The sequence below is a fragment of the Pan troglodytes genome, chromosome 3 (genome assembly GCF_028858775.2).
Source record: "Pan troglodytes isolate AG18354 chromosome 3, NHGRI_mPanTro3-v2.0_pri, whole genome shotgun sequence".
Classification (NCBI taxonomy): Eukaryota; Metazoa; Chordata; class Mammalia; order Primates; family Hominidae; genus Pan; species Pan troglodytes.
This window is the reverse complement of record NC_072401.2, coordinates 60040203-60112291: the sequence shown is the minus strand read 5'-3', so window position 1 is coordinate 60112291 and position 72089 is coordinate 60040203. Positions and strand designations below refer to the sequence as shown.

The 72089-nt window shown below is 33.3% G+C and overlaps 2 protein-coding genes and 1 long non-coding RNA gene across 4 annotated transcripts; all 3 read left to right on the top strand.

Annotated features, from left to right (window-relative positions):
- The first annotated feature begins 3667 nt into the window (after positions 1-3667).
- Positions 3668-12119, top strand: HTN1 (histatin 1). Of its 2 annotated transcripts, XM_001143678.6 has the most exons (6): positions 3668-3775; positions 6338-6401; positions 7590-7610; positions 7689-7718; positions 8765-8869; positions 11851-12119. In XM_001143678.6, exons 2-5 carry the CDS (start codon positions 6351-6353, stop codon positions 8834-8836), a joined length of 174 nt encoding a protein of 57 aa, XP_001143678.1. In that variant the 5' UTR covers positions 3668-3775; positions 6338-6350; the 3' UTR covers positions 8837-8869; positions 11851-12119. The 2 variants fall into 2 exon arrangements, with proteins under 2 accessions (XP_001143678.1, XP_054539943.1); XM_054683968.1 differs by lacking the exon at positions 7590-7610.
- Positions 12120-20995: 8876 nt separating this feature from the next.
- On the top strand, positions 20996-25017 carry LOC129143867 (uncharacterized). Its single transcript, XR_008547825.1, has 5 exons — positions 20996-21048; positions 22678-22740; positions 24057-24086; positions 24861-24884; positions 24972-25017. It is a non-coding gene; the product is annotated as an uncharacterized LOC129143867 (long non-coding RNA).
- A 1159-nt stretch (positions 25018-26176) lies between these two features.
- LOC104006083 (alpha-S2-casein-like) lies at positions 26177-37978 on the top strand. Its single transcript, XM_009447788.3, has 8 exons — positions 26177-26185; positions 27852-27896; positions 29545-29673; positions 31515-31538; positions 32487-32510; positions 34219-34342; positions 35391-35436; positions 37690-37978. Exons 1-7 carry the CDS (start codon positions 26183-26185, stop codon positions 35414-35416), a joined length of 375 nt encoding a protein of 124 aa, XP_009446063.2. The 5' UTR covers positions 26177-26182; the 3' UTR covers positions 35417-35436; positions 37690-37978.
- The last annotated feature ends 34111 nt before the right edge of the window (positions 37979-72089 follow it).

Sequence of the window (72089 nt, the reverse complement as noted above, 5' to 3'; positions counted from 1 at the left end):
TAGGAAGAATATAAATGTTTTCTACAGGAGTTGGTTGAATTACCAAAAGGACAAAGTAAAATGAAAGACTATGATTTAGTGTATTTTCTCTGTTTCAAGATGACTGACTTCCTAATGGATGTTTGATTGGATAGTTGCAATTTCAAACCATTAAGCTGTTTGCAGTGCTGTTTCTGAGTAATAGAAGTCCATTCTTTTTATAAGTGCAATATATTTTAAACAATTCTTATGCAAAAGTTCTTTATTTCTATTTTCTATATTTACAAATATAGCTATTCCTTACATCACTTCTTTTACCCAGTTTGAGAAGCACTGACTGAAGCACTCTATGTCAGAGGTCCTTTAGTCAAATTATTCCTAATTTAGTCTGTAGTATTTTATATTTTACAAGCATATAATCCTTAAGCTCAGCTAGATTATTGGGCCTATTTATTCTGACATTTGATTAGCTCCGGGTTTCCTTTGGTACACCTAATTTTCTCACCCTCGAAGTTTCTCACATTTTTTACCTCAGTTTCTACAAGACAGAAGGTAACCGTACGGCCCCCCCACCCCCACAGCCACCCCCACCCACCCCACTCATTGTCACTGCACAGTAAGGGAAACACAGACCCCAAACCATCTAATGCCCCCCATCAGTTTGTCTGCAATGGCTTTCATTATTATTATTATTATTATTATTATTATTATACTTTAAGTTTTAGGGTACATGTGCACAACATGCCGGTTTGTTATACATGTATACATGTGCCATGTTGGTGTGCTGCACCCATTAACTCGTCATTTAGCATTAGGTATATCTCCTAATGCTATCCCTCCCCACTCCCCCCACCCCACCACAGTCCCCGGTGTGTGATGTTCCCCTTCCTGTGTCCATGTGTTCTCATTGTTCAATTCCCACCTATGAGTGAGAACATGCGGTATTTTCATCACAGGAGATTCGGAGAATAAGGAGGAGGAGAAGAAGCAGAAAATGGAGGAATAGGAGCCCAGAGAAGAAGAGGAGAAAGAGGAGGAGGGGGAGAAGCAGAAGAAGGTGAAGAAGGAGGATAAAAACCCAGCATAAATATCACTATAAAAACCCATTCATGGGTTGCATCCATAAGCAACCAGTGTATTGCCACAACTGTGATAAGACAGTGGCTCTTTGTTGATACTTCCCTTGTAATTGAAAGGCATGGCCTTTTCAAAGAACATGATGTTTGCTTATAGAAGACAAGATACCTGTTTTACTTAATTATAAAATATGAAGCCATGTTCTGGTCCATTAGTCTTCTAAAATGGCTTACTGTTCCTGGAGGGTGAGACCATCCCTAGCATGAGAAGGTCACTACTGTATTTCTACACCACCATGCTTGTTCCACCTGTCATACATAACCACCACACTTCCTAACTTGGAGAAGCAGAAAATCATGGGTGAAATAATGCCTACATTTTGGTGTTCCAACATAAAATGTATATGCTTTAGGTTTAATTGTAGTTTTTAAATGAGTATATTGACATCTGCCATATCTTACCTGTTAGTTTGCTGTTTGGTAGTGTGCTTTTGGACTATTAGTTTGCTTTTTGTGCACTAGAACATGAATATCTTAGATCCACTGGAACTGTACCTAATATTGTTAGAAAAACGAACTAGGGAAGAAATGAGAGGAGGCAGAGAAGAAAAGAAGAAAGGAAGGAAACCACTTGACATTTTGTAATTAATTAAAGCAGGGTATATTTTTTAAATCAGACATAGTTCAGTAGTTACTGAACCATGAGATGGTGCAGTGGCTCATGCCTGTAATCCCAGCATTCTGGAAGGCTTAGGCATGAGGACCACCTGAAATCAAAAGTTCAAGAACAGTGTTGACAAAATTGTGAAACCCATCTCTATAAAAAATAAAATTAAAAATTTAGGCTGGTGCAGTCGTGCGTACCTGTGTCTCTAGCTACTTAGGAGTATGAGGGGAGGTTTTCTTGAGCCCTGTATTTCCAGACTGCAGTTAGCTATGATTGTACCACTGCACTCCAGCCTGGGTGCTGAATGCAGCCTATGTACCTATTAAAAAAAAATAGTCACTAAATCCTATGTAACTTTGTTTCATTGAGAATGTAAAGAGAATGGGTTTGTTTTGTGCCAGAGAAGAGACCTTATATCTCTGATGCTTAGAAATTTCATGCCAAAAGAACAATTTAAATCTAATATACTTGAATTACATATTTGCCTAAATAAATAATTTACATTTTTGTATATTACCTATAGAATACCATAATTTCTAATAGGACTGTTCAAATTAGCATAGATGATTTATCTAATAAATATTTCCTTTAAAAACTCACACACAAATTCATTTTATTTTATTTTATTTTACTTTCCTATTTTACTTTAAGTTCTGGGATACATGTGCAGAACATGCAGATTTGTTGCATTGGTAAACGTGTGCCATGGTGGTTTGCTGCACCTATCAACCCATCATCTAGGTTTTAAGCCCCACATGCATTAGCTATTTGCCCTGATGCTCTCCCTCCCTCCCCCACCACCAGGCCCTGGTGGGTGTTGTTTCCTTCTCTGAATCAGACACAAATTTAAAACGTAATTTCTAATTAGTGGGATCAAGCTAAAGACCATGCGTTTACAAATCTGTTAAGTAGTTTTTCTGTCTTTAAAGTACACAAAGAGTCTCCTGGACACGTTCTTAAAATTCCGGTTCCAGGTGTACACCACAAGATTCTGACTCAGTAAGTTTGGAAAAGTAGAGTAAGAATCCGCATTTCAACAGGTACCAGCTGATGCTGATCATGATGGTCGCATGTGGCACCCTCTGAGGAACAATGGACTGGGCTGTATAACTTATCTGAACTTTAGAAAAGAGTTTTTAATACTCAGTTCTTAGCACATCAAATTCTCCAACCGGTAGCGAGTAGGTGAATGCTTATACATGTTTGCCTATGAATTAAATTAAAATTCTGTTTTTCTCTTTCTGTCTAATATAGTTATTTCAATAAATGGCCTCTATAAATATATATGAAACTCAGAAAACTCCAGGGAAGTAAATTCAAATTTCTAAACATAAGAAATCAGTTTTATATGAGAGATATGTGACCAAGCACCTAGAATCTTTTGACATTAAATATGAGAATGTTTTTATCATATGATATCCAAAAGATGATTGAATTTTGGCAAATGTTTACATTCACTTTATTACTTAAAACATTTAAAGTCAATGTAAAGGTAAAAATACAAGATAAATAATGATTTGTAGGAAAACTTTTGAAGTATAGAATGACTCCAATTTTGTTATGCCAATTATCACTATTTACTAGAGAATGTGTAAAATTTTGATAACATGGTAAGTATTATTTTTGACATAGCGTTGATCCATCTTGGACATATATTTGTTGAAAAGTAGTAGATGGTATTCTACAGAAACATCTTTATCACTGCAATCATTTCTATGCCTGGTTTCCTCCAGCATGCTTTTCCGTTGTCTGACTCACTCAGGGCTAGACTAACACTGGGATTAGCATGTGATGGGTCCATTCGCTTTCCGGTTGCTTTGTCTTCACAATGATCTATTGTAAAATCACCTGGTTAAGTTTATTTTTAGAATTTGTAGAGACAGATTTTGGGCATTACTTTCCGTCTCAATCATATGATCTCCTAATTGATGCTATTTAGAAAAACAAAAGGGAGATTTCAACGTGCTTAAATACATCAGCCATATAGAAAAGGACATCTCTTGAGACTTCACTTCAGCTTCACTGACTTCTTGAGTCTCCTCTTGAGTAAAAGGTAATATGTTCAAGTACAATCTAATATTATATATTAGCATAAGCTTTTGTTTGCTAAAATAGATTGTAACCCACTTATGAAAATGTATATTATCTATTTAAATCTAGTTTACTTGAATTGCATATTTGCCTAAATAAATAATTTACATTTTTGTATATTACCTATAGAATACCATAATTTCTAATAGGACTGTTCAAATTAGCATAGATGATTCATCTAATAAATATTTCCTTTAAAAACTCACACACAAATTCATTTTATTTTATTTTATTTTACTTTCTTATTTTACTTTAAGTTCTGGGATACATGTGCAGAACATGCAGATTTGTTGCATTGGTAAACGTGTGCCATGGTGGTTTGCTGCACCTATCAACCCATCATTTAGGTTTTAAGCCCCACATGCATTAGCTATTTGCCCTGATGCTGTAATGTGTACAATTTTGTAATCGGGATCTGAAGATGACTTCCAGATCTCAATTCCTATGAATTAACACCAGCAATCATCACGCAAAGTAAATTATGTGGAGTATGGCAATGTATTACATCCTCTCTGATGGTGGGACCTCAATTAACTCTTTTTATTTCCTTGTCTAGATACCTAATATCTACTCTCTTAATTATTAATTCTACATTTAACTTAAAGCAGGAGTTCAAATTTTACAAGAAGATACTGATAAATTCTCTCTTGGTAAATGTATTATTATAAAGGTTTATTTTTAAAAATTTACTTTCTTCTTAATAGGAAACTATTTTATTACTTTTTTATTGACCTTTCCATCATTTAAAACAGTTCTGTTATAATGCAAAGCATATACTGTATAAGAGTTAGTCATCTCAATCTTACTAATTTGTTTAACTCATTTTCATTCATTTGTGTTAGAAAAGAAAGAGTTTACTGTTCCAAATTTTTATTGATGTGTCACTTGGGAAATATGTTTGTTTTTCATAACCATTAATTATATATTGATTATCTATGTTCATTTATCTATCAGTTTATGTGTTAGTAAAAGAAGACCAATTTCTTAGAACCCTTTTTTATTTTGTACTTGCAACAGAATTGACAATCATTAACAACAGTAAAATTCTCATGCCTTTTGTATCATAAAAAGAGTTGTAGTAGGATTTATATATTAGGTAATAGAAAAACTTCAAAATACATAATTTTTATAGTTAGTCCTATAGTAGAAGTTTCCATTTAAATGAGTGAAGCAAAATGAACGAATAAATAATATGGTAAATGCCATAAATCATGGGTTCTGCTTTCCATGATAGAGATGTAGGGCTGTTTAAGAGCAGGACATTTTATTATAATTAGATGAAAAATGTTACTGTAATGTTATATCACAAATGACAGGTAAGAGACATTAGAAAAAAAATTTTAAATTACCTATTAATGAATTACTTTATAGCTGCAATTAACAGCCAAAAATGCCATGTAACTGTAAGTCTTGCGGTAATTGTATTTTCCAATGGAAATGCTTTTATTTACATTTGTAATTAGAAATAAGTAATCTGCTATACTTTTTTATTTCTGCAAAGGAACTGGATACACTTGCATATACATAATTATAAAAGCATATCAGAGTCCCAGATGAGGCTAACTTTGTTGAATAATATTATTTGAAATGTTAAATAATATTCACCAGTACAACTTCTCAAAGTAGCTACAAACACTTTCCCTGTGAATTCTCTTTATTTTATTTTTCGCTGCCCAATATCACTAATGTTCTAATCTCAGGGTTACACCATCTGTGGATTCTCTAATAGAACTCTGGCTCATAGTCACTGACTTTATTATAAAGCCAGTCTCCGTTGCTTGTCATTCTACCTTCCTAATATCTCTTTACACTGTACCTTAATTAGCATTCTTAATGTCATTATATAAGTCCCCTGTAGTGTCACAACAACCTAAGTGGTCATCTTTTCTCCAGTTTTGTCCTCCCTACGTGTTGAATTGTTTGCATTTTTAACATGCTTTCCTCTCTGTTTTATTTCTTTATAGGCTCCCAACACCACCCTTTACTCATTCCATATAATCCAACTCAAGCTTGCCTTTCTTCATTACCTTCTTACTCCCATCCTCTTGGTCTGTTTAAGATGTCCATTTGTGTGTTTCATTAGCATATTAATATTTCAAAATCAGAGCACTCACCTTTACTTATCAATTCATGAGGCCATGCCTGGGGATCACACCTGTAATCCAAGCATTTTGAAAAGACAAGGCAGGAAGATTCCTAGAGCCCAGGAGTTTCAGAACTGCCTGGGAAATATAGTGAGACTAAAAACATTCTCTACTAAAAAAAAAAGAAAGAAAAAATTCACTGGGCATGGTGGCACACACTTGTAGTTCCAGCTACAAGTGGGACTAGGGAGGCTAAGGTGGGAGGATGGCTTGAGCCCAGATGGTCCAGGCTGCAGTGATCTGTGCTCATGCCCCTGCACTCCAGCCTGGAAAACAGAGCATGTCTCCCAATGCTTTGAAGCATAGTGTCATCAATAGAAGTTTGATGAATGAATGAATGAAAGAATGTGATTACTGATTTTTCATGTTTGATTTTATAGGACTCAGCCAACTATGAAGTTTTTTGTCTTTGCTTTAATCTTGGCTCTCATGATTTCCATGACTGTAAGTATATCTGGAAATTTTAAAGACTACATTCTTAGTACTTATCCCAAGTGTCTCTCTTATTCCTTGTGTTCTGGCATATACTCATGTTGACCTCAATACAGCTTTATAAGCTTTAATATTTCCCTACAAGGAGTTTCTTTGAATTAACTTATATAAGTTCTTTAAGGACTTGGAATAGATATTCATCACATACCTACAAACACTCAAGTACAATTACTTGAATGTAAAAGTAAAAGAAAATTTAGAGAGCTTTTTAAATATGTGGGACTAAGATCTGTGAAAGTATCTTTAAATGTGAAAAGCTCTAGACCATCTGAAGTTAGAAATCTGAGGAAAGAAAAAGGTGCACTTCAATGGAACCCAAGTATTAGAGGGTGTCAAAATAGGAATTTTCAAGTCATTTCTTGCACAACCTACTCTTAAAATCAGCATACAATTATTTAATTCTTCCTAAAATAAAGCTGCCTATTTTCAACCATAAAACAAATCTCCATATTTATTAAGTGTCATGAGTTCCCAGCTCTATTGTCATTTACTACTGTGTATTAGTAGGAAAAGCACTTGACCTCTCTGGAGCTCTTTCTCCTTCTCTACTTCCACCGCCTCTTCCTCCTCCTCCTCCTCTTTCTATGAAGTTAATAGAAAATTGGTCACAAAAGAATAATAATACTCCAAACTATCCACTAAATTCTAATGAATGTTTCGAAACTGAATTGGTTATGATATCACAGTTTATCACGTGATTTTATTATAAAAGGATAGAAGTAGAAAAATAAACAAATAAGAACAGAGTAAAGCATAATGCCTGTCTCTATCAGCAAATAAAATATTTGTATGTTGGTAGCTTTTGAGCTACATGGAACATATTCATATAAAAAACAATCCAGAGTTTCATTTTTCAGTTTCCACTCTCTTATTCACCAGTGACAGACTTTTCCTTCCTTACATAAAAAAGATATATAAACCAAAATGAGTTGATATTTGAATATAGCACATTAATTATAGCATTTACCCCTCACTCATTTTGAAGATGTCATAAAGCTAAAATAACTAATTTAGTCTGTCATCAACCAAAGAATGCCTCCATTCTGTTTAATCATAAATGTGGCTAAGTCAATATTTATACTTACTCTTGAATTCTAAAATTAAAATATTAATTATTTTCTCATTTTCTTTTTTTCCAAGAGCGCTGATTCACATGAAAAGGTAAGACATTTTCATTTACCGGAAAACTTGATAAATAATCATATATTGAATTTTTAATCTTTTCTTTTTATTTCATAGAGACATCATGGGTATAGAAGAAAATTCCATGTAAGTGTTCTTCTGATAATGTGCACTCTAAATAAATTTTCCTCTCTGACTATTTATTCTCCTAGAAGAATCAATAGTTGTCTCTCAAATATATCTATATCATTAATTGCTAAAGTGCACATTGATTTCATTTATTTATGATGCAAAGGCAAAAAGTCACAAATATCTTGTGTCCTAAAAGCATTTCAACAGAAACTCAATTCCACCTGAAATAAGTCAATTGTCAATTATTCTCTGAGAACTTATCTTTGTCCTGTAAATAATTTCATTGACCTAAAGAATAGTTGAAATCCTAATTCTATTAAGTATAACATATGCTTAATAAAGCATAGAGGCTACTCATGTAATGTGGTAAGTTTCTACCTTCTGAATTTTTGAGGATGATACAGTCTTTAAATTAAACTGACTGTGCTAAATTAGACAGAAAATTGTATTTCTCTAACATTTTTCTCACTGTATATATATAAAGTCTCATGTTATTTTGACCTGTAATATCAATACAAATCTGGGTTCTAAAGTTCTCCTACTAACATAGCAAGTATACATGTTAAAAAAGCACCAAGTAAAAAGATGCATAAAAATGGATGAAGACTGTTTGTGTTAACAGCAGTGGGTATGAAAGAATGTAGGAGTTGTAAAGGAAAGTAAGATCACTAAAGGAATGACATTAAGAAGCACCACCTAAGTTGGAAACAGAAACTTAATCCTTTCCATGATACTCAATAGTGAGCAAAATAGTAGCTTGGAGGTAATATTTTAAAGAAGATTTGAACCCTGGTTAGAGAGGTTACCTATAATCAGTGTTTCCACATGTGCTATTGTCACAAAAATATCAGCAAACAGTAAATACTTTATCATTTTTACCTACTTTTAGACATTTTTCTGGTAAAAAAGAAAAATGTAAAAGTTTGAAAACATTTATGTAGATAAAATACAAGGTCTTAACAACTTTAACAATCTAAGCTTTTAATGACAGTTTTTGAGAAACACTTGTACTGTCATTCTCTATTCTCTGCAATTTTCTCTCTCCTTTTGTGTGTATGCAGGAAAAGCATCATTCACATCGAGAATTTCCATTTTATGGGGACTATGGATCAAATTATCTGTATGACAATTGATATCCTTAGTAATCATGGGGCATGATTATAGAGGTAAGCTGACTCTAGTTACTTGTCTTTCTAGAAGTGTCAACACTGACAGTTTAAAAAAAAAAGCCATAAGCTAACAACCATTCCAGTTTAAGAAATGTAGCATGGGTTAGCTCCTTGAAGTGTATTCATTTATATAAATGCTTCTGAAGCTGTAGATATGTGGTGTTATTTCTGAGGTCTCTGTTCTGTGCCATTGGTCTGTATGTCTGTTTTGGTACTGGTACCATGCTGTTTTGGTAACTGTAGCTTTGTAGTATAGTTTGAAGTCAGGTAGTGTGATGCCTTCAGCTTTGTTCTTTTGCTTACAATTGTCTTGGGTATATGAGCTTTTCTTTGGATCCATATGAAATTTAAAGTAGTTATTTCTAATTCTGTGAAGAATGTCAATGGTCGTTTGATGGGAATAGCATTGAATCTATAAATTACTTTGGTCAGTATGGCCATTTTCATGATAATGATTTTTCTTATCCATGAGAATGGAATGTTTTTCCATTTGTTTGTGTCCTTTCTTATTTCCTTGAGCAGTGGTTTGTAGTTCTCCTTGAAGAGGTCCTTCACATCCTTTGTTAGCTGTAGTTGTAGGTATTTTATTCTCTTTGTAGCAATTGTGAATGGGAGTTCATTCATGATTTGGGTCTCTGCTTGCCATCTGATATTCAACAAACCTGACAAAACAAGTAATCAGGAAAGGATCTCCTATTGAATAAATTATGCTGAGAAAACTGGGTAGCCATATGCAGAAAACCGAAACTGGACCCCTTCCTTACACCTTATACAAAAATTAACTCAAGACAGATTAAAAACTTAAATGTAATACCCCAAACCATGAAAACCTGAGAAGAAAACTTAGGTGATACCATTCAGGACAGCCGTTGGCAAAGACTTCATGTAAAAAAATGCCAAAAGCAATTGCAACAAAAGCCAAAATTGACAAATGGGATCTAATTAAACTAAAGAGCTTCTGCACAACAAAAGAAACTATCATCAGAGTGAACAGGCAACCTAGAGAATGGGAGAAAATGTTTGCAATCTACTCATCTGTCGAGCTCTAATATCCAGAATCTACAAGGAACTTAAACAAATTTACAAGACAAAAACAAACAACCCCATCTAAAAGTGGGCAAAGGACATGAACAGATAGTTCTCATAAGAAGACATTCATGCAGCCAACAAACAAGAAAAAAAGCTTATCATCACTGATCATTAGAGAAATGCAAATAAAAATCACAATGAGATACCATCTCACTACCAGTCAGAATGCTGATTATTAAAAAGTCAAGAAACAATAGATGCAGGTGATGCTGTGGAGAGACAAGAACACTTTTACACTGTGTGTGAGAATGTAAATTAGTTCAACCATTGTGGAAGACAGTATGGTGATTCCTCAAGGATCTAGAACCGGAAATACCATTTGATGCAGCAATCCCATGACTGGGTATATACCCAAAGGAACGTAAATCATTCTACTATAAAGACATATGCCTACATATGTTTATTGCAGCACTATTTACAATAGCAAAGACATGGAACCAACCCAAATGACCATTAATGATAGACTGGATAAGGAAAATGTGGTACATATACACCATGGAGTACTATGCAGCCATACAAAGGAATGAGATCCTGTCCTTTGCAGGGACATGGATGAAGCTGGAAGCCATCATCCTCAGCAAACTAACACAGGAACAGAAAGGAAACAGCACAAGGTCTCACTCATAAGTGGGAGCTGAACAGTGAGAACACGTGAAGACAGGGAGGGGACAACACAAACCAGGGATGGAGGGGAGGGAGTAAGGGAAGGTAACTTAGAGGACTGATCAATAGGTGCAGCAAACCACCATGGCACACATATACCTATGTAACAGAACTGCATGTTCTGCATATGTATTCTAGAACTTAAAGTAAAATAAAAAAATAAAATGAAATACAATAAAAATGCCTTCGAGGGAAAGCTTCTGTTCACTAGTGTTAAGATGCTGAGTTCTGGGTAGGAACTATAGTTCCAGTTCTGACCTGGAACTATTCCTAATCTTCTCCATACCTCAGTTTTCTAATAGACAAATACATATTATAATACTACTTAGGCTTTTTATAGAGTTGGAAAGACTATTGAGAGACATTATATAGAAGCCCTTGTTCTGGAAGGTGTATGGTTGTGGCCATAGGCTTCTCTGCCACTAACTCTGTACCTGGATGTTATTTGAAGTTTTCTGTCCTAAAATGAAATCTTTGAAGAAGTTGCACAACCACCATCTGGGAACTCATAAAAAATTTACATTTTATGCCTAAGCAACTCTAATGAGCAATTGCTATAGGAATGACTAATATAACATCAACAAGGAGATGGGAATTTTCAAGGAAATAGAAAATGGTAACAATTTCCTTTTCATAAAGTCAGTTTTATTTATCTATATTCACAGCATAAAATGTTCCAAAATCTATGAGATACTAAAGATTACATGTCAAAATAAAGCAATATTTTGGAGATAACAGAGTACTGTTCTACAATTCAAAGCTGAAATAGTTCAAAAGGTGTCAAATATTTTTTAATGTATTGGGACATTTTATTCATATTGAATTCCTGCTCTTTGTGATATCAGAAAAAGCCTGATCTTGATCCTCCAGGTGTTAGATAATTGCTGATGACATTTAATCAGGGGAGGATATATTTAAAATATTATTTGGGGGAGATAGATGAAATGTGTAGGCTATATTTAAGTGGGAGAATAAAGTAAGATGATGATGGAAAACCTCAAGAAAAATTTAAATTTAATTGCAAATGCTGAATGATAATTTTTATTTATTCTGATACCCACTTAATGAGTATTTAATTGTCTACTCTATATCAAATAGTATTTTGGTCCCTGCATTATAATAAATAAAACTATCTATAAATACATACTTTCTGCCAGCAAGAGTATAAATGTATTTATAGGAGTATCCATTTTGGAGATAAAGTGTTATTTTCTTTTTCTGCACAGGTTTGACTGGCAAATTCACTTTTTACTCATTTGTTCTCATTCATCATACCGCATCACACTACCACTGCTTTTTGAAGAATTATCATCAGGCAATGGAGAATAAAAGAAAGACCATGATTTAGTGAATTCTGTGTTTCATGATACTTCCCTTCCTAATTATCGTTTGATTAGATACTTGCAATTTAAACTGTTAAGCTGTTTTCACTGCTGTTTCTGAGTAATAGAAATTCATTCCTCTCCAAAAGCAATAAATTTCTAGCACATTATTATGTGTATGCTCTTTATTTCTCTTTTTTATATTTACATATATAAAGATTTCTTTCTTCACTTCGTTTTCCCAGTTTGAGTAGCACTGACTATAGTACTTTATACCATAGCTCTTTTGAAATGATTATTTTTAATTTAGCATGTTATATTCATTTTGTGTTGCAAACATATGGTCCTCAATCACATCTAGATTACTAGACCTACTGATACGAACATTTTATTTGTTTCTGGTGTCCTTTGCCACAGCACATTTCTTAGCCTTGTACATTCCCACACTTCTTATCTCAGGCCCTCCAAACCAGAAGATGACCCCCATGTCACTCCACAGCAGTAGGCAGGCACTCAGAACACAAACCATCTAATGCTCTCTATCAGTTTGTCAATATAGCCATTGAACAAAAATTTATTGAGTGATACCAGCTGTCAGATACTGTTCTAGAGGCTGCAGTCACAGAAAAAGAGTCAGAGCCCTGTTGTCAGAGCTTTTACATTGCAATTGGGAGATGCAGACAAAAAGTAAACAAAGAACACATGACTTAGGCAATAATAAGTGTGCTAAAGAAGTGTAAAGCAGGACTAGGATATAGAAGCAGCCTCAAATAGGATAGTCCAGGATAACCTCTCTGGTATAGGTGACCTTTTAGAAAAGATATAATTTAAATATGGGAGTAAGCATGAAGAAAGACATTTTCAAGCAGAAGAAATAAAAAGTACAAATCCATTGTGAATTTTTGGTTACATATGAGTTGTAGAATAGTTTCTCCACTCTTGTGTAAAATGATGGCAATTTCATAGGAGTGGCATTGAATCTGTATATTGTTTTGGACAATGTAGCCATTTTAATAATATTGATTCTTCTAATCCATGAGCATGGAATGTTTTCCATTTGTTTGTGTCTTTTGTGATTTCTTTCAACAATGTTTTGTAGTTCTCCCTGTAGAAATCTTTCATCTCCTTGGTTAGATGTATTTATAGGTTTTTATTTTGTGTGTGTGTGGCTATTGTAAATGAGATTGTGTTCTTGATTTGACACCTTGCATATGATTCATGAATAGAAATGCTACTGATCTGTGTCCATTAATTTTGTTTCCTGAAACTGTACTGAAGTGGTTTATCAGTTCCAGGAGTCTTTTGGTGGAGCCTTTAGGGTTTTGTAGGTATTGAATCAAATTTCCATGAAGAGAGAGAATTTGACTTCCACTTTTCCTAGTTTTGTATTACTATATCTTGTTGATAGCTCTTTCTATTTCTTTCAATATTATGTTGAATAGGAGTGGTGTGATTGGACGTCCTTGTCTTGCTCCAGTTCTCAAGGTGAATGCTTCTAGTTTTTGCCCATTCAGCATGATGATGGCTGTGGGTTTGTCACAGCTAGTTCTTTTTATTTCAAGATATGTTCCTTCGATGTCTAGATCGTTAAGGGTTTTTATCATGAAGGAACGTTGAGTTTTATCAAAAGCTCTTTCTGCATCTGTTAAGATTATATGGTTTTTGCTTTTACTTCTGTTTATGTGGCAAATCACATTTATTGATTTATGTATGGTGAACCAATCCTGCATCTCTGGAATGAAGCCTGCTTGACAATGGTGAATTAACTTTTCCATGTGCTGTTGGTATTGGTTTGCTAGTATTTTGGTGAGGATTTTGCATCTATATGCATCGAGTATATTGGCCTATAGTTTTCTTGTGTGTGTGTGTGTGTGTGGGTGTGTTTGTGTGTGTGTGTGTGTGTGTGTGTGTGTGTGTGTGTGTGTGTGTCTTTGCCAGGTTTTGCTACTGCAGTGATTCTGGCTTAACAGATGAGTTAGGGAGGAATCTCTCCTCCTCAGGTTTTTGGAAACGCTTTAGTATAATTGATACCAGCTCTCAGTATGTCTGGTAGAATTAATCTGTGAATCCATGTGGTCTGAGGCTTTTTTTTTTTTTTTGATTGGTAGGTTTTGAATTACTGACTCAATAATTAAACTCAGTATTTGTCTGTTCCAGGTATCCATTTCTTCCTGGTTCAATCTTGAGAGATTGTCTGTTTCTAGGAACTTATTCATTTCTGCTTGGTTTACTAGTTGTGTGCATAGAGGTGTTCATAATTGTCTCTAAGGATCTTTGCAATTCTGTGGACTCAGTTGTAAAGACACCTTTGTCATTTCTGTTGGTTCTTTGAATCTTGTCTTTTATTTTTTCTTATTAATCTAGCTGGCAGTCTATTGATCTCATTTATCATTTGAAAAAACTAACTTTTGGTTTCATTAATTTCTTGTATGGCTTCTGGTTCCGAGTTCCATTTACTGCATTTACTTCTTATCCTAATGCTTTTTATTTGCTTGCTTGTTGTTGTTGTTGTTTGAGACAGAGTTTCACTCTTGTCACACAGGCTGGAGTGCAATGGCATGATCTTGGCTCACTGCAACCTCCACCTCCTGGGTTCAGGTGATTCTCCTGCCTCAGCCTCCTGTGTGGCTGGGATTACAGGTGCCCACCACCACACCTGGCTAATTTTTGTTTTTTGTTTTGTTTTGTTTTGTTTTTTTGGTGGAGACAGGGTTTCACCGTGTTGGCCGGGCTTGTCTCGAACTCCTGACCTCAGGTGATCTGCCCACCTCGGCCTTCCAAAGTGCTGGGATTACAGGCATTAGCCACTGTGCCCAGCCATATCCTGATGTTTTATTAAGAATCTGTAAGACTCATGAGGGTCAGCAAAGTCCTTCATGATGAGTCTTCTCAAACAGTTGTAAGATTCTGCAGGAGTAATGTCACCTTGAGTGCCCACGTAAAATGAACCCTCTTAACCCCAGCATTTACCATGACTGGATAATAGGGATATTCAGTGGGTGAATATGCCAGCTATCATAAAGCCAGTCCCACATGGCTTGCATATGAAGCATATCAGCTGCTTCATCTTGGTGCTGCACTTGGCATTTTATAGGGAGAGTTGGGCAGTCCCCTTCTTAGGAAAAACAGACCTTACAGTGGTGTTTATCCAGACCACTAGGCTGGTCATTCTTTCTGGAATGACCTCCTGTGCATATGGATCACATATACTCATCAACAATTCTTTAATAGTGAGCTGTGGAGCCTGAATTAACCCAAACATACTTTTTCATTCTGTAGCATTTAAAATTAAGGATACTGCCCTTAAAGTAGTTATTTTTACGATCCATTATCAGAAAGATTTCTCATGAAGGAGATGATACCAATTTACAAAATGCAATTATACCCTCTGGATTTTGTACTTACTTGATTTTGCCTTTCCCCCACATTGACTATCCTTTTAGTAACCACAGGTCTCAGAGGTAACTTTTTGTTGCTCTGGGTTCATAGTTTTCTTTTGGGTAGCTTTGAGGTTAGTGGCCTGAGATGAGACATTCCCATATCTGAGCTTGGTCTAGCCTGAAGACCCAACCCAGCACGCTTTTACTTTCATTTTAGCTATTTATAGATAACAATAAGCAAGTGATTGAATATTTTGCGTTTTTCTTATTAGTTTGCATTTCCTCACGCATTGGGTGAACTAATTCCCTGAGAGTATGGGTATGATACAGCTCTAAATTCCGCTGGTAACTTTTATCTTTAGTAACTGAATGCAGCCCAGCTGCAGCTCCTGAAGATGGGCAACCACACGGCCACCCAAGGGTCAAGGTTTCTCATTCCACATCTTTTCATTTTCTCTTAATCCATTTAGTTTAGTTTTTTTTTTTTTTTTTTTTTTGAGACGGAGTCTCGCTCTGTCGCCCAGGCTGGAGTGCAGTGGCGCGATCTCGGCTCACTGCAAGCTCCGCCTCCCGGGTTCACGCCATTCTCCTGCCTCAGCCTCTCGAGTAGCTGGGACTACAGGCGCCCGCTACCACGCCCGGCTAATTTTTTTGTATTTTTAGTATAGACGGGGTTTCACCGTGTTAGCCAGGATGGTCTCGATCTCCTGACCTCGTGATCCGCCCACCTCGGCCTCCCAAAGTGCTGGGATTACAGGCGTGAGCCACCGCGCCCGGCCCCATTTAGTTTTTTCTGTATAATTTTTCCTTCATTTAAAAATGACTCTTAAATAGTCTTTAAACAAGAAAAAAATACACTTTTCTTTAGCAAAAAAAATACATCTTTGTGTCTTATAAACTTCATCAGAAACACCTTTCACTCTCCTACTATTTTAACTCTTAGTAACCCAATTCCCAGTGAAAAAACACGGTTTGACAAACCATGGTTTGACAAACCATGACTTTAAGATTTTAAATTACTGGAGAGAATTTTGAGATTAAATTTACCAAAGTAATCTTACCAAAGATTACCCAAGTCATGTGAAATAAAAGGTATCTGAGTTAGCCTCTATTAGCCTGCTAAGCACTGACTTTTCTTTAAGCCAATAGATTAGAGCTTTTTCAAATAATTTGGTAGTGAAACATCACTTCCACGTGACACATACAAATATATAAATGTAATAGACATACAAAGGCCAGTCCAAAAGATTTTTCATTTGGCTGTTTTGAAAAAATTCTCTCACTTGCTTTAGATTATTAATAAAAAGATGTTATAGGAGCCAACAAAAGGTGAAGGAGAGTTATCTACCATCTCAGGCCTTTTCAAAACAGAGAAAGCATCAAACTTCTGGGATATCAATCTGAAGAATTGCAAAAAGAAACGTTTCTTGAACAACCAGCCTTATTATTTTAGAAGAAAAAATTCAAAATATAAGATTATTACTAATATAAAGTTGAATTTCTACTAACATTTTTCTTCTTAGCAAAAGTATCTTTTTATATCTATAACTTTCCTTATATTTCTCTTATTTTCTGGTTCCTTTTACTTCATTTTATATACCTCTAAATAACCTTTGAATTAGACAAAAAATATTTACCTCTTAATAAAAAAACACTGTTTAAAATATTTTTCTGTATTTTTAAAATTGGAAATTACCCAGACATTTAATTAATGCCTATTTTTTAATATAATCTTAGATTATAAATTATATGACAAGTTTAGCATAGTGGATTGACCTGTCTTGATAGTGGGTGGGACTCCACAGTGTTTCACCACTGAGTCATTTCCGCCCTCTTACATGCCTTGGTTTCTCTCTTCAGAGGTCTCCTACCACCAAGAAGCTTCAAAACATGGAGTGACCAGCTCCCGTATACATTTCCTTAATGAGTCTTTTTAAACTAAAGTTGTTGGGGGTTCCCCGCAGGGCTGCTGCACATCACAGGAGGTCAACCCTCCAGATACTCTCACTTGGCTTCTGGTCACCCAGGGGCATCTTTCGGCTGGGAGGAGCAAAATGCCCTTTCTCTTCGGAACTGAGAAAACTCAGCCTCTCATTTGTCTAGGAAAACAACAGTTCAGTTCCTCACACGAATATGCAGACAAGACAACTGTGCTAATTTGGGAGAAAAAGCAATGGAGAAGACCCTTTAGAATGTACCTCTCTGAACTGGAAACCAAACAGGTTGCCCAAAAGGAGGTTATTCTCCTTGTCTTTAAAAAAAGGCAATGGAAAAGATCCTTTAGAATGCACCTCTGTAGGAGAATCTCTTGAACCCGGGAGGCGGAGGTTGCGGTGAGCCGAGATCGCGCCATTGCCTGGGCAAAAAGAGCGACACTCCGTCTAAAAAAAAAAAAAAAAATGCACCTCTCAAATAGAATTAGGATCCTAAACAAGTTCCTAGCACGAAAAAAAAATGCAGCTCAGAATAAATCAAGGACCCTCAACCAAAGGGACGTTCAGGGCTCAGGAGGACTTGCCAGTTTCACTAGAGGAGACGCTCAAAGTCAGGGAGGCTTTCAATGAGCCCCTGCTTGTAGCCTAGCTCCAAGTTTGGGCAACTCCTTCAGGGTCCTGAGTCTTCTCTGAGGCCCCACATGCTCAGGCAACAAATTATTGTTCACAAAAATAATCAAACTGTAAAATATTTGAAGAGGTTTATTCTGAGTCAAAAATGAGTGACCAATGGCCTTTGACACAGACCATAGGAGATCCTGAGAACACGTCCCCAAGGCAGTCAGGGTACAGCTTAGTTTTATACATTTTAGGGAGACATGAGACATTGATCACTACATGTAAGCTATGTTATACATTGGTTTTGTCCAGAAAGGTGGGACAACTGGAAACAGGGGCTTCCAAGTCATAGATAGATTCAACAATTGTCTGATTGCCAATTGAGTCAAAAAGTTAGGTTATTGTCTAAAGACTTAGGAAAGACTGGGTTAAGATAAGGGGATGTGGACACCAAGGTTCTATCATGCAGGTGAAGCTTCCATGTAGCAGGCTTTGGAGAAAATAGACTGTAAATGTTTCTTATCAGACTTAAAGAGTCTGTTCTATCAGTAATTCCAACAGGGATGAGAGTATAAAGAGGCATGTTTAACCCTCTGCTTCCCATCATGGCCTGAACTAGTTTTTCAGGTTAGCTGTGGAATGTTCTTGCTGAGAGGAGTCCATTCAGATGGTCAGGGGCCTTACAATTTTAGTTTTGGTTTGCACCTGTAGGTATTAACACACTCAAGGTTGTTTTACAGTTCATTTAAATCCTGTGTTGTTTTCTTAGTTTTTCTCTATTATTTTTGACATTTTTATTCCTATATTTTCAATTTTCTTCCTTACAATTTTAGTTTTGGTTTATATCTGTAGGTATTAACACACTCAAGGTTGTTTTACAGTTCATTGAAATCCTGTGCTGTGTTTTTAGTTTTTCTCTATTATTTTTGATAGTTTTAGTCTTATATTTTCAATTTTCTTAACTTTTTTCTTTATTATCTGGCATGCTGTTAATTATGTACTTTTTATGTCAGATATTGTATTTTTAAATATACTCATGCTCCCTCTATTTTAACATAGACAATATAGTTACAACACATATTTGTATTATTGTTTACTAATTCTATCATTTGTATCACTTCTAGGACTATTTATATTGATTGATTATTTTTCTTCACTGCAAGTCATGTTTTCTTTCTTTGTTACATGCCTGATAATTCTTTATTGGCTGACAGACCTTGTGATTAGCTTGTTTGAGCCCTGAATTTTTTTATTCCTTTAAATATCATTGAGCTATGTTCTAGGTCATAGTAAAGTTGCTTTTAAACAATTTTCACTTTAGATACTTGCTTTAAAGCTTTACTAGGAAACGCAGAACAGAAAATTCATTCATTTATAGGTAAACTTAACATATTACTCAAGCAATACCTTTCTAAGTATTCTAACCATGCCATGTATACTACAAGGTATTTCCACTCTGGCTGATGGTAACATGATCTATTCCCAGTCCTGTTTGTGCTCCTGGCATTATACCATCTGCTTCTTTCTGATGTTCTTTCCCCAGCCTCATAGAGTTTTCTTGCATTCATTCCTGCTAATCAAAACTCAGCAGATAATTAAAGATAACCCTCTTTAGATCTCCAGAATTCCTTCCCTGTGCAATTCCTTCCTATCTTTGAAATCTTTTCCTCTTCAGTATTAGGTATTAATTTTAGGGGCTTCCATCCACTAATCTCAACTATATCTCTTCAATTAAGGGAATTGCTTATTCTATTTAAACGCTTCCTTTCTCTGTTGCAGTTTGTACATTTTTTCCTCATAATAAGGTGAGATAATTATAGGGCTCATCTCACTCTTTTCCCTTCTCTTGGGAATCACCATCCTGCATTTCTTATTGTATAAGACAGGAAAATTTTTATATCATTTATTTTGTTATTTGTCTAGTTACTGAAAACAGGAGTTAAGGTAAATGCAGTCCCTGATATGCAATTCTGGCCAAAAACTGAATTCCAGAGTAAAAGTGTTTTGAGTTTTTCACAAGGCCCTAAAAGTCCTGCATTATTTGGCTCCTTTTGTTTCTCTGACCTCAGGTTAACCAGATTTACTCAACCCCAGCCACACTCTTCTATTTGTTATTTTTAAACATGCCACGCATGATCCTATTTTAAGGCCTGCACTAGATTGCTCTTCTCCCAGGATTCTTCCTGGTTTACACATTTAATTCTTTACATTTTTACTCTTTTGCTCAGGGAGGATTTCCTAGCTATGCTATCTAATATTGAAAACCCCTTCCCTAACAAAACTTTTTATTTCTTTTTCCAATTCCGTTTTCCCCTTAGTATTTATCACTATCAAACCAACTATAGATTACTTAATTATCATGTTTATTAGTCTCCCTTTCAGTTAAACCATAAACTCCATAAAGCCTGGAACTTTTCTTTTTTCATGACTCTATTTTATGTGTTCAAAAGAGTTCATGGCACATAGTACGTTCTCAGTAAATCTTTGTTCAGTCAAATATAGTTATATATTAGCACCTACCTACATATAAATTTTTATATTTTCTGTTAATTAAATGTAAAAAACCATACACCAACTGTATAAGGAATTGTGTTTGTATGAGAATCACAGGATATTTTCACAGCTTTGTCCAAATTTTAAGCTGATGTTTTAAAACAGAAATTTATCAGGCATTTCCAATGAGAATTTGAGAGACGGAAATTCTTGCTCACACAAAATGAGGAGTCACAAAGACACAAGAATTCATGTTGTGCTCAGGAAAGGGTCTGAATGAGGCATAAAGAGTAACAAGAAATGGGGCACAAATTTTAGCTATGGAAAATTTGATAACAGGAGACAAGGAAATAAAAAAATACTTATCTTAAATCAAAAAACTATTTCATGAATGAGGCTACATACAAAATACAGCCAATTATTAAGTATTATAACACCCTCATTTCCTGTTATCATGTTCTAAATCAAACTGTCCTAAAGCACTCCTTGGAATTTGTGGAACAAAAATCAAGAAAAAAATTTCTAACCATTCTGACTTCTCAGAATTCAAGTGCCTTTTTAGATATTTTAAAGCACAGAATTACCCTATTATGGAGGAACAAGGTTTAAATAGTATTAAATAACCCACTGCAGATTTTCCACCGTGTAGTCCACTGGTCTTCCATTTGGGAAACAAGGTAATGTCTTCATATATTATTTTTCTTGTATTAGGTGCTAATAAAAAATATTTTAAAGCTTATTACTCTTCTGTACAATAAAAATGCAATTATTTTTAAAGGTGTCAATATCAACACACCATAAATTGCTTAAGAAATATTTTTATTTATTACAAACTTCTTTGTTATTTTATTTTTTAATAATACAATTAATATGTTATGCTTATTATGACACAGTCTTATAGGTACTGAGGTTATTTTCTGAAGTCATGACCAAGATAATCAGTTTGTATATGGCCTCTCGACCACTTTCTCCGTCTGGAAATGGGAGGCAAAAATTCTGACATTACATAGTTATTCTGAAGATTACAGATAACAGTAAAATTATTAAAAAATAGCACAATATTTGCCATAGTTGTTGCTTAGTAGTTACAGCTATTTTTAATTTCCTTTCCCAAAATATTAAGAATATGTCTAATTAAGAACTAACAGTTTCCATGTTTTAATTCTTTCATCTATGTAAAATGCTATTTATAGGTAAAATTGATATAAACACAGCCATATAAAATATATTATTTCAGGTATTTATTATAAAGATAATGAAATATGCCTTACAATTGTGAACAAAGCTTTGCCTATATGAAATATGCTCTATACATATTTATTATTTGCATCTTAGAAGAATAAATAATTATTTCATCAACTATATGGTATTATTAATGATTATTTCATCAACTACATGGTATTATTATTCACTTCAAGGGTGAGATATTTTATACTATATAATTGAGAAATCTTTCAAAAATTATGCAATAAAATATGAAGGTGTAATTTGATGCCTGTATAGACACACCCTCTGTATTCACAAAGGTGTGGATCATAAGCCCATTTTGTTATCATTGGGTAAGCTTTAAATTATCCTTTAAAAATAAATTGTAAATATGTACACTATAAAGAGTTACATATATCAAAAATATTTTAGAATAACTTTAATTTTTACTTATTCATTTAAACATAAGGAAGAGAAATTTAGTGACAGGTATTCAGAAAACCTTGTGGATTTGTTTATATCAATAATATGAGACATCAGTCTAGCTGGAAGGGATCTTAGAGATCGTGTAGTCAACTCACATTTATTAAATGTATTAAATAAGGTATGGTGATGTTCACTGGCTTACTGAAGCTTTAGTGGCCAGTCCAGGGTTAAACTGGGACCTGCAGGATTCTTTATTCCCAATCCAGTGTTAATTCTACTTGCTATTTCCTATTAGGGAGCCAGGCTGCTTGTTTTGACTCCTTGAAATCTGATTTTAAAAGGAGTTCCTGTTGTATTTTGTTTTTCTGATAATCATTCTTCACAAAATGCCTGTCATTGGAGATTAGCCCCAAGAACCAATGATATTTGAATGAATCTTCCACATTTTAACAAATATGCCTTTAAATTAGTCTTGTTGAAAAAAAAGTCTCTTTCAAAATAAACTATTATATTCATATTCATATTTATGAGCTTCTCAAAAGCAAATGCTTTCAATCTTCATTATCTTTTCTCAGTCATCTGGTATAAAAATAATAATAGGTAAATAAATAAAAGAATGTGTAAGTTTTGGAACTATAAATTATGTGATTAATTTTCTGTACATGTTTTTGCAGGACCAAACAACCATGAAGTTCTTCATCTTTACCTGCCTTTTGGCTGTTGCTCTGGCACATCATGTAAACATACTGGGACATATAGTGATATCAATTCTTATTTAAGTGTATAAGAAAAATGAACTTTTTACTATATGCAGAAGATTCAGGCATTAACAGTAATAAACACAGACTAAATATGTGACCTTTTAGTCTATGATCAATGACATTATTGACTCTACCTTAAACAGAGTGTTCAGGCAAATAGTCTTTCTACAAAGTGACTTCACTTTAGTATTGGATAGGCTGTATGTATAGGAAAAAAAGGCAGGAATTTTCCTCCGTAATATGTTGGAATATATGTTGAAATTTTCTGGAGGGATTATTTCCACTCTGCCACATGTTTCTAGAAGTGTAAGAAAGCCTCACCACTATAATTGCGGATTCCAAAGGTAGCTATCAATGGAGTAACAGAATTTCAGCATTCTTGATAAAAGTAATTAAGAAGCCTTGATGATAAAATATACACAAGGACATGTTACAGAGGATGGAGTTAGTAGCTCTAGATTTTCAGTGGCAACTTTGTAAATTATTTGCCAAGTAACCCAGTGAGGATATAATAATGATATTCATGTCACAAAACTGTAAGTATGTAATAGACAATACATATAAAAGTGCTTTGCATACATGGATATAGACACATATATATACAGACATATATACATTTTGTACTACCTATAATTTTAATCTTCTAACATTATTAGCACCCTCATTCACAGGAAAAAAAAACTCACATATCCACCTCCTTCCCACTCCAACATGTCACTCTTCCCATAAAGTCATCTTTTACTTTTATAGTGCTCAGTGTACTCTTTTATAATGCACATCCCCATATGTAAGAGATATATACATGCAGGCATTTGTGCCTTCTTAAATTTGTAGCCAACTGAGTAAATCTAAAGTGAGAATTTCATTTTTAATATGAACGGGTTGGTTTAAAAAGTAAAAAAAAAAAACAATGCTTTAGTAATCAATAATACACAGGATCAATAATTTCTTCTATCTTATGCTCTACTGGTGGTTACTAGATGTAACCACTCTCTTTACTTCACTTTTAAAAATTAAATAATTGGCCTCAATTGTTCCATTTAATAGACAAGGACACTCAGCTAAAAATCAAGGGACATTTGTTTCAGAGTTTTCCGGGGAAATTCAGAGTAATGTTTTCATTATTTATTGACAATATTAGAAACAGAGGTAATTTGTTAAAGGAGGCCTCATTTCATTAAATTTCCCCAAGAAGCAGTGTTACAATATTTTATTCCCATTAAATAGTAGAGACAAAGATTCACATTGGTATTTTAAATTAAATTTGTGTTTGTTTTTTGTGACTTATATAGGAGATAAAGCACTCCTCCTCTTCCAGTGAGGTAAGGTACTTTATTATAAAAACACTTCTTGGCACCTGATAACACAAATGTCCTGGGTTAGTTTCATTTTTGTGATCAGTAACAGCAGAGTTACAGAATCATGGAAAATTTGAAGTGCAATTATTGCTTGAACGTGTGGGGAGAATAAATGAAAATGCATGCATCCAAATGTAACAAGATTAGATTTGTGCACTTTTCCACTTGATTCTCTGGTAGTTATCCAATAATGGTGATATTAGTATGGAAGTAATGGTGTCCTTTACATATTATTATGGAGTCCATTACATATTATTATGGAGAAAGGGGCTCAGGTACACCTACATCTATATTAAGTGCTCATTTCTAAATGTCTTCTTGCTCATGGCTACATACAAGGTGTCCAAAGCTCTTTAAGGTTGGCCAAATAATTGCTGTGTTATGCTACTATATATTTCACTTAGAAATCAAAGAGAGAAAAAGACAAAGAAAAGAAAACTGTGCAGAAGACAAATAAAATTATTCCTTTGCTGTTTGCTGTTAGCATTTGCAAAAATATTGTATCTGGCTTATCCCACAAGTATATTAAGAGTTCAGATTAAGTTATTTAGCTAGAATATAATAATAAGTTAATTAAGGAGAGTAAAATTTTTGGTCAAATTCACTCTGTAATTCAGGAAAAGACCAAGTATTTTATCTTGAGCTACTGTATAATGAGTATGAATTGATGCTAATTTGGGTAGTATGAATAAAATATTTCACAAGTAATCAAATACATTATTAATTTATTTTTCTAAGGAATCTGCCAGCATCTACCAAGAAGTAAGTCATAACTTCTTACATTAAATATTTTAAAATAATTTGTCATTTTTATATAGCTATAAAATGAATATTATTTATTTTTTCCAGAAGTTTAAGCTTAACAATAATATGGTCTTCCAAACCAGTCAGGTAAAATTCACTTGTTAATATTGTGTTTGATTAATGAGGTGTATTTTTATCAATTATAAATTATTTTCCATGTGAGTATTGTTTTTTCATCTCCAAGTGTAAAGTGAGTGATGTTTGTATTGTCTTAACTGCTATGAAATTATGTGAAAGGATCATGTGAAAACATATTTGTGGCCCATTTGTGAACCAAGTTTTCAAAGTGTCATCTCTTTGAATGGAGTTATTTATGATCAATCATCTACTCTTCACCTCACTAATTCTTGACTTTTTGGATGACCATTTAATGTATTTTACTTTATGCTAAAAAATCTATATAAGAATTATGGAAAATTATGTTTCTCTTGAATCAGGATTTGAATCAATTCCAATTTCGTTTTTGGAAGGACATTTGCTCCAAATTCTAGCAAGTATAAGACCTTGATTTCAAATCTGATCTTGAGTAAAGTTGAAATTAGCACATATAAAAAGTATACTTGTTGTAAGAGAAATTTGAAAAACAGGACAAAAGCATGCACTTGTCCTAATTCAATGAATAATTCAACTGAAGAATATTAATTTGTGCAAGAATCAATGAATCCACTAAACACTTCCACAGTTATTTCCAACAAAGAATAGAGACTTAGTAATTTAGTGATTTTTAATTCCTTCAGCTAATTTTTAATATTTATCTCAAAATTTTGTCTTTTAAAATTAAATACATTTTTTTAATGAAAACTTTTATAATCTATCTGCAAATCACAGGTTTAAGTCCTAATTATGTATTTCAAATATACATTAAAATGTTTACAGTTATTTAAAGTAAAAATAATTATCCAGCTGCGGACTAAATTAATTTTGTATATTCACTTATTCATTTAACAAATATTATTGAGGAAGAACTGTATCCCAAACAATATTCTAGGCTCTGAAATATCACAGCAAATAAATACAACAAACAAATTCCCTCCCTTATGGGGCTTACATTTGAATTTACTACTGTTGGCACGTTTATTATGAAATGAACAATTTTGATATAATTCTTTCAAATCCATAAAATGAAAATGAATGCTTCTCTCTGTGGTAGGTGGGTTTTTTCTTTACATTCAGTAGAATATACCTTATAAGCAATGCTACAGGAATAATATGTCTAATTCTTTTTTAACTAGGAAACTGCAAATAAAATAGATACGATGGTGAGATATTTTTATTCATCTGAACTATATTTGATTGACAATATGTATACCTAATATTAAATATTAATAATAGTCTGTAACATATCTGGAATATTCCTCTTTTAATAATCCAGAAATTATTTTTAAAATTTTTTTAAAATTATAACTTCATCCTGCATCCATTCTTTTTATTCTCTTAAATTTGCCCTTATTCTCATAATGGAGATACTTCCATTTAAATAACAGATTATGTGAATCCCTCCCATTTGTTTTGCAAAGATGATTCATATTAAGAACCTATGAAACCTGATTATATTGTTTTTATTTCAATCCTTCTTTTGATGTTTAGTACAATGATGAAGTAGGTAATTAATGTGGAACATATCTAAAGTAACTACTGCTATTCAAGGATTCAATTTATTCCTATCACCAAATTATTTTATTTTTATTTTCATTTCAATTTATCAGCAATCTTCTAGCAGTTTATCTAGTGGGGTAAGATACTGTTTCTTTTAAAATCAAAGAAATAGCAGCTTTCTAGTAGTAGTATACAATAGTTTGATAATTTACATCTAAACACTCAAAGGGAGAAGTAGAAAAATCACATACATGACTCAAAATCATTTTGAGTGGCTGAAATTGACTATATTGAGAATTATTATTTATTCTGCCCTATTCTCTCTGCAAATGTATACGTGACTCAATAGGAAATTGCATTTTTGTGCCAATCAAGAGCTTGCCAATTTCCTTCAGCATCATTTCTCTTTGGAAACCCTTTCAATATTGTTTAGCACAGCAGCTCTCAAATGGTAGTCCCCAGATAAGTAGCACCACAGCACCTGGAAAACAGTTAGAAATACAAAATCATAGTCCTCACAGCTGACTTACTAAATCGAAAACTCTGGTTTGGAGCTAAGCAATCTGTATTTTAGCAGGGCCTCTAGGTGATACTGATACACATAATACTTTGAGAACCACTTTTAAAAAGATTGAATGAAGATTTGGGTTAGGAATTGTGTAAGTCACCAACCCATGAAACTTTCTGTGGTGGCGAGCCAGGTTGTAAGAGTGCCCTAGAATAGCAGGCAGTGTCATCGTGGATTATTGTCCAGTGTCCCATGACCTTGGACAAAGCCTAAGTTCTTTATAATCAGTGCCTTAGGAAGCTCACCTTAGTCTTTCCTTAATTTTAAGTGTTGATCTCAATCTGAGAGCCTTGAGCCATGTCTGTCATTTCAACAAAAAGCATGTAGGGTTTAGTTTATTACACCCTCACCAGGTCTATTTTGCATATTTTTGGTCACCTGCCTGTACTCTGTAGTCATATGAAATTGCCTGAAAAATGTTAAATTAATAAAGCATTCAAAATAAAACACATTTTAGTCCTTTTATTATGTTGACAGAAAAAGTCCTGGTGATAAATAATGTCACATATTTAATTCTTAATAAATGAGAATATCTTAGTGCTAGTGGGTTGGACCCTGAATAATTACTCATCCCTAACTTTCTCCTAAAATTATGTAGAGACAATTATCACTATGTCATTCAAGTAAAGCTATTTATCATTTTGCTCCTTTACGAATCTGCTCAAGTATCCACTGAAGTAAGTCATTATTTAAATAAAATTAATACCATTAGTAACATTTTTATTTCGTATTTCTCTAATATGTCCTTTGGGTTTCAATAGAACAATGAACTGACTAAGGAAGAAAGGATCTACTTAAAGCACATGGTAAGTTTTTCATACAATGTATTATTTCAAGTAAAAGAATATATTTCACAATTATTTCTTCTTCCAAATGATCACATCATTTCTTCTCAATGAAATATTTAGCATCACATTGAAATATCTAGCACCACACTTATGATAAAATTACTTTTTCCTGTTGTTGTTACTGTGATACATAAATACTATGTTAACAAATATATCTAGAGTTAAATTTTAAGAAAAATGAGCAATCCAACTAAATTTGGAAGAATTACAAACATAATAATAAATGATTAGGCTGGGCATGGTGGTTCATACCTGTAATCTTAGCACTTTAGGAGGCTGAGGAAGGAGGATTGTTTTAGGCCAGGAGTTCAAGACCAGCCTAAGCAACATAGCAAGACCTCAACTCTCAAAAAAAAAAAGGAATTAAAGTGATCTAATGGAGACAACACCATAGTTTAACAAACACAAAATTCATCCCTCAGCTCTATGAAGTAGCAACAGGAATTTATAAGCTTTTAACCACTTTCATTCTAAGCCATAGGAAATCACATAACTCATCCTCTGTGGACTAGAGAAATGTGCAGTGCAAGGAAAGAGGATAGGCTTCAGGGTCAAGTGATTTCCCTTCCAACTTCAGCTCTCTAAGTTATTATTTAACCTCTAGACCTTACATTTTTCTCAACTGTAAATGAATTTAGTAATACTAATCCTACAGGTTTTTATGAGGATGATGCTAGATAATATAGGTAAATTATATAATCAATTACTTGAAAAATTTCCAAGATGTGCCAAAAGTAGCAATTATTATTAAATGTATACACAGACAAAAAATCCATTTTAAATCTTGGTCATGTTAAAACAAGATATCTAAAATAAAACTATTTTATTTTTAGAAAATTCTAATTGCCCTGATAATCTTTTTATACTTTGTCTAAATAAATTTAATTGTATTCTTCCCTTGTTTGTTGTAATCATGTGTCCATTTAACACTTATCCCCAAGCAATTCAAAAAACACATGTTTTACACACCTATTTACTTATCATCTGTATGAACTGGAAATTCTCCAAGAGTGAAGATGCCATTTTAAGTTATTCCATCTTTAATTTCTACAGGAATTTTTGGTTAAGTATTCACAGCAAAATCAAAGTAGAAACATACTAGAAAATTTTTCAGATGGACATATGTGACAGGTACTATAAAAACCACTCTTCATATTTCAATACATATAAAACTTCAAGGTATGTGATGCTTATGAGAGGTAAAGCAACCAGCCCAGGGGAAAGGGAATGTAAATGAGATGTCCCTACTCCAACTGCAAAGCTTCTTCAACTGGATGTGGAAAAATGAATGAAAAGCTAAGACAAATTTCTTGATGAGCCTCCACTTCCCTTCACACACATTCTTTTGCTTTTTACACTCAGTAAAAAGCTTCACTTCAACAGGAATACTAAAACAGCCACATGATTTCTTTAATTCTAAAGTTCACTTTTTGAACGTAAGCACTATGATATTGAATTTTATATTGAAAATGTTTTTCCTTGGTCAATTTGACATAATTTATATATTATCTTAAAAAGTTTTAAATTTAATTTTGCTCAGATATGCTCTGAGCCATGAAGAAGATTCAATACTAATGTAAATATTGATCATTTTCTTTCTTTACAGAACAAAATCAACCAGTATTACCCAGAGTTAAGCTTTCCCCAACATCTTCAGGCTTCTCACCAACCTCAGATAGTTATGAACCCAGGGAATCAAATTAAGACAATAACCTATCCTAATAGTCCCATTCCGGTGAGCTCTGCATTTTTGTTTGCTTCTTTCTTACTTTCTTTTGAAAGAAAACATAATTAAACTAACCAGAGGGAAAATGTTCCAATCATTTTGAATGTAGAAATTCAAATAAATTTAAATAATATTTTCTAGAATAGAAATAAACCATAAATCATTAGCCAAAATACTATTAAAAAGCACTACTAACAAGAGTTACCAGTATCAATCCACCTTACTCCCCAAATTTACATGCTCTCAGAAGATCACCATTTATCGATGGTGCTCAAAGTCTTTGTTACTTCACCTGTCTCTGTATCTTAGGTTTATGCCATGGCAGATTTTGCTGTCTCCTTGACTTTAAAGTCAATTAGATAGTAAAGGTAAGGTGCTGAATTGCATACACTATATATACCTAACTTAAGAAAAGAGAAGAAAGATACTTCCATGATCAATTTTTCACATGGAAATAATAGTTTCTTCTCCCTTAGACTCCACTAGACTTAACCATCTCTTTCTTATCTTTTTGGTTTTTTAATTGGCCTCAGTCATTCCTCTTACTAAAATATTTTTGCTTAGCTAAAAGTAAATTATAGTTACTAGTGGATGGCTAATACACTAACATTTTGCCACATTTTGATTTTAAAGTCAATTTTTATGTAAAGAAAATGCTTTAATGTTCAAAACTTCTCTTTGACAGAGGACATATGCTCAACACTATAATTTTCAGCATTTATCATAAAACCAAATACACATTTCCTTATCTAAGCAATATATAGTTATATGGAAACATTGCAGTATTCTTTAGCGCATTTCCACATATGGTATTCTACTTTTTAAAATGTGGCATCTTTAAGAACCACAATCCAATACTTGTGCCAACTCTTAAATATAATAAATAAATTAAGTTAGACAGTAATTTCTTTTAGGTACAGAATTATTTGTGTATTGCTACTGTAGGAAACTACAAGAATTTAATAAAGGAAGACTGATTTTAACTAAACTCTTTCCAGAAAGGGTCAGATATTTCACTTGATTATTTAATTAGGTCATAAAATTGAAATTTTTTATATTTGTTATTATACAGAAAAAAGAGCATCATTTATCTGGTGAGACAAGGCAGTTTCTCATGTAGACAACATCTTGACAACTACATAATCTTGACATCTTGATAAGCCTCCACTTCCCTTCACACACATTCTTTTGCTTTTTACACTCAGTAAAAAGCTTCACTTCAACAGGAATACTAAAATAGCCACATGATTTCTTTTTTTATTTATTTATTTTATTATTATTATACTTTAAGTTTTAGGGTACATGTGCACAATGTGCAGGTTAGTTACATATGTATGCATGTACCATGCTGGTGTGCTGCACCCATTAACTCGTCATTTAGCATTAGGTATATCTCCTAATGCTATCCCTCCCCCCGCCCCCCACCCCACAACAGTCCCCAGAGTGTGATGTTCCCCTTCCTGTGTCCATGTGTTCTCATTGTTCAATTCCCACCGATGAGTGAGAAGATGCGGTGTTTGGTTTTTTGTCCTTGTGATAGTTTACTGAGAATGATGATTTCCAATTTCATCCATGTCCCTACAAAGGACATGAACTCATCATTTTTTATGGCTGCATAGTATTCCATGGTGTATATGTGCCACATTTTCTTAATCCAGTCTATCATTGTTGGACATTTGGGTTGGTTCCAAGTCTTTGCTATTGTGAATAATGCCGCAATAAACATACCTGAATATCACCTAATGATTTGCCTAGTTTTGTTCTTTTGTGAAAAAGTGGTAAACTGCATGGTGGAAAGTAATATCTGAATTGATATATAATTAAGATGTCTTACCTTTTCTTTTCCTAAGGAATCTACCAGCATCTCCCAAGAAGTAAGTCATAACTACTAAAATTAAATAAAAATTTAAAGTTATCTTTTATTACATAAATTTTTAAAAGTTATTTTTATTTCATAATAGTTATGATATAACTGTGCCAAAATGCTGGGATTACAGGCATAAGCCACCACGCCCAGGCTGAACTTCATTTTTTAATACAGCTAAGTATGAAATCTAGAGCCTCCCAATTGCTTTCACTAAAGTTTTACTCTCTCAATATTATTTAGGAGATAACTAGTATTAGTTAGGAGATAATAAGTATCATCCAGTAGGGTGAATTATATGAGTTATTTGGTGACTGCCACAAGAAACACCTATTGTAATAGAAAGAGCCAGGTAGGTGAGCACAACTGGAAAAGGTCCTGGGGAAGGGGGAAATACAGATTGTGAGCTGGAGTCTTGTGACCTGAGGCACAGTACAAGGTCTTCCTTATCGGTGCCTTAGGAAGCATATTTTATTCTTTCTTTCAATCTCAGTATAAGAACCCATATCACTCTAGAAATGGCATGTGAGCTTTGGTTTACATCACACCTCACCTGGCCTACGTGTTCATTATTTTACCTGACTACTCTCTGTAGTCATTTTTACTGTCTGAACAATGCACCTGGATGAAGACTTTGTAATAACACATATCTTTAGAAATGTGTCATTGTTAACACAGAGTGTGTGCTCTAATAATGAATGTTTTATTGTAATGATTCTTAATTGATTTCTCTAATCGGTGATTAAGATCAATTCTCATTAACAATGACTTGGCTCTGAATTTTTCTTTTTTTTTAATTATACTTTAAGTTTTAGGGTACATGTGCACAACATGCAGGTTTGTTACATATATATACATGTGCCATGTTGGTGTGTGCTTTAGCACTTTACTATAACTAGTTACATGCAATTACTGGTGTGTCATACAAGTAAAGCTATTTTTAATTTCTTCCCTTTAGGAATCTGCTGAAGTATTCCCTGAGGTGTGTAATTATCTTTGAAACAAAATACAATTAATATTACCCAGTAGTAATTTCTTTTGTTTTCATAACAGTTGTTTTTGGTTCTAAACAGAAAATTAAGTCAAATGAAGAAAAGAACTACCTGAAACAGCTGGTAGTTATTTCATAAACTTACAGTGCAAATAAAGAAAAATATATATATATACACACACACATATATATACATGTATATACATGTATATATATATATAAAATCTCAACTCTTTCTTCCCCTCAACTTTCACATCACTGAATTCCAAATAAATATTTAAAATCAAATTTAAAATCTATAGTAGTTCTGTTATTGTTGTTATCATGGTATGCACCTTTCTTTTCAAATAAATATGAATATATCTTTTAAGAAAAACAATTTTAATCTATTGTTTTTGAGCAATTGCAAATCTCAAAAAATAATGTTTATATTTTAAATGATTTAATCAAGGTACTAGTATAGCACAACTGTATTCCAACTTCTCTTTGACAATATGTTATGACCTGATTTCTCAAAATAAAAAACTGTTAGTGATTATTTTCAAGCTGTAGTTCTTGTAGCCAATCAGTGTGGTCAAGAGGCTTACGTATCTCAGTGAAAGGACATAGGCTTTGGTGTCAGGCAGTTTATTTTCCAACTGCAGCTCCACCCTTTTTTATGGCTGTGACATTTTTTAAGTACTTTGTCCCTCTCAACTACAGTGTCTTCAATAAAACAGTGAACATGTAAATATACTTCTGACTTTAATTTTTTGGGGAAGGATCATTTCAGGTAATACATGTAAACTGTATAATACAATAAATGTACTATAGCAGTAATATTAATATTATGGTCATCATCCTCCTAGACACTGAAATTTCTTGTAAAATTTTTGTAACAGAAGTACTATTTGCTTCAATGTTCTCAAATTAATTCTCCCAACTAAAAACCTATCTGGTTTCATAAGTTCTAGTTGCTATGAAAATCTTTATACTTTGTCAAAATGATCCCAAAAAATTCTACCATTGTATCAGTTGTATATCATGGCCATGGATCCAGTCAACACTTAATGTTCATAAAAACTGGAAATTATCCTGTGTAAAGTTGCCGTTTTAATTCCATCTTTATTACCTACAATAATCTATAATAAGGTTTATGAAGAATGCTTAAAGAAAGAAGTTGGATGTAGGGAACATCCATTGTACATAAAAGAGGTGACCAGCACTAATCAGAATGCTTTCTATATATTAACTTAAATAATTCTGCAATGTAAATGATGCTCAGAGAGCTTAAGCAACAAGACCGCTATCATAGATTCCAGTGAGTAAAATCACAAAAAATCATGCTGAGCCTCTCTGACTCTAAGGATTATATACAGAACAATAAATAATAAACTGAGACACATATCTGTAATTCAAATAATTTTCCTCTTGGCTTCTTACATATAAATTTATTTTTTTCTCTTAGACATTTTTGTGTGAGTGTCAGAATTAGAGACTCTCTTTAATTCTGAAGAATTCTGAAGTTTACTCCATAACATATAAATATTTACAGTGATTTTTACATAAGTAAACTCTCCTTTTGCTGGTTCTACTTGGAATAATTTAGCAGTTATGTAAATAGGCAAAGTTTTAATTCATTTGCTTCTATGTAGCTCTCTTTTGAACTCTGGGAGAGATTAAATATGGGATAATTATTAATAATTTTATTTCTTTCTAGACGAAAACCAACCAGTTTCTCCAGAAGTTCACTGTCCCCCAGTATGTCCAGGCTGTTCCCCTTGTAGTCTATCAGCCTGTGGAATCACATTCAGGAAAACACCTACCCATATATTCCCATTTAGGTATGTTTGCCCTTTTAAAAAAATATATAATTATTGTGTTTTGTGAAAAATGAGATAAAAAGAAATGAAATTTAAAAAAAGAATCTAAGTTATCACGTAGAAGTTAAATCAAATTTAAATCAAAATGTTAAGGCCAGTAATGAAATAAAAATCATATGGTTCAAATACAACTGCAATCATAATGCTAGGGAAAAAGAATTGCATTATATTAGATTTTAATTTTCTAAACATTTGTGTATATATTCTCTTGATTTTTACAGTAATCCATTGAAGTAGAAAAATAGAAATAATACTAATTTTACAACAGATTCTGAAATTAAAAGAAGTGGATTCAATTTTCCAAGCTATATTTAATAGTTTACCTTCATTTAATAAGTCTTTTGGCTTAGGACACCTTTTCTCTAACATAAGAAGTAAATGGTAGAGCAGGAAATTGAATCTAAAAAGCTGAAATTGGCTGGGCGCGATAGCTCGCGCCTGTAATCCCAGCACTTTAGGAGGCCGAGGCAGGCAGATCACCAGAGATCAGGAGTTCAAGACCAGCCTGGCCAACATGGTGAAACCCCATCTCTACTAAAAGTACAAAATTTAGCTGGTCATGGTGGCGGGCGCCTGTAAGCCCAGCTACTAAGGAAGCTGAGGCAGGAGAATCGCTTGAACCCTGGAAGTGGAGTTTGCAGTGAACCAAGATCGCGCCCTCGCACTCCAGCCAGGACAGCAACAGTGAAACTCCGTCTCAAAAAAAAAAAAAAGAAAAAAGAAAGCTGAAAATTTAGCATAAATATTAATAATTTAGCATCAGAAGTCCTAGGACTGGGTCTGAGATCTGATAATTCTCTGAATTCTATTTTCTATTTTTATTTTGAGATGTGACTGAATTTCTTAGATAGGCATGTAACATTTGGAGGACTTTATCATTATCATTATAGAAAATAAGACTTCTATAATTTAGGTTTGAATGTTAGATGTCTAAAGTCGTTTCTAAATATTTCAAGTGAGATATAAATAGCCTTTGTGCATTAAAATGCATTATTCTTTTTCTTTTAAGAAGAACAAGTAAGATTCTTGAATTAACTGCTGCAATTTGAGCTTGAGTAAGTACCTTTAAGACTAGTCATTGAACAAAAATTTAAGTAGGATCTTCACTTAAGAATACAACATCAAAGCAATAATTTAAATACTTTAGATAAAGTCTCTTTAAATCAGAGGTTGGCTTATAAAATACTTTAACTTTTGCTATACGCTTTTTGATTCACAAAGAAGAATTATCTGTGTAACTTGCAGGCATATGGTTTTTTGCAAATTTTAAAAAATAAACTACAGAAAATTTCCTCTGTGAACTGGATGCATTTAACCAGAAGTAATGACTCTTAGAAGAAATCTTCACAAAGACAAGTGGCTACACTGGTTTACTTTAAAGTTTGCCTTTTGATTTTCACTCAACATTTCTGCTTGGAGAAATATATATATATTTTTAGTAGATTTTTTTAAATTTTACAATTTGAGCTACTTTATACAAGTTTTTTTCTGCAGCAATTTCTCTGGGAAAACTCAAATAGATATAGATATAGATAAATATATAAAGCCTACTTTCCTACTTGCCATCACTGTCATTCCCCTTGAGATTCCAATCTAGATTGCATTTGCCTCCACAGTATATTTAGAATCTGACAGGTCCTAATGTAAATTATGAGTTAATAGGTGCAGCACACCAACATGGCACATGTATACATGTGTAACAAATCTGCGCATTGTGCACATGTACCCTAGAACTTAAAGTATAGTAAAAAAAAAAAAAAATTCTGACAGAGCGTCAAGTCAATGGTGACTTATAGTCGTGGTTCACTTTATCTGGTCTCCTTTTTTCCTTATGTTTTCATTATAATTATTAGAGGTTTCTCCATTCTGAAATTTAGTCACCCTCAGTTTATCTCCATTGTTCTATCTACATCTCCTAAACTTAAATGGTTGGTCAAAACCTATATGCATAGATGTGTAAAATAATAAGTATACATCATCATGACAAAGGGTGCAACAGCAAATCTGATAATAATAGCTGACGTTTGTTGAGTGCTTAGAGTGCGCCCACCACAGTTCTAAACTTTTTTCCAGTATTAACTAGTTTCATGGTCACATAACCCTGTGAAGTGGTTATCATTATTAACTAATGTATAAAAGAGACAAGCAATGCACAAAAAAGTTACATAAATTGCCCATGATCATATTGTATGTGATAAGTGAAAGAGCCAAGATTCCAACCTACTATCTGGCCCTAGGTTGCTTCCTCTGAAAGACTCAACTACTGAGGCAACCCCGTATCCATGTCAGGAGTTCAAGAATAATGTGAAAGGGCATTGGTCTCACAGCTTGATTCTATTTTTGTTTGGTTTTCCTGACAATGGAAAGAGATCAAGCAACTCTTCCAAATAACCTTAGATGAGAAAAAATAACACCATAATGGTTATGGATGAGAGCTGAGGTTGTAGTTGTATTTTCTGAATAGTGATATCCCCTTTGATGTCATTCATTCTGTATTTTGAAACTGCTTATCATGAGTCCCACAATATGAGAAACTTGGTAAAAAAAAAAAATGAGATACTGACAACCTTCCTTAACCTCAGTTCTAGAAGGGTAAATAGGTTTACAAAGAAGTTTACTAAGTGCAAAATTAGAATTGTGAGCATGACACTGTGATAGAATAAAAAAATCAATTGGATCAGATTAAGACCTGAACCTTTAGGTAAACCAGAAATAAACAAAGCAAGGCAATGCCAGAAGAATATTATAAGGCAGAACTTAATTAAATCTACAGAATATTTACAAAATAAAACTATTAATAAAAAGATTTCTAATAAAATAGATTACGAAGACTTTACTTTTTAAAGGTTTTTAAAATTTTTTCCAAAAGGACATTTTCCCAGTGTAATTATTTGACAAATCTATAATCCAAATACATCAAGAAATACTCAATGTAGGAAGTAATATTATATTTTATGTCTAGTAAACTATTTGGAAATTTGTTTCTTCAAAATTGGCTGAGAGATGTAAATATTTCTTATTTAATGGGAGCATTAAATAGAATCCTTATTTGCATAACACAGTGAAGAGTTTGACTATTAACTGTCAATCATTTATTCATTTATAAAATAAATATTAATAGCCTACTGTTTTAGCACCAGAAAATATCAATTAGTAATAACTATAAATAATTATATTATATTACACTATCTTGCATGTTTGAATGTTTATATGTATTTTGTGCACAAGTATTTTACATATTATATGTAGTATGTGTTTTCTGGAATATAAATTTTATAGATAATCCAATATTTTTTCTTTATTCATAGGTATGACTAGAAAAATCATTCCTTTATAATTTCTTCATCTACCACATCACCTCCTACTAGCAATATATTTTGGCATGCTTCTTGAAATGTCAACAGTTTTGAGCCAAAAGAAGACTGTGTGGAACATTTTCCATATTGGTTATGATATTTTTAATTTGTGTTGGATATGCCAGATCTGAATTGTGGTATCATGTTTGCTGTATTGATGATTAAATGAGGTCTTTTCTCCACTATCTCTGAAATATAGAACTGTATATCAGTTGCCAAAACATTAAAATTTCAAACAAAGTTGTAGCTAGTGTTTTGGGTTTTTTTTTTCCATTCCTCATACTTAGAGAGACCAGACCACTATTACTAGAATAAATCAGCTTGAACATCACTGAAATAACTTTATATACATTTGAGGCCCTTAATTTCAAGGTTGACTCTCATATCACATGTATTTGAATGTTACATACTTATGGGTCTCAACAACAACTGTATCCTAAGCACTTACTGGCCCTCATTCTAACATCTCTCTAGTTTGTCCCTGCTTCCATCTGTCTATCCCATACAACTTTCTCCAGAGTTCTCAAGTCTCCAGTCTGTGCCTGGCCAGCTAATAAACTGCAATATCATTCCATAAAAAGTGATTTAATCACTAACAAAGTACAGCTTTGAAGGCCTTCCATCGGGGTTTAGACTTCTTTCAACAAACATTGAGTACCTATGATATGCCAGGCATTTTTCTATATGTTGTTTTATAGCTGAAAACAAAAACAATATCTTGGCTTTATGGCCAAGATTACATTTTAATCATTGGAGAAAGACAACAAACAAGAAAAGAAGCAAGACGGGGTATGCCATGTGGTGATAACATGGCATGTGTTATCGCCATGTGGTGATAACCTAAAGAAAAATAAAGTAGAGCAATGGGAGCGTATTTTACATAGGGGTGGTCAAGGAAGACAATTTGGGCAAGTCAAAGTTTGAGCAGTGAAATGAAATTAGTGTGAGAAGGAGCTGGAGAAGTACCGTTCCAACAAAAGAAAAGTAAAAGAAAATTCACTGAAGTGGGTGAAGGTGGGAGGATTGAAGATTATCTTGGTCTTGCAATTTGCCTTAAGCAATTGGTTTGAGCTGGTAGCTGAGAGTCATTTGCAGGTGAGCATCATTATATAGCATATTTTTTGGAAAGATGAATAGGGTAAAAGATAGGGGAATATGTATTGGACTTCAAAGAATCCTCCAATTCCTTAAGGTTTCCGTCATTGGATTCAACTATTTCTTTTTTATTATTATTATTATACTTTAAGTTCTGGGATACATATGCAGAACGTGCAGGTTTGTTACATAGGTATACATGTGCCATGGCGGTTTGCTGCACCCATCAACCCGTCATCTATATTATGTATTTCTCCTGATGCTATCCCTCCCCTAGCCCCCTACCCACAATGGGCCCCGGTGTGTGATATTCCCTTCCGTGTGTCCATGTGTTCTCATTATTCAACTCCCACTTATGAGTGAGAACATGCAGTGTTTGGTTTTCTGTTCCTGTGTTAGTTTGCTGAGAATTACAGTTTCCAGCTTTATCCATGTCCCTTCAAAGGACATGAACTCATCCATTTTATGGTTGCATAGTATTCCATGGCTTATATGTGCCACATTTTCTTTATCCAGTCTATCGTTGGTGGGCATTCGGGTTGGTTCCAAGTCTTTGCTATTGTGAATACTGCTGCAATAAACATGCGTGTGCATGTGTCTTTATAGTAGAATGATTTATAATCCTTTGGATATGTACCCAGTAATGGGATTGCTGGGTCAATTGGTATTTCTGGTTCTAGATCCTTGAGGAATTGCCACACTGTTTTCCACAATGGTTGAACTAATTTACATTCCCACCAACCGTGTAAAAGCGTTCCTATTTCTCCACATCCTCTCCAGCATCTGTTGTTTCTTGACTTTTTAATAAATGCTGTTGGGAAAACTGGCTAGCCATATGCAGAAAACTGAAACTGGACCTGTTCCTTACACCTTATACAAAAATTAACTCAAGATGGATTAGAGACTTAAACATAAGACCTAAAATCATAAAAACCCTACAAGAAAACCTAGGAAATATCATTCAGGACATAGGAAAGGGCAACGACTCATGAAGAAAATGTCAAAAGCAATGGCAACAAAAGCCAAAATTGACAAATGGAATCTAATTAAACTAAAGAGCTTCTGCACAACAAAAGAAACTGTCATCAGAGTGAAGAGACAACCTACAGAATGGGAGAACATTTTTGCAATCTATCCATCTAACAAAGGGCTAATATCCAGAATCTACAAGGAACTTAAACAAGTTTACAAGAAAAAAACAAACAACCCCATCAAAAAGTGGGTGAAGGATATGAACAGACACTTCTCAAAAGAAGATATTTATGCAACCAACAAACATGAAAAAATGCTCATCATCACTGGTCATTGGAGAAATGCAAATCAAAACCCCAATGTATATTGACAATATACATTTTTTTCCTGTCATCTTGTCAATTTGAGAATTTTAATGATTACCTACAGTCTGATAATGCTCCAAACTTTAGATATAGTTTTAATTGTTCTGCTCTCAATTTGGGCTAATATACCCAATTATCTTCTGGGCATGACTAATTTTGTATTTCCCAAATTGAAATATAATCACTTCAAGTTTTTTTTTCACTTGAATCTCTTTTACACAGAATGCATCCATGTGAACTCACATTTCATTCTAAATTTGCAGTTCTATATTTTTATTATAATAAAATGAAACATGATTATATTTTTAACTCAGATTCTTTTGCAGATAATGAAATAGACTTCTAGGATTTGGACTCTCTTCTAGGACTCTCTAAACTCTAACTTCTCTCATTAGTGTAAGTTGGAAGTGTGATATTTCTTTCCACTAATTGGAATAGTTTAAAAAAATTAAAACAACCAAAGGTACCATTAACACCTTGGCAGGTATTGCATCCTTATGTCACCATTCTTATAAAGCTGCAATAGCTCTTTGTTGAGTATTTGTTCTCTAAGTAAAATGCTTTTTTTATTTTTTAAGAAGTGGAATTCCATCACGGAGAAAAATGTACCACTTATTTCCTTTACTGCATAATAGCAGGACATGTTGTTTCCCAGCAGTGTTCTAAAACTATCTGTTATGGAATATGAGATTGTAAAAAAAACACAAAAATGCAACCTTTGTTTTTAATTTCTGTCCTTGTTTCTGGTTATCAAGCATAATCCTCACACTTCCTGAAGTGTTTAATTTTAAGGGGGAAATTAATAATGCCTCTATTTTAATGTTACAAACCAAAATAAGAATCTAGTTTATTTATTTTTTATTGAAACATAATTGATGTGCATATTTGGGGGGTACATGTGATAATTTGACACACTCATATAATCAAATCAGCGTAATTAGAATAACCAATGCCTTAGATGTTGGTCTTTCCTTTATCCTAGAAACATTTAAATTAGTTTCTTCTAACTATTTTAGAATATACAATCTATTATTGTAAACTATAGTCACCCTGCTTATCTGTCAACACAAGGTCTTATTTCTTCTATCAAATTATATATTATATATATAATCTACATCTCTTCATCTTCCTCTCCTGTGTCCCCTTCCTGGTCTCTGGGAACCACCAATCTATTCTCTATCTTTATGAGATCCACTTTTCTAGCTCCCATGTATAAGTGAGAACATGCAATATTTGTCTTTCTGTGTTTGGCTTATTTCACTTAACATAATAACCTACGGCTTCATCCATCTTGCTACAAATGACAGGATTTCACTCTTTTTTATGGCTGAATAATGGAATCATTATATTTCAAAATGGGTTTATACTTCTTAGTTTATAGAACAGTAGTTAGCTTAAAGTTTCGATTTCCAAACGCTTGAAAGTATTTACATTTTTATATTACTTTCTTTCTTTTTTTTTTTTTTTTTTTTTTTTTGAGACGAAGTCTCGCTCTGTCGCCCAGGCTGGAGTGCAGTGGCGCGATCTCAGCTCACTTTAAGTTCCGCATCCCAGGTTCACTCCATTCTCCTGCCTCAGCCTCCCAAGTAGCTGGGACTACAGGTGCCCACCACCACACCTGGCTAATTTTTTATGTTTTAGTAGAGACGGGTTTCAGCGTGTAAGCCAGGATGGTCTCGATCTCCAGACCTCATGATCCACCTGCCTCGGCCTCCCAAAGTGCTAGGATTACAGGCATGAGCCACTGCGCCCAGCCTTATATTACTTTCTATCCAAAGAGTCAATCACATTGCCCATATAATCCCAGTGCCCTGTATAGTGAGTGCTTAAAAACAATTGTTTGAATGAATAAGTGAATAAAGAAATAAAGTAACCAGAAATTGAAGGAAAGAAAAGAGGGAGGCTGGGCACAGTGGCTCAAGCCTGTAATCTCAGCACTTTGGGAGGCCAAGGCAGGCAGATCATTTGAGGTCAGGAGTTCAAGGCCAGCCTGGCCAACATGGTGAAACCCTGTCTCTACTAAAAATAAAAATTAAAAAAAGTATCCAGGTGTGATGGCAGGCACCTGTAATCCCAGCTTATTGGGAGGTTGAGGCAAGAGGATCCCTTGAACCCCAGAGGCGGAGGTTGCAGTGAACTGAGATCGCGTCACTGCACTCCAGCCTGGGTGACAGAGTAAGGCCCTGTCTCAAAAAAAAATAAAAAATAAAAATAAAAATAAAAACAAGAGAAAAAGAAAAAGAAAAGAAAAGGAAAGAAAGAAAAGAAGAAAAGAAAACAAGAAAAGAAAAGAAAAGAAAAGAAGAGAAAAAGACAATGTAGTCAAACAGCCAAACAATCCATTTCAAAAATTACTATTAGAAGATGAATTTTTTTATTTTCCCAATAGTTATAATTGAGACTATGTCTTTAGGGGAAAAGCCTACATAGCTACAATACTTAAAAGTCTCTTGCATAAATTATTATATTGAATTATTGTTACCAACTTTAAACATATACATTCTTTTATCTAGAAAGGTGAAAAAGGAGACAATTTCTAATGGGCCTCTTTTAATATCCTTTAGAAATATTTCCTCAAAACACATGATACAAAATCAAACTTCAAGTTTAAGTTTGAGCTCAAACCTATAGACAAGTGGTATATTATTTAGCTTAATGTCTGTGGCTTAAACAAAACTAGGGAAAACATCCTAATATTCTGTTCTGACTACACTCAGTTATCCAACTAGAAGGATGTAAATTATGTGTATCCATTTTCCTAGAGATTCAGTGGAAAACACACATTTTTCTAACACATGTAAACATGCCACTGCATAACCTCACTTGAAGGATGTTAAACCCTCTAAGGCCCAAAACAAGTAGATTTAATTCCATGTGGTAGAGTTCAACTTGCTAAGTGAGATATATTAAAGTTCTGACTTCAAGGACATATATATTTTTGAGGACAAATTTATTAATTCAAACCCTATAAGAGACTGAATTTTGCTCAGAGCTGTATCTATTATCCCTATGTATGAGAAAATGGTAAACAAAGTTTTAGGTCTTCTTTTTGGTACAAGAATGTCCATCTCAGACATGAGGTTTTTGAGATACAATAGTTAATATTCTACAGACACACATATGACATTCGAATTCATTTCTACAGTTAACTTATTCTAATAACTTTTTCTTTATTGACGTATTCATATGTACCTAGACTAATATTGGCATTAAGCAACTGACAGTTTTATTAATAACCTGACTTATTTGTTTCACAATCTTCTATTGTAATAACCTTGTTATTTTACTTCCTAGCATCTGATGGGACTATCCTTCACTTGCATAATTTGATCTCACAATTGACATTATTCATTGCATCAAGATAATGACTTTAGTGAATTTAAATATCAGGTTAGTACAAAAGTAATTGCGGGCGTTGACATTGATTTCTAGGGCAAACTCCGCAATTACTTTTGTACCAACCTGATATATCAACTCTACCTGACATGCACATTATTTCGTAGGTCTTCGGAACAGGTCCTCTGAATCTTGAGACCTCATTTTGATCACAAGACAATACATTCATGCATGTATTGTCAACATGGTGTCTATTTACAAATGTCTGTGGACTGTTACTGTCAGAATAAACTGTGACAAAATCAAAGCATGCTTATTTAATAATAAATACCCATAAAAACTATTTGAAAAAGTGATGACTTTATAGATAAGAAAATATGTATAAGAATACAATGAGATACCATCTCACACCAGTTAGAATGGCGATCATTAAAAAGTCAGGAAACAACAGGTGCTGGAGAGGATGTGGAGAAATAGGAACACTTTTACACTGTTGGTGGGACTGTAAACTAGTTCAACCATTGTGGAAGTCAGTGTGGCGATTCCTCAGGGATCTAGAACTAGAAATACCATTTGACCCAGCCATCCCATTACTGGGTATATACCCAAATGACTATAAATCATGCTGCTATAAAGACACATGCACACGTATGTTTATTGTGGCATTATTCACAATAGCAAAGACTTGGAACCAACCCAAATGTCCAACAATGATAGACTGGATTAAGAAAATGTGGCACATATACACCATGGAATACTATGCAGCCGTAAAAAATGATGAGTTCGTGTCCTTTGTAGGGACATGGATGAAATTGGAAATCATCATTCTCAGTAAACTATCACAAGAACAAAAAACCAAACACCGCATATTCTCACTCATAGGTGGGAATTGAACAATGAGATCACATGGACACAGGAAGGGGAATATCACACTCTGGGGACTGTGGTGGGGTGGGGGGAGGAGGGAGGGATAGCATTGGGAGATATACCTAATGCTAGATGACGAGTTAGTGGGTGCAGCGCACCAGCATGGCACATGTATACATATGTAACTAACCTGCACAATGTGCACATGTACCATAAAACTTAAAGTATAATAAAAAAAAGAAAAAAAAAGAATATTATAATAAAATGAGACATGATTATATTTTTAACTCAGACTCTTTTGCAGATAATGAAATAGACTTCCAGGATTTGGACTTTCTTCTAGGACTCTCTAAACTCTAACTCTTCTCATTAGTGTAAGTTGGAAGTGTGACATTTGTTTCCACTAATTAGAATAGTTAAAAAAAATTAAAACTACCAAAGGTACCATGAACACCTCTGCAGGTATATAAGAATATAAAGTCATCATATATATGTAAAGTCATCTTTACATATATATATATCTGTATATATAGCAATAGAAAGGTTTGCTTGTGATCTAGGTATGTGTCAGTCAACATTAACATTATTATATAAACTACAGAAACAATGAAGAAATTGATGCCTCTATTGCTGTGATATCACATAAACTTTTTATAACATAAATGTGTGTTAAATAATGTTATTATTTATTGTTAACAAGATAAAATTCAAAATTTATATACAAATGATCTCCTAGTCAGCAGGAATGTATTTTTTTGCAAGTTTACTTATTGCTTCAAAGTTTAACATAGCATTTCAAAACTACTGTATTCCTATATCTAAAATATTTTCTTCTTTTTTCTCATCACTTTCTGCATTGAAGTCAGTTTTGTTTATTCTGCATATTGAATACCATGTGCCAATTAAATTAGTTTTATTTAACATGTGAATTAGATATAAAGGATGAACCACTACCTTTTTTAAACATTTACGATTGTCACCTTTGGAAAAATATATTACAAGCTCTACTTTAAATATTTAATGATTACAATTTTTTAGGACAAGAATTTTTTCTTGATTTTCAAGTTTAAAATGTTTCTAGTATACTGTTTTTATTGACAAAAAATACATATTAAACTCACTGATAAATTTCTTTAAATTTTTCTGAAGAAAAAAATGTGACAATCTTGTCACTTCTGTGATAATATTCCCATCAAAATATATTTTAATTTGGATAGTATTGGAACTCAGAAAAAAGCAGTATATATATATATAATATATATTATATATAATTATATGCAATATATATTATATATATAATTATATATTATATATAATTATATATTATATATATTTATATATAATATATATAGCATACCACAGAAATATGAAAATATATAGAAGAGTTCCAAATTGTACAAATTTGTTTTACTAAAATATTTTGAAGTATTACATAATATTCAACAATACAACAATACAATCCTTACAGTACATGAAAATTCTATTTCTATAATTCCATCTATTAACTGGTATCTTATTTCTTCTATCTTGTGAAACATTTTTTCAATCTTTTCCTTACTTATCATTCTAATACATTGTCTGTGAACAAGCTCTCATAATCTCCTACCAGTCTATTCCCAAAAAAATGGTAATCCTATTATCTTCTTTTATTTTCTGTAACCTTTTTCTACATTGTGGCCACAGAGATCTTTATTTTTAGAAATTTCATTTGCACTTTTCTGAAAAGAATGTTGTTCTTATATCTCAGTGATGGCAAATATGACCACTTTTTAAAATGTTTATTTCCATAGGTTTTCGGAGAACACGAGGTATTTGGTTACATGAGTAATTTATTTCCTGGTGATTTGTGAGATTTTGCTGTACCCATCACTCGAGCAGTATACACTGAACCCAATTTATAGTCTTTTGTCCGTCACCATCTTTCCATCTTTTCCCCAGTCCACAGAGTCCATGTGTCATTCTTATGCCTTTGCATCCTCATAGCTTAGTTCCCACTTATAAGTGAGAATATACGATGTTTGGTTTTCCATTCCTGAGTTATTTACTTAGAATAATAGTCTCCAATCTCATCCAGGTCACTGCGAACACCATTAATTCATTCATTTTTATGGCTGAGTAGTATTCCATTGTGTGTGTATATATATATATACACATACACAATAGAATATATATCAATATAGATATATAGATATAGATATAGATAGATATAGATACACACATACACACACACCACAGTTTCTTTATCCACTCCTTGATTGATGGACATTTGGGTTTGTTCCACATTTTTGCATTTGTGAATTGTCCTGCTATAAACATGCATGTGCAAGTATGTTTTTGTATAATGACTTATTTTCCTCTAGGTAGATACCCAGTAGTGGGATTGCTGGATTGAATGGTAGTTCTATTTTTAGTTCTTTATGAAATCTCCGGCCTGGCGCAGTGGCTTATGCCTGTAATCTCAGCACTTTGGGAGGCCGAGGCGGGCAGATTATGAGGTCAGGAGATCAAGACCATCCTGGCTAACATGGTGAAACCCCATCTCTACTAAAAGTACAAAAAATTAGCTGGGCGTGGTGGCGGTTGCCTGTAGTCCCAGCTACTCGGGAGGCTGAAGCGGGAGAATAGCGTGAACCCGGGAGGCGGAGCTTGCAGTGAGCCAAGATCACTCCACTGTACTCCAGCCTGGGCGACAGAGCGAGACTCCATCTCAAAAAAAAAAAAAAAAAAAAAAAAAAGACAAGAAAGGAAAAAAAGAAAGAAATCACACTATTTCTCATAGTGGTTGTAGTAGTTTACATTCCCACCAACAGTGTAGAAGTGTTCCCTGTTCACTGCATCCATGCCAACATCTATTATTTTTGGATTTTTTTATTATGGCCATTCTTGCAGCAGTAAGGTGATATCACATTGCAGTTTTGATTTGCATTTCCCTGACCATTAGTAATGTTGAGGACTTTTTCGTACGTTTGTTGGCCATTTGTGTATTTTCTTTTGAGAATTGTCTATTCATGTCCTTAGTCTTTTAAAAAAAATTTTATTATTATTATACTTTAAGTTTTAGGGTACATGTGCACAATGTGCAGGTTTGTTACATATGTATACATGTGCCATGTTGGTTTGCTGCACCCATTAACTAGTCATTTAGCATTAGGTATATCTCCTAATGCTATCCCTCCCCCCTCCCCCCACCCCACAACAGTCCCGGAAGTGTGATGTTCCCCTTCCTGTGTCCATGTGTTCTCATTGTTCAATTCCCACCTATGAGTGAGAACATGCAGTGTTCATGTCCTTTGTAGGGACATGGATGAAACTGGAAACCATCATTCTCAGCAAACTATCACAAGGACAAAAGCCTACTTTTGATGGGATTGTTTTTTGTTTTTTGTTTTTCTTTCTGGTTTGTTTGAGTTCGTTGTAGATTCTGGATATTAGTGCTTTGTCAGATGTATGGATTGTGAAGATTTTCTCCTACTGTATGGGATGTCTGTTTACTCTGCTGAATCTTCCTTTTGCGGTGCAAAAGCTCTTTAGTTTAATTAATTCCCGCCTATTTATCTTTGTTTTTATTGCATTTGCTTTTGGGTTATTGGTCATAAATTGTTTGCCTAAGCCATTATCTAGAAGGGTTTTTCCAATGTCATCTTCTAGAATTTTTATAGTTCCACGTCTTAGATGTAAGTACATCTTAAGTTGATTTTTTTTATAAGATGAGAGATGAGGATCCAGTTTCATTCTCCTACATGTGCCACAGAGATCTTTCAAAAAATCTTATTTTAAAATCATATATGTTTTCTAAAACTCATCTAAGACTCTCCTTGTCTTCTGTAATGAGGCCTTAATTTTTTTTAACTTGTGTGTATTTTATAATCAGAGGGTACGTGTGCAGGTTTATTACAAAGGTATATTGCATGATGCTGAAGTTTAGAGTACAAATGAATTCATCACCCAGGTAGTGAGCATAGTATCCAATAAAAAGCTTTTCAATCCTTGCACCCCCCCATCTTGTATTCTCTAGTGTCTGTTGTTCCCATTTTTGTGTCCATGTGTAACTAATGTTTAGCTCCCATTTGTAAGTGAGAATTTGTGATATTTGTTTTTCTGTTTCTGTGTTAATTTGCTTAGGATAATGGATTTCAGCTTCATCCATGTTGCTACAAAGAACATGATTTTATTCTTTTTTATGGCTGCATAGTATTTCATTTTATATATACAAATTTATATTTTCATGTTTTATATCTTTGCTATTGTGAATAGTACTGTGATGAACATACAGGTGCATGTGTCTTTGTGTAGAATGATTTATTTTCGTTTTGGCATATACCCAGTAATGGGATTGCTGGGTCCAATGGTAGTTCAACTCTTAGTTCCTTGAGAAGTCGCCAAAATGTTCTCCACAGTGATTGAACTAATTTACATTCCCACCACCAGCAGTGTATGTGTCTCCTTTTCTCCACAGCCTCACCAACATCTGGTATTTTTTTACTTCTTAGTAAAAGTCACTCTACCTAGTATGGGATGGTTTCTCATTGTTGTTTTGGTCTACATTTCTCTGATGATTAGGGATGATGAACATTTTGTCATATGTTTGTTGGCTGCTTGTATCAGCCTTGGCAAAGAATTTGTGGCTAAGTCCTCAAAATCAATTGTAACAAGATAAAAATTAACAAGTGAGACCTAATTAAACTAAAGAGAATCTGTACAGCAAGAGAAACTACAAAGGGAGTAAACAGACAACCTACAGAATGGGAGAAAATATTTGCAAACTATGCATCCAGTAAAGGAATAATACCTAGAACCTATGAGGAACTTTAAAAAAATCAACAAACAAAAAACAAATAACCCCATCAAAAATCGGTCAGAGCACATGAACAGACACTTCTCAAAAGAAGTTCTTAAATCTTTAGCATCACACAGAAAGCTCTGAAGAGTCTATCCTGTTGACCCCTGTACTCCCAGCTCTTGACTTCTTTACTGGCATCGATTCCTATGGCATACTGAGCTTTGCACCCTTTCAAAATCTTAGGTTTCTATATTATTTTTGCGGGCTTCCAAGCACCCAACAGCTTTCTTTTCTCTACTCCCTTATCTCTGTAACTCTACTGAAGCTGTAGGATCCAATTTAATATATATCCCTTTCTTTAAAAAATTATTGGTTTTGGTTGCAAATTGACAAATTATAGTTCTATATATTTATGGGGTACAAAGTGATGTTATAATTTATAAATAAAATGTGTAATAATTAATGAAGCTCATTAACATATACATGACCTCAAATACCATCTTTTGAGATGAGAATTTTGAAACTTATTTTGAAATGTACAGTAAATTATTTATTGTAGTAGTAATTGTATCTAACTAGTTATAGCAAAGAGCTAAAGCTTATTGAAAACTTCAGAGCCAAGCCATTGTTAACGAAAAGTGATCTTAATCACTGATTAGAGAAATCAATTAAGAATCATTACACTGAAACATTCATTATTAGAGCACAAACTCTGTGTTAACAATGATAACAATGACACACTACTAAAGGTATGTGTTACTATAATTTCCCTCTTTTCTCAGGCTAAGTAATTTTTGGTTATTACAGTATTTTATAAGTATCTATATAAGAGCACTTTTGGGATGTATTCATTTGTATCAACTCTATTGGACAATAATCTTTTTGAAGTCAGAGAAATAGCCTTTTTTCTTTGAGAATCTAGTACATAACACAGGGCTTTAGTACATAGGATAGTCATCATGTTTGACAAATAAATGAAATAAAGAGTTACGGTTTCATCATATAATCTTTATCAGGACTCAAACAAACAATTTCTAGTCTTTATCTTTATTATTGCCCTGTTGTTGCAATGTCTGTAAGTATATGAGAAAACTGAAAAAATAAATTCTTACTGGTTTCCTGAATAGTCTCAATACTTTATGTGCTCTGAATGTTAATAGATTTGCATTTATCTATACAATGTGTGTTAAATTATACTACTTTTATGTAAATATTTTCTTCAAATTATATTACAAAATGTTCATAAGGCAATAGAATATAATTTCACCTATATCTACTCATCTATAATAATTTTTGAAATTTTATTACAATAATATAAATATATATTTTATTTATATATATTTTATATATATATTTTATATATAAATATAAATATATATTGAACATATAAAAATGATGCCATGTCAGTTTCCTATTATGGAAATATGTGGAAGAAAAACATTAGAAATAACTTGTTATAGAAATAACTCCAACATGGTATTATAAGTTTCCATCTGAAAGCTGCTAGAACAAAAACTCCTAAGTCTTTTGTGTATTTTAAATACATGAAAACTATATGCACTTTGGTCATTCATAATATAGATTTAGTGCAGGGACCAATTCTGATTCTGAAAATAAGGTCAATAGCAAGAGAAGAGGGTATGTTTAGAAAATACAACTTTCATGTATTTATAATACATGACAGGTTTTTAACCAATTAAGCAGGATTTTTAGATATGAAATTTTTATTACAAGAGGATATAACTGAATAGATAGAACTCGAAAACATCAAAACATAACGTTATTCAGAAAAGTTTAACACATAGTTTACTTTCAATAGCAAAAACTGCAATTGCTTTTGCACCAACCTAATCATACATATAACAATTTCCATTTGTTCGTGGCTTGATTGGAAATTTGACATGGTCTATATTCACAACGATTCTTTCTGTTCAGAAATCCTTCTGTGCATTTAGCAACATGTATTATCATACACTTCTTCCAAGTTATTTTGAAAAGTATCATTCTATCTCAATAATTTTGAAAATAGTGTATGGCTTGCATTATTCTAGGTGTTATATTGACATTAAAAACAAATTGACCTTCGAACATTTGCTCTGCATTCAAATTCCAGTCTAATTCATTGAGCTGCATTAACAGCATAAATTTAAAATCATTTATAATATTTGAAGATACATATGATGGTATGTGTTGGACTATTTAATTTTCTTTAAAATTTTGTTCTGTCTTAATAATCATAAAGAATCAACTTTTCTTGGGTAATAGACTGGATGGTCTATCTCTATTTCAATTCTCCTGCAAAATGTTTTTCTTCAACAGTGAGATGCCAGCACATCAATCTGTACAGCAGTATTTCTAAAGAAGGACCATGCCAGGTCATTTCATAATCTTTTCAGTCAATGTTTACTGAGGAAGGAGAGACATGCAAATTTTGGGTAGTTAATCAATGCACACATACGCACAAAAATCATCACAATTTTTTCAACTTTGAAATTATTTTTAATCAAATAAATGCTGATGTCTGAAGCCTGCAAGCAAACCCTGAAATTCCAAATAAAATCTTATCTTTTGTTTTAGCTTTATTCACGATGGACACTAATTATCTCATATATTGTATTTGAAAAGAAAAACTTCAATTATATAATGGCTATGTATATTTGTAAATAAAATTTCCATAGATTATATCACATTACAATGATAACGGCAGAGAAAAATATTAACTAGAAGTCAGAGAGCCAGCTCCCTTTGAGAAAAACAGTCAGAAACAGTCAGAGCTGGAAATCAAATTCTACACTCCAGAAGGTCACTGTTGTGATAGTCAAAAAGAGAAGCAAGAAGAGTGTTGGGCCTCAGATGTTGAGGAAGGAGTTAATTTGTGTGCAGAAAGGGGTGGAACAGTGAAAGCTGTGGGCACTGTGTGCTTTCTCAGAGATTGGCTATTGGAACCACACCATAAATTCCTTATTTGGCACGTAAAGAAAATCTCAATTTTAAAACTCCAAGATATAACTCACTGTTACCGCTCTCCCTCAGTATTCTCAATCTGAAATTTTACTCTCAGTCCTCAGGTTAAAACCCAGGAAATTCCCATATCCCTCCCTCCCCAATGAACATTGACTCAGAAGACTATGAAATGGCCTGGCATGGTCCTTCTTTAGAAATATTCAGGTACAGATTGATGTATTGGCATCTCACCATCGAAGAAAATATTTTGCAGGAGAATTGAAATAAAGATAGGAATAGTACTTAGTTAAAACTTAGGAATAGTTCTTAACTATTTATCTGTTCTTCAGTTTTTACTGACAATCAGATTTCCTACCAAATCTGATCAACTTCACCAATAGTAAATCATTGAACAGATACAACCAGTTCTAACCATCATCACTAACTCTTCCCTCATGCATTAGTCTAAGTCCTCCAAGAAGTAGGTGCCGAGAATACATTAAATGTGCAAAGATTTTATTAAGGAACAACCTGTATAGAAGGAAATGGGAAGAAAGTCAAGAAAGGCTGGAGAAGCCATCAGACTGCGAAGCAAACCTAACCCCAAGTGAAGGAAAGAAGCAGTCAAAAGTTGTGTGATGATATCCTGCTAGATTGCTTTGCAATTTAAGAAAGTTCAGGACAGCGCTCAAGGACTCCTCATGCTAAAGCCTTAGGCCTTTCTTGTCACCAGAAATGTGCTTGCCTTAGTTTCTTTAATTAGGTGCAATAGTGTTCTATCATATACTTAGATAATAAATATTTGAATGGACTTGGTGAGGTTAATGACAGAGGCTACTCTTCAGATTTCAAATTTCAGCTTACTGATATTTAGTTTTCAGACAAATAAATATTAAAATTGGATGTTTTCCTGTATAGCAGTGGTAAAATTGTAAATTTTATTTAATGTTAATACAGGTAGCTAGTGTTACTAGGTGTTTTCTATGTGCTAGGCATTGTTCTAAGTATTTAACATGTCTTATTTTCTTTAAGCCTCTCAACAATCCTTTCAGCTGCTATTATTACCAAATCTCTTTTAGATATGATAAATCAGAGGTAGTATAATGACATTAAGTTTACCTCTCCAAGTTACACACTTGGGCACTAAGGGCAATCTAGAAGATGCAAATATTTATATGATTTTTATTGACATGCTTCAAAATAGTCAAAAAATAAGGCACTAATGTTATTTCTGTTATCTAAATTTCAGTTTTCGGACTTGAAAATATCACTCTCTATGACCTAAGATGAAGTTTTATTTATATTCAAGTTCAATTACAGTGTTTCTAAAAAAGTGTTCTTTAGGATGGCGAGGATTTGTACAGACATTCAAATCACTTGCTATCCTTAAAAATAACTTAAGTAATAATAGTTAGGAGTAAACTTCATTTGTGGCTTTCTTTGGAAAGAGGTTGATTAAAATAACCCAGGGTTACGTATTTTCTGATCAGTGGGATGGACCTCAATTAGGCCTTCTTATCAACTCATTTTTCTTTAAATAATGAGTATAAACTTTTAATGATATGATTTTTACCACCTTTCTTTGCTTTGTCTGAAGTCCAATCTTCTCTTGTGTAATAGAGATCAAAAAGAAATAGCAGGAAGACCTAATGCAAATATCAAGCACCTTCCACAATGCTTGACTTAGAGCAGATACTTAAAAATTGCAGTGAGTATGATTATTACTTACTATTACCTATCGTTACTTACAACTGGTTACTCCAGTTACATATTTTCTCACAAATTGTTTTATTAAATCCCTAAAATTGACCATCTAAAAAGGTATAATTACCCCCATTTTGCAGATAAGGAAAGCAAAGTATAGCAGTATTAATCAACTTTTCTAAAATTACACAATTAGTAAATTATTAGAGATAAAACTCAAATTCAGATCTATTAGATGCCAAAACCAATGATGATGATGCTATATCTTGCATTTCCCTCAGATGGGAATACATTTTAGCCTTTAAGGCAAGCCACAATGGAAAGGGCTGCCTTGAAAACCTACAAATTTCCAAGTTTTGCCCGTCTTGAAGTGGATATAAAAAGACTAATTTGAAGGATTAATGAAAAATTGATTTGTGTACTGGACAGAAAACCAATCTAGAATATAAGCTCACATCCAATTCTATAATTTATAAATGGTTTTGAATAGGAAAAAAGACAATGAGAGAAAACAAATGTAATCAGAGATCACAATATCTTATTATTTCTCCAGTTTATTTATTTATTTATTTGTATGATATTTTTGTTTTATGTTAATATGTTTTGGGGAAACAGATGGTGTTTGGTTACATGAATAAGTTCTTTAGTAGTGATTTCTGAGATTTTGGTGCATCCATTACCCGAGCAGTGTACAATGTATCCAATATATAGTCTTGTATCCCTCGCCACCCCAACCCTTTCCCACGAGTCCCCAAAGTCCAATGTATCATTCTTATGCATTTGCGTTCTCATAGCTTAGCTCCCACATATGAGTGAGAACAAACAATGTTTGGTTTTCCATTCCTGAGTCATGTCACTTAGAATAATAGTCTCCAATTCTATCCAGGTTGCTGCGAATGTCATTATTTCATTCCTTTTTATGGCTGAGTAGTATTTCATGTGTATTAGTTCATTTTCATACTGCTATGAAGAAATACCCAAGACTAGGTAATTTATAAAGAAAAAGAGGTTTAATGGACTCACAGTTCCACATGACAATCATGGCAGAAGGTGAAGGAGGAGCAAAGACACATCTTATTTGGCATCAGTCAAGAGAACATGTGCAGAGGAACTGCCCTTTATAAAACCATCAGATCTCATGAGACTTGCTCACTATCACGAGAACAGCACAGAAGAAACCCACCATCCTGATTCAAAAACCTCCCAGCAGGTCCCTCCTATAACACATAGGGATTATAGGAGCTACAATTCAAGGTAAGATTTGGGTAGGGACACAGCCAAACAATATCACCATGGTGTGTGTGTATATATATATATATATGTATATATGTATACATGTATACATATATACATATATACATGTATACATATATATACATGTGTGTGTGTATATATATATATATACATGCCACATTATTTTATCCACTCACTGAATGCTATTTGGGCTGGTTCCATTTTTTTGCTGTTGCAAGTTGTGCTGCTATAAACATGTGTGTGCAAGTGTCCTTTTCGTATAATGACTTCCTTTCCTCTGGGTAAATACCTAGTAATGGGATTGCTAGATCAATTGATAGATCTACTTTTAGTCCCTTATTTAGTTCTTCAAGGAATCTCCACACTGTTTTCTATAGTGGTTGTACTACTTTACATTCCCACCAACAGTGTAAAAGTGTTCCTTTTTCACCGCAGCCATGCCAACATCTTTTTTATTTTTTTATTTTTTCATTATGGCCATTCTTGCAGCAATAAAGTGGTATCACATTGTGGTTTTGATTTGTACTTCCCTGATAATTAATGACATTGAGCATTTTTCTATAGAACCTCTAAAGAGACCAACAACAAGCAGCGAGATTGAAATGGTAATTAAAAAAAAAAGGAGCCAACAACAACAAAAAAAGTCCATGACCAGACAGATTAACAGCTGAATTCTATCAGACATTTGAATAAGAATTGGTGCCAATCCTATATACACTATTCCAAAAGACAGAGAAAGAGAGAATCCTCCCTAAATTAAAATGAAGCCAGTATCACCCTAATACCAAAACCAGGGAAGGACATAACAAAAAAAGAAAACTACAGACCAATATCCCTGCTGAACATAGATGCAAAAATCCTTAGCAAAACATTAGCAAACTGAATCCAACAGCATATGGAAAAGATAATCCACCACGATCAAGTGGGTTTCATGTCAGGGATGCAGGGATGGTTTAACATACATAAATCAATAAATGTGATACATGACATAAACAGAATTAAAAACAAAAAACACATGATCATCTAAATAGATACAGAAAAGCATTTGACAAAATCCACTCTCACTTTATTATTAAAACCCTAAGCAAAATCGGCACACAAGGCACATACCTTAAAGGAATAAAAGCCATCTATGACAAACCCACAGCCAACATTATACTGAACTGGGAAAAGTTGAAAGCATTCCCCCTGAGAACTGGAACAAGGCAAGGATGCCCACTCTCACCACTGGTGCTCAGTATAGTACTGAAGTCCTAGCCAGAGCAATCATACAAGAGAAAGAAATAAAGGGCATCCAAATCGGTAAAGAGGAAGTCAAACTGTCGCTGTTTGCTGATGATATGATTGTAAACCTAGAAAGCCATAAAGACTCATCTAAAAAACTCCTGTAACTGGTAAATGAATTCAGCAAAGCTTCAGGATACAAAATTAATGTGCACAAATTAGTAACCCTTTTATAAACCAGCAGCAACCAAACCAAGAATTCAACCCTTTTCACAATAGCAGCAAAAAAATAAAAATAATAAAATACTTAAGAATATACCTAACCAAGGATGTGAAAGTCATCTACAAGGAAACCTACAAAACACTGCTGAAAGAAATCACAATGTCGTATTATTTTTCCAGTATTCATGAAGTGACATAATATTTTCTTAAGCAGATATTAAATTTCCAGAAAAACAAATTTACACACCAGTACATTTTTAATATACGTAAGTATATATGCAGTTGTCCCTCAGTACACACAGGGATTGGTTCCACAACACCTGTTTATACCAAAAACTGTGTACTCTCATGTCCTTCAGCTGCCCCTGTGGAAGTGTGTATAGGAAAATTTGGCCCTCCACTGCAGGGTTTCGCATGCACAAATACTCTGGATATGGTTGAAAAAAATCCACATATAAGTAAACCCACGCAGTTCAAACCTGTGCTGTTCAAGGGCCAAGTGTTTAGAGAAATATTTGTTTTCTCAAAAATCTTATCTATCTTCTCACAATAGAATTTAAATTCTGTGGTTTTCAAATAGTTGTCACTAAAATTAAGTACTTCATGTGGTGATAAAAATTCCTTAGCACAAATTCATTTTCAATGTGACAAATTAAGCAGTTTAGTTTCTGAAGCATAGCCTGTGGGAATAACTCAAAGAAAATAGTATTCCCAAAAAATTATAGAAGATGCAAATAATTTCCTGGTTTCATAACTTCGGAGCCTAATGTAAGAACTAGAAAAGTTCTACCGGAGAAAGAGAAAACTAGTCAAACAAACAAATTCCATTTCAGACATAATACTTCATTGAATGAGTATACTCAACAAATGAAAATTCTTAAATATATTCCTTATAAAATAGATGTGACCAGTAACCACTGTGGAGGGGCTCCAATTCTGAGCAGAATATGGCTACATGTACAAAAGGAATAAATCAAAACCACATGTGAATTCAACTGTTTTCTCAAAGAATCTTTCTTTATATTTCCTACGTATATCACTGTCTAACCAAATCACTGTAACCAGATGTCCCAGATTTTGTCTGATGCTACACTGGAGTAAATGTGCTAATTTTTGAGCACAGAAACCTATAATGAAATTCTTATTGTGCTCCAGCATTTCGAATGAAGCCAGGGCAAGGGTAGCAGATAAAAGTATAATCCACATAATCAGCTTATAATTTTCTTTAATTTTTACATTGAAAATGTTGGAAAGAAATATTCCCTGAATTAATTAAAATTTCAGTCATGATTAATATAAAGTTAAAAATTCTAATTGTTTTCCCCTAGAACTTCTTTTAGATTAGTTTCTTATCAAAAATATTTGTTAAGGAAACATTTCATGTATATAGAATAGAATATAGAAAAAAGTATTTTAAGAAACACGTGTAAACCCAGAACCCATATTTTATAAATATTAAGGTTTGGCCATTTTCTTCCAAAAACATGTTTAATAAAATAAATGTTATTAAAAGGACTTCTGCTTTCACTTAATATGTAGAATAGCAGAAGGAAGCAGTCAAATAACCTACAGACAATATTAAAATAATTGTTATCATGCATACACTAGAAATGTTTTTGAAAATATTTAGAAAAAAAACAGTCTTTGAACAATTCAAAATGAGATTCTCCAAATAACTCATTGTTATCCAGATCTCTTCCTCATATTTTGTGGAAATACTTCTAGTAGCAGTCTCCCTTTTGCATCACCCATGAACAATCCTTTCCATGCAATACTAAACACTAATGGACTTTCTGCAAACACAATCATTTTCTGTATGAACAAAAAGTGTTCATATATACCACTATAATAGTCTACAATCAAGTTTCCTTAGCCACATTAACATAAATACTTAGTAGAATGTTTATCGAGTCTGATATTCATGACAGGCAGTAGACAAAGTGCTCTACAGAAATTAACTCATATACTCCTATAAGGATACTTATGCTTAAAGAAATAAAGAAACTGGTCTAGGGTCACTGTTTCCAGCAAAGAGTGTTGCAGAAACTTAAGGCAAGTTATTTCTGAATTTAAAGACCAGCTTTCTGGATGAAAAAAGATATTCTACGCAAATAGAAATTCAAAGAAAACAATGATAGCTATACTAATATCAGAAAAAATAAACTGTAAGTCCAAATTGCACAAAGAGACAAGGAAAGTAATTACATAATGGGCCGGGTGCAGTAGCTCACGCCTATAATCCCAGCACTTTGGAAGGCCGAGACGGGCGGATCACGAGGTCAGGAGATCGAGACAATCCTGGCTAATACGGTGAAACCCCGTCTCTACTAAAAAAAATACAAAAAATTAGCGGGGCGTGGTGGCGGGTGCCTGTAGTCCCATCTACTCTGGAGGCTGAGGCAGGAGAATGGCGTGAACCCGGGAGGTCGAGCTTGCAGTGAGCCGAGATCGCACAACTGCACTCCAGCCTGGGCGACAGAGCGAGACTCTGTCTCAAAAAAAAAAAAAAAGAAAAAAAAAAGTAACTACGTAATGAAAAAGGGGTAAATTAAGCAAGAGGATATAATGATAGTAAATAGATATACACCCAGCATCAAAGCACCTAAATAAAAAAAGCAAATATTAGTAGATCTGAAGGGAGAAATACAAAGGATCAAGAGTCTACTACGAACAATTATACCCCAACAAATTGGGTAACCTAGAAGGAATGGTTAAACTTCCAGAAACATACAACCTGCCAAGACTGAATTATGAAGAAATAGACAATCTGAATAGACCTATAATGAAATAAGAAAGGTTGAATCTCTTATCAAAGACCCGGGTTTGATGGCTTTACCAATGAATTATATTATTTAAAGAAGAATTAATACCAAACCTTCTCAAACTCTTGCAAAAAAATTAGAGAGAAATATTTCCAAAGTCATTTTAACAAGCAACTATCCTGATAACTAAAGCCACACAAGGATACTACAAGAAAATAAATACAGGGCAATATCCTTGACTACCATAAACACAAACAAACTAACTCCAATAGCATATTAAAAGGATCATGCACCACGAATAAGTGGGATTTATCCCTGGGATGCAAGAATGTTTCAACATATTAAAATCAATAAATGTGATACATACAACACACTCACAGAATGAAGAACAAAATCAGTAGATCATCTCGAGATATACAGAAAAAAGCTTTTGCCATAATTTAACATCCCTTTATAATAAAAATGTTCAGTAAGTTAGGTATAGAAGGAACATAGCTTGACACAATAAAATCCACAGATCACAAGCCCACAGCTAACACCATGCTCAACAATGAAAAGTTGAAAACTTCTCCCATAAGATGAAGAAAAAGATCAAGATAAGGTGCCAACTCTCACCAATAATATTTAACATTGTACTTGAAGCCCTAGCCAGAGCAATTAATAAAGAAAAATAAATAAAAAGAATCCAGATAGAAAAGGGAAAAATTAAACTGCCACTGTTTGCAGACGACATGACCTTAAATATAGAAAACCCTAAAGATTCTACTCAAAAACTGTTAGAACTAATAAACAAGTTAGGGAAAGTTGCAAGATTCAAAATCACCATACAAAAATTAGTTGTGCTTCTATATAATAACAATAAACTATCCAAAATAAAAGAAATTAAGAAAGCAATCTCATTTGAAATAGTATCAAAAAGAATGAAACACTTATAAATAAATCTAATCAAGAAAGTGAAAGAGCTGTACATTAAACATCAATGAAACAAACTGAAGACGACACAAATAAATGGAAAGATATTCCATGCTAATGGATAGGAAAAATCAATAATGTCAAAACATCCATACTATCCAAAATGATCTGCAGATTCTGTGAAATTTCTATCCAAATTCCAATGGCACTTTTCACAGAAATAGAAAAACAATCCTAAAGTTTCTGTAGTACCACAAATGCTCACAAATAGCTAAAGCAATCTTGATCAAAAACAGCAAAACTGGAGTCATTCAAAATATCTACTATATATTAAATATTTTACTGGAGTATTTTTAAAATATATTACAAAGCTATAGTTATCAAAATGTTAGTATGGCATAAAACAGAGATAAACCAATGAAACAGGGTTTAATAGACTGGAAATAAACCCAAGCATATAAGGTCAACTAATCTTTGACAAAAGTACCAAGAATATACCATAGGGAAATGATAGTCTCATCAATAAATGGTGTTAGAAAAACTAGACATCCACATGCAAAAAAATTAAATCGTACCTTTATCATATGTCATAAACAAATATAAACTCAAAATGGATTAAGGATTTAAATGTAAGACCTGAAACTGTAAAACTACTAGAAGAAAAAAATAGGTAAAAAGTTCCACAACATTAGTCTTAGCAATGATTTCTTAGATACAACACCAAAAGCAAAAACAAATAAATAGATAGACAGATAGCAAAAACAAGTGATACTACATCAAACAAAACACTTTCTGCACAGTAAAGGAAATAACTGATAAAATAAAGTCAACCACAGGAATGTGAGAAAATAATAGCAAACCATATATCCAATTTATTCTTACAACTGTTATTACAACATCTTGTAGATGGGAGAATTGCCAGTGAAAGAGATTAAGTAATTTGCCCCTGTAGCCTCTATTTTATTTGGTTTTACTTGTTATGCTTTTCTGCTTGGTAATTCTTCTGATAAGCCTCTTTATTTGATTACTTCTTTCAGGTATTTTCATGGATTCCTCTTCTTCCTCGTGTATATAACATTAATGTTCTCTAGGGTTCTGATCTCAGCCTACTTCTTATCTGAGTCTGCATTTTTCCTATATAATCTTGCCCACATCAATGATTTTACTTAGCATCTGTAACCCATGACTCCCAAATACACTCACCTATCTCATAGTCATCTCTGCATAGTATTTGTTTGTCCTCCAGAATAATAAGTAAGCATCTTTGGGGCAATGTCATATCTTTTCACTTGAATCTCCTCTACTCAAAACCATATCTGCGTCTAATTGCATTCAAAGGTTGTTATAAACTTGTCAAGTATCATGTTTCTATATTACAGTAAAATAAAACAATAATATAACATAGACTTAAGCTGCTTAGGGGCATAAAAATGAACTTGTTGAATTTGTCAAAATCATTTGACAAAAATAATTTGACAGAATGATTTGTTGAGGATGTTCCAGCTTTGGGTTTCTCTCATTAGTATGGATTGATGGTTAAAGATCACCTTGTCACTGGAGGAAATTTAAAAACATAAAACAGGAAAACACATGATAAAAGTTAGCCTTGTGTTGTATTCTTATGGAACCACGCTTACAGGATCAATATCTCTTTGTTGAGTTGTGTCTTGTAAATGAAACACCTTGACATTTTCAAGGACATAGAATTTGGTCTTGGAGGAAAATGAATCATTCTTTCTTTATTGAAAACTAGCAGTACATGTTCTGGTACATCAGTTTTCTAAGCTCATCCACTGGTCATGGAATATAAGATTATAGATAAAATAAGAATGCCACTCCTGTATTTAGAGTTGGCAGTTCTTATTTCTTAATATCAAACATAATCACACACTTCCTATCTTGTTCAGTCTTAAACCAATTAACTTAATAATACCTATAACTGGTGTCCAAACATAAAATACAGGATGCGTTGTTTCAATGTGGTTTATGTCTTCAGTTCTATAAAAGCAGGTGCCATCTAAATTTTTTACATTTTGTTTATATATTTATTTAAATGGATAGAAATGTATATACTTAACCTGTACATGATATTTGATATATGTATACCTTGTAGAATGGCTAAATCTAGCTAACATTTATTATCTCACATACAATTTTTTTGTGATGAGAACATGTAAAATCTACTCTGTTAACAATTTTCAAGTATATAATGCATTGTTTTTAACTATAATTACCATATTGTACAATAGATCTCTTGATCTTCTTTCTCTTATCTAACTGAAATTTTGTATCCTTTGACAAATGTCTTCCCAACCCACCACCACCACCCCAGACCCTGGTTCTATTTTCTGATTCTATGAGTTTGGCTTTTTTCGACTCCACATATAAGTGAAATCTCACTATTTGCCGTTCTGTGCCTGGCTTATTTCACTTAGTATAATGTCCTCCAAATTTATTCATGTTGTCAAAAGTGATAGAATTTCCTTCTTTGTTAAGGCTGAATTGTATTCCATTGTGTATATATACCATGTTTTCTTTATCCATTCATCCACTTATGGACACTTAATTTGATGCTGTATTTTGGCTATGTGAATAATGCCTCAATGAACATAGAAATACAGTTAGTTTTGAGATAGTTATTTTATTTACTTTGTATACACTTATAAGTAGGATTGCTGGATCATATGGTAGTTCTATTTTTAGTGATCTGAGAAACATCCATGCAGCTTTCAATAATGACTGTACTAATTTACATTCCTACCAACAGTGTACTGGGTTCCTTTCTCTCCATATCTTTGCCAATACTTGTCTTTTTTAATAATAGCCATCCTAACAATCTGAGGTAATATCTTCTTTTAGATAAAAGCAACATCATTTTAATTTTAATTTCAAATTTGTTGTATTCCCCCTACTCATATATTGCTTTTTATCTACCCAGCAATGTGACCTTAGTGCCTATAACAGTGTTTAATATCTATTGTTCGGAAAAATATGGGGGGAAATACAGGAAGGGAGGAAAGAAGAAAGAGAGGGAAGAGGAAAGAGTGAGTAGAAGAAAGACAAAAAAGGAAGCAAGGAGGAAGAAAGGAATAAAAACTGGAAGAAAAAGAATGTAATCAACCATGTTGAAATGCATTTTTAAAATGTCATAGCAGTGAATATTTTAAAAGTCAGACATATTCCAATAGTTACTCGTAGGGAACCTGCATATTTATGATACTTAAAAGTTAGAAGCCAAAATAACTTGATTTAATTATCTTGCTCTCACAATCGTATATATGTATTTATTTCCTTATGATCCAGAAAAATGTCGATTTCCAATGGGGAGAATGAGTTACTAATTCATTGTGGTGAAAACTTGGAAGACTTTATTATCCTAAAATCTAATGTATATTTAAAATTATACTTATAATATATAATAATTAATTTATACTTTGTCCTCAAGGTAAATTCAGGATGTATGTATATGTATGTGTATGTATATACATATGTTTGTATGTGTGCATGTTTGTGTATGTGTTTGTGTAGGTGTATAATCTCTTCGTTAGAATAAATGATCTTTTCACAAAATTATTTATTGTATTAAAGTATCACTTGACTCTTTCTAAGTTATTTTATTCCCACATTTAAGTTTTGCCTCCTATTTTTATTTTATTTCTGTCGTTAAAAAGTTTATTTTGCAAAATTAAAAGCACACAACAGTCTTCCCTGTTTTATTTATTAATTGTATTTAAGTTTTTAAAAGTTATTACTCGCACAATTGTACATACTTATGGAGAACAAAGTGATGTTTTGATACTTGTATATATTGTATAATAATCAAATCAGGGTAATTAACACATCCATCACCGTAAACATTTATAATTTCTTTGTGATGAGAACATCTATAAATCTCTTTCTAGCTACTTTGAAAGACACAATATATTGATGTTAACTGTAGTCAACCCACTATGCAATCAAACACCAGAACTTATTCTTTCTACCTAACAGTGAACCGTTGCTGTTGACCAATGTTTTCCCATCTTCCCATTCCCCCTACTATTCCCATCCTTTGGTAACCACTATTTCACTCTCTACTTTTATAAGAACAACTTTTTAAATTCCACATATGAGTGGAAATCATGAAGTATTTATTTTCTGTGCCTGGCTTACTTCACTTTTTAACTATTTAAAAAGAAGAAAATATTTATTTTATTTTTGTTTTTTTCAAATGATTATGATTGTGTCTTTTGGATTTTTCTTTTAAAGCCAGCAAATGTGATACTTTGGCAGGGAATGACCACTTTATCAAGGCATCTGCGTTATTCTAATTTAAATATACCAGAGAAAAACAATGCCATGATTACATCTTTTATTTAAATTTATGAGTGACACGATAATTCTTAATAATTATCTTCCTATCTAACTGTACCTTCATAAATCTCAATAATTATTATAACATCAATAATTATCATGCATAATAATGTGGTTGAAAATTCTGTATAGTGTCTGCCTGTTGGAAAATTTCATTGCGATATACTTAATAATTCACATTCTAAATAACACACTGCATTCTTAATACAAATAAATGAAGAAAAACAGCAGACAAGAAGCAAGTAAAATACATAGTCATTATCAATTCTGTAGGTGTTTGATGATTAAAATTTTTAGCAGAAAAAAAACCTTTGGGTTTTCAAATATAATATTCTTCTGTAAAATTGTATTATTCTTGACTGAAAATTTCAGGAGAACTCTGTTAATAATTATCATATTTTTCAGTTAGGTAAAATATGAGAGTCATAAGTTCTGTGGAGATTAAACATCCCTCATAATGTATTTTAATTTTGATGTGTGTAATTCAAATATAGTTCACATTTAATAGCATTAGCTGTGATTTTACTTGCACAAAACTGAGTTATGAAATTATAACAAACAGTAACACGTTCAGCTTTTTATAAATGATAAAATAGTGAGGAGTATTTAATAATTTTTTCCTTTCACAGTAGACATAGACACAAAAAATGTTTGGCTGCTTAATAGTCTATCACTTTTTCCTTTAAACTTTTCACCAGCTTGTTTTTAAATTATTCCTAACGCATTTTTTTTGCAAATGAGTCCTTATAATTTTACATCCCTTAATGGCCATGTCATCTGCTCTTTTGCCCACCTTCCCTCGAATTTTTCTCTACATTGATTCCATGGTTATCAATCTAAAATGCAATGCTTCCCATATCACATGTTGGCTTGAAGTCTTTCATGCTGCCTTCAGCCCTCATAATAATATAAAAAATATTAAGCCCCTGCTAGCCCTTACCCTCAGCTCTTACCCCTCTTTACACTCAACATTCCCGTTGTGCTGTCATATCTGTACAGATTTCCAACACTTTGCATTTCCTCATCTCCTTTCTGTAACTCCTCTCATATTATAGGACCTACCATGATGTTTACCAAGTTTGTTCAGTCTGGGTGATACGTACATTTTAGGTGTTCTCATAATGTTTTGACATTTAAGCATATTTTTATTAAAACATTTTGGATAACGTATCTTATATAACTTCGTCAGAAAATAAGCTCCTTGAAATAAGGAAATATGTTTTAATTCTCTTTGTATTACAAGTACCTCAGTGCTTTAGAACATAGAATAATCAGTACATGCTTGACAAAAAATGAATGAGCTACTTTACCATACATACATTACTAAATCTCAAATGATATCAAGCTTCTATTCATTACCTTTATCCATGTTTGGTGGTTACCATGTCTACAAGTATACGAGAAAATTTGGAGGACAAATTGATTACATTAACAGTATCTAGTCTATCTTGTTCTGGGTTATGTTTGTATTTACTTGATGTTGTTTATTGAGTTAATCTATTTCATATAATAATTTCCTCAAATTAGCTTACAAAATTTCCTTAAGGTGATCAAATACATTTTTACACACACACAAACACACACACCCTCAGCTCAGATATATTTGGCTCAAAGTCAAAATTGAAAAAATTACTCAATAAAGTGGGGTGACAAGCTAACAGAGTGTCCTTAAATGTAAAAAAAAAAAAATCACGGTAATAAAAGTCAGTATTTCCTGATCTGAGTACAACTGTATCTGTAGACCCATCACACAACTTCCCTGAACCTCTCTTCCTCTTCTGGTATAATTAGAGGACATTTTACCTCTGGTATTCCTGGTATATAGTTACCGTGAAATTCGCACATGGTTAGTGGCAGTACTTCAAATTATAAACTCATGCTCTACTCTGAGTTTAAAATTACAAACAAGTTGTGAAACAATAGTTTACCATCTTATCATGTATGAAATAAGGGAAGGAAAATACACTAAAAAGAAAAAACAGAATACAGATGCTATCATCAAAGCATATATTTGAATTTAAGAACTCTTGTTTTTAGGATTTGGGAAAATTTCTCTTTAAAATCTCTGTTCACTACTAGTATTATGTATTTAAAAATAAATGGCAATTTTTGTATACAAATTATCCAATGCTGTCAATTCTACAGTGGCACAAAGTCAAGTGTAATTTTACTCTCAATTGTGTTATAAAATTAAGAACTTTTTCTGCTTTTTTGTTCCTGTAAAAGTTAATAATTCACTGGAAGACATAAGACATTTCTATTCAAAGGAGCTATTGACAATCTATTTTTCAAATACTTATTCCTTATTTCAATGGAAATATTATTATAGAATATAATATATATTATTTAAATTGACTAAGCAAGATAGTGTGATGTAATGTCATTTTAAAATTTTATTTCTTTTAAGTTTTTTCCCAACATTATTTAAGTCTGATATCTTATAGCACTTTGTTACAGTATATCAATGTATTAGGGCCTCAAAAATGTCTTCTTACTAATTTATATAATTAAATAGATGAACAATAAGTACATTCATCAAAAGTTGCACAATTTGAGCCAGAAATTGTACAATTAGAGCATTTAAACCATGAGAAATACATGGCTTTAAAGAAATACATGATAAAGAATATAGGGGTTAGTTTCAACCTCTTTCCTAGTCGAGTTAAAATCAGCATGATGTACTATTAAACACACACTAGAATGGCCAAAATCAAAATGACTGAAAAAAATACCTAAATGTAAATTAGGATATAGAACAACAAGAAACTTTCATACATCATTAGTGGGAGTGTAAAGTTATTCCAAATGGTACCCTAGAAAACTGTTTAGCGATTTCTGAAAATATTAAATGTGCGTCTGCCACAAACACTATTACTATGTCTTATCCGAGAGAGGAAAAAATGATGTCTTCAGATATTCTTGCACAAATAACATCGTAGGACTTTTATTTGTAGTAGTCTCAAACTAGAAACAGCTATGTCCTTCAATGGGAGATGGATAAACAAACAGCTAGTCCTTCAGTGGGAGATGGATAAACAAACTGTGTAGTCATGAATAGATTACACAGCAATGGTTCCAACAATGTGGATAAATTTCAAAAGAATTTAGCCACGTGCAAAAAGCTAAAGACCTTAGAGTATATGCCATATGATTCGATACGAACCAGCAAAAACTATTCATCAACTTAGATGAGTGGTTGTTTCTGCAAAGGGTGATCAGCTAAGGGCCAGGGAAACTTTCTGGGATGATGGAAAGACTGTGTATTTCTACCCTAATAGCAGATTGACATAGCCACTTAAAATATGTTTTCACCATATAGAATTATACCTGAATTTCTTTAAAGTTATTAGTTAATGAAAAGAAAAATTTTTCTGAATACAACTGAAGCTTTGTTCTTCCTGCTCAATAATATTCCCACTAATTCTATACCTTCTCAGAGGTTACCAGGATTCTGCAATCAGCGTGTATGCTTCCCAGGCGTATTATATATATTATACTTGTATTACACATGCATGTAGCTATTACAATGGATAGTAGATGTGGCTTTAAAAATGTTTTCTTTTCTGTGTAATGAGATAACATTTTTACTATTTTAAAATTAGAGACAACTCTGCATTTTTGGAGTTTCAGAAAAGAATGAATTCATAGACTTCTCAAAGCACACCAAAAAATATATTATCAATAAATATTTTTTAGAAAAAATGTTTAGACATATGTATCATGTTATTCTTAACAGTTCACATTGATTTAATATTGCTTTCACTTAGCAAGGACCACTTTCTCTCTGACTCAGAAATTAGAAAAAATGTCTGTGTTATTTTCAATGAATCAATATTCACTAAACAATAATTAACATTGTTAATAAAAATTTACATTTCTTGAATTATTTTTAGTGGTTATTAACCTGTGTTCAGGTTTTGCTTTCATTTTCACAGGGCTGTTGTCCTTTTTGTTTCTTTCTCACCTCTCAATGCCCTCAACTCTGTAATAACTCCCTCATGTGTTATTTTCCTTCCTAAAGATGTGGTTCTCATACCTAGGGACATTTCTGTTTGTAAGAAGGTGTCTTAATGAACTATATACATAATCATCTTAAGGCATTAATCATTAAAGAGTGAAAACTGACAACAAGTTTATGCATATACACGTTGCAATAATATAGGGCTTTCTATATTACAGGATTTGCTTTATCTCTGTTTATTTATATCTTATTGAACTTATATACTCCATACCTTTTTTTATTTTTATTTTTTATTATACTTTAAGTTGTAGGGTACATGTGCATAACATGCAGGTTTGTTACAGATGTACATATGTGCTATGTGGGTGTGCTGCACCCAGTAACTCATCATTTATAGGTATATCTCCTAATGCTAACCCTCCCCCATCACCCCACCCCACGACAGGCCCCAGTGTGTGATGTTCCCCTTCCTGTGTCCAAGTGTTCTCGTCGTTCAACTCCCACCTATGAGTGAGAACATGCGGTGTTTGGTTTTTTGTCCTTGCGATAGTTTGCTGAGAATGATGGTTTCCAGCTTCATCCATGTCCCTACAAAGGACATGAACTCATCATTTTTTATGGCTGCATAGTATTCCATGGTGTATATATGCCACATTTTCTTAATCCAGTCTATCATTGCTGGACATTTGGGTTGGTTCCAAGTCTTTGCTCTTGTAAATAGTGCCGCAATAAACATACGTGTGCATATGTCTTTATAGCAGCATGATTTATAATCCTTTAGGTATATACCCAGTAATGAGATGGCTGGGTCAAATGGTATTTCTAGTTCTAGATCCTTGAGGAATCACCACACTCTCTTCCACAATGGTTGAACTAGTTTACAGTACCATCAACAGTGTAAAAGTGTTCCTATTTCTCCCCATCCTCTCCAGCACCTGTTGTTTCCTGACTTTTTAATGATTGCCATTCTAACTGTTGTGAGATGGTATCTCACTGTGGTTTTAATTTGCATTTCTCTGATGGCCAGTGATGATGAGCATTTTTTCATGTGTCTGTTGGCTGCATAAATGTCTTCTTTTGAGAAGTGTCTGTTCATAACCTTTGCCCACTTTTTGATGGGGTTGTTTGTTTTTTTCTTGTAAATTTGTTGGAGTTCTTTATAGATTCTAGATATTAGCCCTTTGTCAGATGAGTAGATTGCAAAAATTTTCTCCCATTCTGTAGGTTGCCTGTTCACTCTGATGGCAGTTTCTTTTGCTGTGCAGAAGCTCTTTAGTTTAATTAGATCCCATTTGTCAATTTTGTCTTTTGTTGCCATTGCTTTTGGTGTTTTACACATGAAGTCCTTGCCCATGCCTATGTCCTGAATAGTATTGCCTAGGTGTTCTTCTAGGGTTTTTATGGTTTCAGGTCTAACATGTAAGTCTTTAATCCATCTTGAATTAATTTTTGTATAAGATGTAAGGAAGGGATCCAGTTTCAGCTTTCTACATATGGCTAGCCAGTTTTCCCAGCACCATTTATTAAATAGGGAATCCTTTCCCCAGTGTTTGTTTTTGTCAGGTTTGTCAAAGATCAGATGGTTGTAGATGTGTGGTATTATTTCTGAGGTCTCTGTTCTGTTCCATTGGTCTATATCTCTGTTTTTGTATCAATACCATGCTGTTTTGGTTACTGTAGCCTTGTAGTATAGTTTGAAGTCAGGTAGCGTGATGCCTCCAGCTTTGTTCTTTTGGCTTAGGATTGTCTTGGCAATGAGGGCCCTTTTTTGGTTCCATATGAACTTTAAAGTAGTTTTTTTTTCCAATTCTGTGAAGAAAGTCATTGGTAGCTTGATGGGGATGGCATTGAATCTATAAATTACCTTGGGCAGTATGGCCATTTTCATGATATTGATTCTTCCTATCCATGAGCATAGAAAGTTCTTCCATTTGTTTGTGTCCTCTTTTATTTCACTGAGCAGTGGTTTGTAGTTCTCCTTGAAGAGGACATTCACATCCCTTGTAAGTTGGATTCCTAGGTATTTTATTCTCTTTGAAGCAATTATGAATGGGAGTTCACTCATGATTTGGCTCTCTGTTTGCCTGTTATTGGTGTATAAGAATGCTTGTGATTTTTGCACATTGATTTTGTATCCTGAGTCTTTGCTGAAGTTGCTTATCAGCTTAAGGAGATTTTGGGCTGAGACGATGGGATTTTCTAAATATACAATCATGGCATCTGCAAACAGGGACAATTTGACTTCCTCTTTTCCTAATTGAACACCCTTTATTTCTTTCTCCTGCCTGATTGCCCTGGCCAGAACTTTCAACACTATGTTGAATAGAAGTGGTGAGAGAGGGCATCCCTGTCTTGTACCAGTTTTCAAAGTGGAAAGAGCTTTAATTTTGCTTTAATTTTTTTTCATTCTCATGTTAGCTGTACACTGCTTTTATGTGCATGTCTGTCTTTTTCTGATCAAAAAACCTTAAAGTTCTTTACTGCCTATTGGACTAAATTAGGTTTCCATATTTAGAGGATGATAGAAACACTATGTATTTCTACCCTGATAACAGATTGACATAGCCACCTAAAATAGGTTTCACCACATATAATCATACTTCATTTTTTTAAAGTTATTAACGAAAAGAAAAATTATTCTGAATGCAACTGAAATTTTGTTCTTCCCACTCAATTCTATTCTTGTCCTTACTTTCTCAGAGGTAACTAGGATTATCTGTCTTGTTGTGGAGAAGAATAAGAAATCCTTGTCATTGTTCATTGAAATTCAAATTAAACTGTGCAGAAGTATATTTAGTATATCTATAATCATTTGCAGCTTTCAACTTTGAATCCAAAAAAGTTTTATCTTTAAAAAGATGAGACATCAATTTTTAAAGTAAAAATGTTTAATCTCTTGCAGAATTTGAAGTTTTTTACATGGTGTATTTAAAAAGATTAAATTGTTATTCTAAAAAGAAATGTTATAATATTCCCAGGTCTTCAGTTTTCATGCTGTCATATAAGACCAAGAAGAGTTTTTAATCCTAACCACATGTTAGAATGCATTAGGGAATTTAATAAAATATAGTTGCCAGAATCCCACCAATTGAATAAAAATCTCTGACAGAGCCAAGACATCAGCATTTCAATAGATCCCCAAATGAGTGAAAGTTGCATTTACTTTGAATGAATTTGATGACAAGTGTTGCTGATTTTACTTGTTGCATGTTAGGGTACTTAGCAGATATCAAAAAGCCAAGAACATGTACAAGACGGATTTGCAGATTGTAGCTTTCCTATTGTACTACTCATCCCTATTATCTCTAATTGCTTAGTATTTATTCATACAACTAATTTTTTTTGTAAAGTCGATTGTTGCCAGCAGTGTAACTGTATTACACTGTATTAGGTATGTCTTGTATGTACTTCTTAAAGTCTTTTTGATTGATTTATTGTGATTTAAACAACATCCAAGTGAGAGTTTAGCATCAGAGAAGGTTAAATCATAATAATAACTAATACAGATAAGGGCTTTAATATTCTCACTGAAGCCTTTAACTATGGCCTTTAATATTTGCACCAAAGCCTTTAGGTAGTTAAGTATTATTGTACACTGTTCA

Coding starts and splice junctions, on each gene's coding strand:
- HTN1 (XM_001143678.6), top strand. CDS start 6,351: ATGAAGTTTTTTGTCTTTGCTTTAATCTTGGCTCTCATGATTTCCATG. Junction 6,402..7,589: donor CTCTCATGATTTCCATGACT/GTAAGTATATCT, acceptor TTTTTTTCCAAG/AGCGCTGATTCACATGAAAA. Junction 7,611..7,688: donor GCGCTGATTCACATGAAAAG/GTAAGACATTTT, acceptor TTTATTTCATAG/AGACATCATGGGTATAGAAG.
- LOC104006083 (XM_009447788.3), top strand. Junction 27,897..29,544: donor GGATCTACTTAAAGCACATG/GTAAGTTTTTCA, acceptor CTTTCTTTACAG/AACAAAATCAACCAGTATTA. Junction 31,539..32,486: donor CTACCAGCATCTCCCAAGAA/GTAAGTCATAAC, acceptor TCTTCCCTTTAG/GAATCTGCTGAAGTATTCCC.